Source organism: Pinus tabuliformis, chromosome J, assembly GCF_031772625.1.
Source record: "Pinus tabuliformis cultivar Carrire ecotype Pingquan chromosome J, CPIR1, whole genome shotgun sequence".
Classification (NCBI taxonomy): domain Eukaryota; kingdom Viridiplantae; phylum Streptophyta; class Pinopsida; order Pinales; family Pinaceae; genus Pinus; species Pinus tabuliformis.
In genome coordinates, this window is record NC_142295.1 from 1,386,015,872 (window position 1) to 1,386,087,960 (window position 72,089).

Here is a 72,089-nt window from a genome sequence, read left to right on the forward strand (position 1 = left end):
GTGCATTTGTGTAATGTAAAGGAGGTTTCCCCTCGAAGAGGCTTATTTCTAAGGCGTTCATCTATCTTTTCTATCTTTTTGTGAGCTGGTTTCATAACATTTGGTATCAGAGCTTTGGATTCTAAGGTTTTCACTGCTCCAAATAGGTCATCGTGGCATTTTCGCTATAACATTTTTTTTGCGACGTTTCAGAAGCTAAAAAGAAAAACTGTTTGAGAAGAAATTGCACTAAACCTTGGGTCTAAATTGCAGACCTTGTCTCGCTATATGTTCGGAGATATGATCTGAGGAAGTTATAGTTTGTGCAAGCTCCAGAATTTCATCTAAAACAGGTCATCGTGGAAGTTTCACTATAACATTTTCGCTACAAAGTTTCAGAAGCTGAAACAAAAACCCATTTGAGAAGAAATCGATTTGAACCTCAAGTCCAAATTTTAGGTCTTGTCTCGCTATATTTTCAGATGTATGATCTGAGGACGTTAGGGTTTTTGCAGACTCCCGAATTACATCTTAAACAGGTGGCCTTGGGAAAATCTTCATAACTTTCTCTCTGAGCATCATATTAAAAGTTCGTAAGAAGTTAAAGAAATAGGATGGACTGTAGCTTTTTGTGTGTATTTTTCAGTTCCAAAGGTCAAAACAGTGACACGTGGGATGTCATACAAGTTCCTTATTCTGAAAAGGTGTATAATCAGGTCATCTTGGGAGATTATGCAGAACTCTTTCTTGGAGAATCCAATTTCAATAAGACTGGTGGCATTGGAAAGAGGACACAGAGGACTATAGCAAGTCACTATTTTAGAAATGGAAGATCCAAAATTACAAAGTTATAGTCATTTCAAGATCGAGCTCCTAAAATGAAGAAAAAGCGAGATGAGGAAGTTTGATGGCAAGGATCTGGTAAATTGGATACTACAAATGGAGAAATATTTTGATCTACATGGTGTACCACTATTACAAAAGGCATGTATTGCATCTAATTATTTAGAACCAAATCAATTTTTATGGTATAAAGGGCTTTGTTCTCGTAAACCACTTGTCACATGGCCAATTTTCATAGAGGAAATGATAGCACATTATGAGGATACAAAGAGAAACACCTTCGTTAGCCAATTGATAAATCTCAAACAAAAGTGTTCAATGGAAGAGCACATTGAGGACTTTCAAAAATTGAATATAATGGTAAATGATATTCCAGAGAATCAAAGGATTGATGTCTTCATAGGTACTTTAAAGGATAACATTGAAAATGAGGTTCGTCTTTGGTAACCCGATTCATTAGAGAAGGCATTCAGGTGGGCAAGAAAAATTGAAACCAAAATTATGGAAACAAGGAATCCCACCACTCACGACTATAATTATGGAAGTGTTTCTTCTCCTAGCCTTCCACAACCTACAAGGTTTACACCACAACTTTTGGAAGAAAAAAGAAAAAAAGGGCTTTGTTACAATTGTGATAGCAAATGCACTAAAGGTCATAAGTGTGCTAAGAAGAAATTATTTTACATAGATTATGAAGAGGAGGAAGAAAAGGATCAAGAAACATTAAAAGAAGAGGATATACACCAGGAACCAACCCGAGAGAAAGAAGCAATGAATCTAACCATATCTTGTAAAGCATTGGAAAGAATTACCACTCCTCAAAATCTCAAGATAGAAGGACATATCAAGAAGAAAAGGGTTCATGAAGTGAAAGATCACATCGAGAAAGAAGAAATGAATCCAACCATATCTTGTAATGCATTGGCCGGAATTACCACTCCTCAAAATATCAATATAGAAGGACATATAAAGAAGAAAAATGTTCAAGAAGTGAAAGATCACATCGAGCATCAAGAAATGAGTCTGACCATATATTGTAAAGCATTGGAAGAAATTACCACTACTCAAACTCTCAAGATAGAAGGACATATCAAGAAGAAAAATGTTCAAGTAGTGAAAGATGACATCGAGCATCAACAAGAAGTTCTCCAACTCTTAAAGGATAGTGCCACTTTGGTGCAGAATTGAATGAAATAATCGGTAGATCAACATCACAGTGAAAAAAACTTTTGAAGTAGGTGATTGGGTATTTTTACGGCTACATGTCAAGCAAGCTATTTATGAGAAGGAAATGTTGGCAATACTACATGCACTTAAAAAATGGTGACCTTACCCAATGGGAAAACACTTCAAGGTAAAAATGGATCATGATAGTCTTAAATACTTTTTAGAACAAATATTATCTTTAGAAGAACAGAAAAAATCGGTCACAAATATGTTGGGTTATGACTTTGACACCATCTACAGAAAAGGGAAGCAAAATTTTGTTGCAGATGCACTCTCAAGAAAGGATGAGGATGTGGAAACATTGTTTTATGCTATTTCTATTATCCAACCAGATTGGATAAATGAAGCAAGGGATGAATGGAAGAAGGATGAAGAAGTGTGGCCACTCATTCAAAAGTTGCAGAAGATCCCAATTCAAACAATATTTCCAGAACTTGAAGAGGAAGGAAAAATCATATTGGAACCTGGAGCAATCACAAAAACAAGAACCCGATAGCTACGAAATTGATCAATTTCAGAGTATCTCATCAAGTGGAAGAACTTACCCATTGAAGATTCCACATGGGAGGACAAGAATTTTATACAGAAGCATCAAGAACTACTCAAGCATTGAGGACAACACTTTTTGAAGGAGAGGGGCATGTTAGGCCCCTATACTACTAGTGTAAACCCTTATTGTTATTAGTACAACCCCCTCATTATATTGTTGTACCCATGTAGTCCCCATATTGTTATTATTGTGCCCCGTAGAAGTCTACTATTGTTATTATTGTGCCCTTACATTATTATTGTTATGTCGACTCTGATTATATTATGACCCGTTAGACTCCTATATATAGAAAGGAGGTATTTTCATTTGTATCATCCAAGAATTGTTCATTTGTGTAATGTAAAGGAGGTTTACCCCTCGAAGAGGCTTATTTCTAAGGCGTTCATCTATCTTTTCTATCTCTTTGTGAGCTAGTTTCATAACACCCCCCCTATAGGCTCTTCAAAAATCTCTTGTTGTTTGCCTAAGGGGTCCTCCAATTCAGAGCCACCAAAGAAGAGGGAAGGTTGACTATTTTAAGTGGTGGGGGTATTTTGTAGAAATTTTCCTAAGTTATATGTATTCCTATGAGGCATGAAAGAGGTGTTTTTGTTTTGTTTTTTGATTTTTTTAAGATTTGAGACTAATTGCATAATTTAAATAGCAAACTAAATGGAAACTAACTGTTGAATGAAATCTTACTTGCAGAATGGAAAAGAAAGCAAACCAACTTACAATTACTTTTGCAGAAATGAAGCTAATAGCAGAATGTCAGAGATAAGAAATAGAAGAAACAAAGCTGAAATCACATCTTACTCATACACCTCCCCGGCAACGGTGCCAAAAAGTGATTAGCACCGGTATTGTAGCAAGAATGCTGCAACTCTTGGGGCTACCAACTTTACTTTATCAACCCAGGATTCGTACAAACTTGGAGGTGACAGAGCTATATACAAAAGCATATGTGATGGGTCCACTCTTTGTAAGGAAGGACTGAAATCAAATGCTCAAACACACCATTAATCTAACTAACTGCTAAGAGGCTTTGCTTCAACATAATGCTAAGTTAACATGTGTGTAATCCTACTGTCATAGGCATGCAATTTGAAATAACCAAACATTTTACTGTCTTGCATGTAAATGAACACAATAACTTTTTTCCTTTTCATCTTTTTGTGTGAAAATTTGAATGCTAAATCCTCTTGGTGATGTGGCAGGTGAGTTGGAGATGGTGGTGGAAGGTCATATGGCATAGGAGGCAAGTAGGGGTCTTCTCCTTTCTTCTTAGATGTTTTTTTCCATAATTTGGCCTCAAAACAAGCCACTACAAGTTGTCCTACAGGATGTCCTAATGCCCCCTTCAGGATTTCCTAATGCTCCTACAGGATCCAACCGAGAGAAATAGGGGTGATTTGGAAGGTGGTGTAGGGCTTAGGGAAGGTGAATGGTGGGAGCAATAAGGCATGAGAGTGACTAGGACTTATTTAGAGCTCAAAACAGAGTTTGTAAGATGGTTGGATTTGCTCAACAAACCTGGAAAGTTGTTCTTATGGAATGATGAATTGGGTGAGGGACTTAGTGGCTTTTGATGATCATGGATGGATGAATTTAGGTTGGGGTTGTTGGTCATGAGATATCCTTGCACTTTTGAAACTCCTGCACTGCATCAATCACTGGCATTTATCCATGAATCATGTCAAATGAGAAAGATTTCCAATCAACTAAGAAAACAAAATTTCATTATCTAATTGCCTAATTCATGCATGGAAAAAAGTGTAGAATAATGTGAAACCCTTATGAGATATAATGCAAGGCCGAAGATATTAGAAATGAAAATTAAAGGCTCTTCTTGAAAATTGAAAAGATGCTGGCCTAAGTAGCAGAAAACCCTAAATTCCATGAGAAATCAAAATTTTGTCTTTTTGGGCTGCATAAGAGTTCTTTCCTCAAACCATCGTCCCTGAAAGGAGGAGTGAGACAAAATCTACCTACTATTAGCTCTTTGGTATTCCTTTATCTTCCTAAGCTACTACTAGAGCAATGCACAAATGGAAGAAAACTAATCAAATCCACAACTACTTGCAATGAAATAATGCTAAAAACAATTCAACCATTAATCTATGAAATCAACTAAACATATAAATACAAGAATATGACCCTTTGCTGCTAGGGTTGGGCCCTAACCCAAGAGCTTCAACCCTCTGAGTCAACTTAGTGCTGGATTGTTGGCTTGATGGGGCATGACCCAAGTTCGGAAGTATTTTAGCCAAAAAAATCTCACACTACCATCCCTTTCGACAACAGTCTGTGGAGCGCGGACTAAAGTCTCACTCGAGGTAGCAGGGGAGGGTGTTGGAACCAGATTTCTGCACCCTGGGGATGTATTGATGAGGACTGGAAGGGTCGCGAACCAATTTGTGCACTCGCACTACTCTGCTCAGCTCGTCTAACCTTCGCAAAGCTCGATGATGAGGCTCTTCTTAGATTCTTAGTATTACCATGGTTATTATAGATCGGATCTAATTCTTGTGGTCTTTAAGCAAGCATTTAATAGTTATAACCAGTGCGCACACCCATATATCTTACAGATATGCATAAATTCAGAACAGAAGCAAGAAACACATATAGATATGAGATAAAACACACAATATTTCCAGAAAAACTTATCTCTTATTAACTTTGATCGAGTACATTCCCATTCCACCCTACGCACTCAGCTGCAGGGGTTCGTGCACATAGTCGCGGACTCTACCAGGCCTTTGTGCACGCAGTTGCAAAGCCTCTATCTATCTACTATCACCCATGACTTGGACTTAAGACTCAAGGCAACTAATGTATTCATAAACCCATAACACATCAAATCTTTTGAAAAGCTACCTTCTACCCTTAGAACCTCGTCCTATTTATACATTCCCATGGTCCGCAGACCATGGGCAGGCCGACTCACTTTCTATTATTTTACATTATTTTCGGGCGGACAACCCTTTGACCTAACCTATTATAGTTTCCACTCTGCACACTTTGCAAAACTAATATCATCTCCCTAAATCATGGGCTTTAAGTCCCAAAACCATTACGCGGGGCCTCCACTACCCAACAGGCCCCGAACACAATCATCGTGACTCGTCCCGAGTCACTCGTCGGTGCGGCGATACGTGTTGCCAAGGCTTTGTGGTCTACCATCCCTGTGAGTGACGCACTACGTTCTGTTCCTCCCTCATTGTCTCCTACAACTCTTCTTCAAGCTCCTGCTCCATTGCCTTTAATTTGCACAACTGATGATGCTCATTCTGCTCTACTTAGTTAACACAGAGCACCCCCTCATAGGATTTTAGCTCAAGCTGGGGTGCCGCATGTGGGAACTCTTCGTGCCAAAGTAGCAAGTCTCCAATTTTGGGTCTACTATATGCACTGTCTGCTGCAGCTTATGTTGTCTTTTGGCAAGAAAGGTGTTGCTGTCTACGAGATCCCAATCTTCAAGGTGCATCAGAGACAAACTGTTAACTACAATTCCATCATGTGTCTCAATATTCACGGTCTTTCCCTTATCTTTCGTGGGTCACTGGCCAGCCCGTGGTTTAGGTGGCAGCATCTGGACCAGTTCTGATTCGCGTCTAAGAATTTTCGGTACCTCCCCCACCGTTGGTGCTGAACTCAGCGTGGTGTCCGCGGCCGTTGACATCACTCTCTCCAGAAGGTCCTACATCTCCATTGGCCATATTACAACTCCTAGGCTTACTCCTTGAGCGTCAACGATCATCAGTTCCATACCAGTCGAAAGGCACAATAGCTTACTGCGCTCGATACCACAGATCGTTTTGTGGATGCCCCCTTGTGATTTATATACATGTTGAAGTTCAAAATCAGTCGTTCCCTCCTTTTTTAGTGCATTAATGTTAAATCTATAGTTGATCGTTCCGGATCGGGTTCGTACTTCATATTTTAATTGCCTGTCGCTCGCTCCTTTTCATCAGAACTCAGACATCTTGTCATGAATAGTGACAGCAACTGTCACCTTCGTGTTTATCCATGCAGCCCCTTCTGTACAACCGCAACCCTTGTGACATATGCAGATCTTTAATAGACTGTTTTACTGTCCCGCGCTCTCTTTCAACTATCCAGAGTAGTGATACTGTGCTTCGGTCGGTTAGTCAGGTAGTCGGCCCACCCACGTAGAGCTTCAGGCCACTGCCATTTACTTTGCCTGGGAAGAGCTCTCCATTAAGCTTGTTGAGATGGATCGCACCTCCATCTGTGACTTCTTTGACTACATAGGGTCCCAACCAATACATTCGGAGCTTTCCAGGGAATTTCTCGAAGTTGCTGTCGTATAGTAATACCAGATCATTTTCTTTGAATGTGCGCAGCTTGATATGGCGATCATGCCCAGCTTTTTCCCTCTGCTTCTATACCTGCTGATGGAATCCTGCCAAAAACCATTCCTCCTCGAGTTCTTCTAGTTGTGCGAGCCTCTCCTCCAAGGCCCCACGGTCTGCCATGCCTGTCATTGCTGCTATTCACAAACTGGGTACAATGTATTCCATCGGCATGACAACTTCCGTGCCATAAACTAATCAGAAAGGTGTTTGACCCGTCAACTTCTTGCATGTGGTTTTGTATGCCCATACCACAGTAGGTATGCGCAAATCCCAATCGTTTCACTGCGCATTACATACCTTGGTCAACACAGTCTCCAAAATCTTATTAAAGGCTTTGACGGTCCCATTCGCTTGGAGATGGTATGGCGTAATCTGCTGATGATATATCTAGAATTCATCAGTGAGCACGTTGATAGTTTCATTCAGGAAGTGTGTTCCACGGTCACTCATTATAATTTTCGGGCATCTAGACCACGTTAACACATTGTCGAATAGAAATTTCGTAGTTGTATTAGCCTTGCAGTCCTTAACTGGTTGTGCTTCCACGCAACGAGTCAAGTATTCTATCGCAATGATGATATAGCACGCGCCCGTCTTTCCTTGAGGTGTGATAGGCCCCACAAAGTGATCACCCATTTTTCGAACAATTGCATCGTCATCTGTGGATTGAGAGACATTTCGTCCCTCCACGATGGTTTCCCAATCCATTGACATACGTCACAGGTCCGACAGTACACTTTTGAGTCTTGATGTAGAGTTGGCCACCATAGTCCAGCGTGAAGAATCTTCTATGCTGTTGCAGGTCCCACATAATTTTCTCCTACAGCCCCCCCATGTGCTTCTGCGAGGATCTGTCCTCACTCAAATTCAAGTACATATCTTCGTAAGATGTCATCGTTTCCCATTTTGTAGAGGTGCTTTGTGATTACAGTAAAATCCGTTGTGCGTATCACCAATTCTTTCCTCTACTGGACTGAGTATCCCTGCAGCGCGGTCCCTGTGGTTAAGAAGTGGATTATTTCCTCGAAGTAATCCTTCCTCCAAGTTTGTTGGATCCTTCCCATTCTCAATTCGCGAGAGGTGATCTGGACTTGCGTTTAGGTGTCGGGCTTCACAATGACTTCAAAGTCATATTCTTGGAATAGTAGCAACCATCTACAAATCCGCCCCCCCAACACAGGCTTATTCACTAAGTATTTCAACGCGGAATGATCAGTATACATCTTAAAGTTCCCACCCAGCAGATAGTGGTGGTATTTCTATAGTGCGTATACCATCGCCAGTCCCTCGCACTCAGTAGTAGAATAGTTCTTTTTAGCTTTGGATAGCCGCCAGCTTGTGAACGCGATTGGGTGATCGACACCTTCTGCACCTTCCTGTGTGAGTACAGCACCCAACGCAATACACGATGCATCAACATGTACATGAAATTTGATGTCCCATTTTGGAAAGACCATAGTAGGAGCGTGTTAGCCTCCTGCTGCAGCAGGTATTCATCTTTCATGATCGACATTTTTACATGCCAAATATGTCATACTTTGCATGCTGCAATGCTCCATATTTCCAGAAAGAGGCCAAAGAAGGAGCCATGAAGGTGTGCCAGTCTAAATGCCACTGCTTTATTCCAATTTTGATGAGTTAATCCATTTTTGAAGAATTTTCTGTTAAGGGAAGTCCAAACAGCTTAATCTTGGCCTCCCTAGGTTTCAATTTATTGTTTTAGAATATAGAGAATGAATATCTGTCCAAACAGCCTAATCTTGGCAGATTTGTAGATAGGTAGAGAAACAAGGGTGCTCAACAGCTTAATCTGAGCCCTTGGATGCAATAAGTGTAGATTTAGATAGGAGGGCAGTCAAAAGAAAAAGATGAAAAGCTGGGTTTGCTAGTTCAAGTGCACCCAAACCAAAAAGAAGAGAAAATGCTAGGTAAGTAGGCAGGGTAGGTAGTTTTGAGGTTGCAGAATGTTGATTTGTGATCAATTTTGTGTTTCAAAGGGATATTTTACTTCAGATCACATGTATCAAGCAATTTTCCCTTGGAGCAGCTCAAGCGAGGCATGACTAACTCCCCATTCTTCCTTGTCCCCAAATCATTCACTAACTTCCCCAAAGAGGTCAAGATCTGCTTGACATCTCTTAGTTTCATCATGTTTCATAAATATTTGCCTAAGTAGAGATCTACTTTACTTAGGAGTGCTGATATCTCTTCTACAAGTTCTATTTCCCCTTTGTAGCCTAAGATTTTCATACTTAGTGCTTTCTTCACACTTTCATGTTAACTACTAACTCTATTATGTAAATCCCTATATGTTTCCCCTCCCCCCTACTAAAACTATGTTAATAGCTCCCCTAAATACATATCCCCTCCCCCTGGTTGAAAAATAACCATAAGTACACTTGGGAATTGCTAAGTTTATCTGAAACTCAGCAAGAACCCTCATTGCCACCCTCAAACCATCTTCTCATGCATTTTGGACTCCTTCCAAGGCATGAGATCCATCCCTCCAGGATTTTGGACCCCTTTCGAAGCCTTAAAAACCTTTTAAAACACCTAAAAACCATTCTAAGGCCATAAAGACCCTTTGTTGAATCATAAAAGCCCTCCTTTCCATGAAGAAACCCCCCTCCGACTTCACAAAACTTACCTTTAGTAAAAAAGCCTTGCTCCGATTCAAAAAGTTTCCTTTGGGACCCCCTCCGATGCGATATCGTAGTCGGGAGGGGGCAGCGATCAATGTTGGCCCATATATATGTTCCCCCGATGGTTTATCGCCGATCGCGACTTCGCATCGGCGTATCGCAAAGTTTTGTGCCATGTATATAAGCCCCGACCTCTCCACCGATGCGATATCGCTATCGGCAGCCCTCCGCATCGCAATTTCATGTTTCACCGCATATATCGCATTTTACCGCATAAACCTAAGTTTTCATAAAACTTAAGTTTAACGTAAAAACCCCGCATTTCATCTATCGCAAGCCTTATCGCAAATATTTCCGATGGTAAAGCGCCGATGTAATCATGGCCGTCCATCGGCCCGCACCGAATCCAACGGCCCAGATTTAATCTAATGAACAGTGATCGCTCCCACCCCGGATTTTTACGATTTTTGCGTGTAAATGGGCTTTTTGTCTGTTTTAAAGAACATGGCCATTTTTACAGGGTTTTTTTCAGCGCCCGCTCCCAATAAGGGAATTCATGCATTTCAAGCCATTTTGTCATCACCAAAAGGGCGCAGAAGGCGAAAATCACAGCAAAGGATGCCCGGAATGAGAAACTGAGGCAGTTTTCGATGCGCGATTAGCGCCTAGTGCTAATCGCGCATTGCTAAGAAAAATTGGCCAAAATGAAAGCCCTCTCATGGCACGACTACCAGCAGGCCCGAAAATTTGCGGAGGCAACAGGATTTCTTCATTTATATGTATATTCAGATCGGCCAGCACCAATATCATTCCAAAGGCTACGAAAAACACTTGCAGCAGCCATTTTTGACTTGAAAGAGCAGGAAGGAGGCGATTTGACAGTTTTAAACACAGCAAAGTCAAAGAAGGTAGCCCGTTTTGACTGTGAAAGAGTATCAGAGGAAATATGAAGCCCTGTTTAAATGAAAGAGTATCAGTGAAGCGGCAGAGAGTATCAGATCGGCAATACCAAAGCAGCTGAACATTAAAGGCCCCCAAAGCAAAGTCAAAGAAAGCGGTGAAGCCATTTAAGGCTCTCAAATCACAGTTAATGCACAATCAAAGCCACTCAAGAGCTAGGATCAAAACCCAAAGCACAATTATAGCTAAATGAACAGCACAGAGCCATAAGGACACCACATTAACTCATTTTGATGCAGCTGCCTCCATCGCAGCTCGAAGATATTTTCTTGCATTTATTTCAGGACAAGATTAGGTTGAAAAACTTGTTTTCCTCAGACCGGTTTTAGGTCTGCTGTAATAGATTTTTTCGATATTTTTCTCTATATAAACCACCCTAATTCACTGTTTAAAGGGTTGGTTGGTTGTATCTCTCCTCTAGAGACTCGCTCTGTATACTTGATGTTTTATTTAATCAAAGACTGCTGAAAAGCTTGGAGGAATCACTGTCTGCTCTGTGTTTAATGATTGAAGGGTGAATACGGAATTCTTGTGCTGCAACATGATTCAATAAGTGTTTCCTACCTTTGTTTTCCATTGATTACCATCTAAAATAGCAGGAAAAATGAATAGCTTAGACTTTGTTTAACTGCACTCTATGCTCAATTTCTGTTGTTTCTTTATGTTTTCATCCGAACTGGTAATAAATATGAATTCCCTTTGGCTCATATTTCTCCAATTCACCCATGTTTGACAGTTATCTAGGGATTCTTTACTGCTCCTAGATAGAGCTCATTCACCTTCCCTCTGTTAAGCTGAATGAGATATTCTTAACTGCCTCTCATTCCTTAGCCTTCAATCCATCTCCATTTAGCCTGAATGTTGTTTCATGTGTAGCTACCTTGCTCCATATTTCCCTTGTGACCAAGAAAATGCACCAGCAGTCCTTCTCCTCAACTCCATGCCCAATGGTTTTGAAACTCTCACCCTATACCTACCTCTCTACTTGAAAGCATCAATCATCCCACCAAAAAATCAAAAACAAAACACCTTGAACTCAATAAATAGCCTAAAATCATCATCAACAAAGCTAAATCATTAAGAAAGAGCCCTCTCTGATTGCAGGTGGGCTAGCACCTATAGTACAAAGATTGGTTTGTGGTTACCTCGGCCGTATCCTTTAGGAGCTTAAGGACAACCTGAGTGATAACATAATGGCGACTCCGCTGGGGAAATCCTCAGATAATTTTACAAATCAAGTTGGAAAGCTCTGCTGAGAAAGAACCAGACCTTCAGAAGTTTCTTTCTAACCCATATATTCTTAGAAAAATCCCCAAAAAACAAGTTAGAAGCTGGCTCCCAAAAAGAATCCACGTTATACAAAGTCAAATCCAAACCCAAATCCCCCAGCTACTTTTGAAAATCCGAATTTAATCCCAAGAAAACTCAGGAAACTAGAGCGAATAGAGGATTTTGTTGATTCTAGTCCTGAGACAGTTCAGCCAAGCTGTGTTCCAACCCCTGTCAAAGTTTTATTTCGTTCAACCCCTACTTCCCCTAGTTCATCATCCACTTCTCAAAGCACTCCTTCCACACCTCCATTCACTCCACATACTACCACTACCACCACTGTTGTTACAGCTGTTCCACTTACCCCCGCGAATATGGCTAATAGATATGCACCCCTGATTTTACCTACTAATCCTGGGGCTATGCCTCAGGATTATCAAACTAAAATCACTTATTTTGACGGAACTGGTTCTTGCACAGCCCTTCAACATACCAAGAAGATGCAAGACTATTTTGAGAACTACGAGATAGATGATGATAGCATGAGAATGAAGATTTTTGTCCATAGTTTGACAAGTGATGTCAGGACTTGGTTTAGAGCACTCACACCCAATTCCATAGCAGACCCAGAAGCCTTATATCAGTCATTTATCAATAGATGGGAGAAAAAGAAAGACCCCTTGCACATATTATCTGAATATGACACCATCAAAAGAGGCCCTCAAGAGTCTGTCTTGGACTATTGTGCAAGATTTAATAATGTTTATAATGCAATACCACAAAACTTAAGACCTCCACCTAACCTTGCTTTGTATAAATTCTCGGATGGTTTTGATACTGACATCGCTTATCAGTTAAGGGAAAGAGCACCCCAAACCCTCGCAGACATGCAAAATGTTGCTGTTAGTGTAGAAGCAAATCTAATTGCCAAAAGAAACAAAGCTAGAACCGAGAGAAGAACCACCTTTAAAGAGGAACCCTCAGCCTTAGATCAAAAGCTAGATGCTATTATCAGCGGCATGCACAGGCTGGGAGACAGAGTAGAGAGTGTTGAGAGGAAATCATCATGGGAAGGACAACAGCCTAATGCCATAAGGAACCCAAATTTCGGGAAAACGCAGAACACAAATGCTGGTAGGTCTAGCCCAGACCATGATGTAAGGCCTCCTTTATATGAAAATTATGTTGAAGCATCTACATCTATTGAGCCCACAGAGGACACTCAAATGAACTTAGTGGATTTGAAGGGTGAGAAAAAAATTTTCCTAACCCGACAAGACCAAGATGAGTATGACTTTAATCAATTTCAAACTAAGTCTGGTGAGTCTTTTGACTTCAAACAAGCTTATGAGTCAGTTGTTTATGAGGTCCACAAATAGTATAAGCTAAGTACAAGAACCATAGATGTGCCCGAAAAGGTTAAACCAAATGATACCAAGCAGACGAAGAAGATCAAAGAAAAGGCTACCCTGATAGAAACTGTTGATATAACTGTCCCAAACCCGCATCATGTGACTGTAGAGGATGTCACGAACATGCAGCCCTCTAATGATCAGCCTCTGCCACCTTCTTCCTCGAAAGAGAATTTGAATAGCACTCCTAAAAGCCTTCCCAAAACAGAAATACCGCAGGGTATCACTCACCATAACTCTAATAGTCAAGAGGAGAATGCAGAAAATACACTTGAAAAGGGGAAATCTGCTACTGCCAACACAAAGACTCCATTGGAGAAACCATTTAACTTAGAAGCAGAAATAGGTAAACTGAATATATCCATCCCTTTATCTGAACTTGCCAAACATGATATCTATAGGCAGCAGATCAAAAGATCGCTGCAAATCCCAGAGAACAAGGACGATGTGAATGTTCTTGATGATCAGCCTGAATTGCTGTTCGGTCCAGAAGTTAATGGAAAATCAACATATGGATTTGTTCTACCCTTTTATGTTAGTTTGCACATACATGACAAAGTTGTGCACAATGCCATGTTTGACTCAGGTGCCTCACACAATCTTATGCCCAAAGCTGTAATGGAAAAGTTAAACCATGAAGTCACTAGGCCATACAAAGATCTATTTTCCTTTGACTCAAGTCAAGTCAAGTGTTTAGGCCTCATCAAAGACTTGTGTGTCTCCTTAGTCCAATATCCCAACAAGACAATCCTCATAGATGTGGTGGTTGCTGACATTCCACCGAAGTATGCCATGTTATTATCAAGATCATGGGGAGAAAAACTCCAAGGATCTCTCCAATTAGACCTCTCTTATGCCACTATATCTGTCTTTGGGCAACCAAAGAGACTATATAGAGAAACACTAATGAAATATGTGGTAAGTAGTGAGGACAAGCCTGAAAATTTTCCTATTTACTCAATCCATTCTGATATGGATTCTTTTATTTTGTTTAATGATGAAACAAATCCTCCAACTGATGATAAGCCTTTGGCTTTAGAACTAGACACATGCATCAATGAAGAATCGGTTGCCCATACTTATGAAACTGTCAAAACAACCGATGCAACCAGCATACAAGAGGAACCTCCCCAAACAGAAATTTCAAATCTGCCCAATCCTAAAATGACTGAAACTCTTGATACTAACCACAAGCAAGAAATCACATGGTATTTAGAGTTTGATGGTTCTGTTAACAAGTTAGGAGCAGGGGCAGGTGTATGGATTCACAACACACATAACAATCATGCAGAAGGCCATGCCTATAGATTGAATTTCAAATGCACCGATAACATGGCAGAGTATGAGGCTTTCCTTTTAGGCCTTAAACTGCTCAAATCACTAGGAGCTACAAAAGTGTCCATTCTAGGTGACTCTGATTTAATCATACAACAAATGAAAGGAAACTTTGTTACCAATGACAATAGAATGAGGGCCTATAGGACTGTTGCCACTAATATACTCAATGCATTCACTGAATCCAAGCTTTCCAAGATTTCAAGAAATCATAACATTCATGCACACAGCCTAGCTACTTTTGCTAGTACATGCAAGCTTCCCTTTGAGCCAAACCACCATTTCACTGCTGAGATAAAACATAGGCCTGCTGTCCCAAATAATGTTAAAGATTGGCAAGTATTTGAAAATGATGCCCAGATTAACAATTTCCTCACTCTTGAGCATGAATTTTCAAATATTAACATTGACATGGATGCTATGACGGATGAACAACAGCAAACATATGAAAATCAGCAGGCTGTAACAGCTACAACAGCCAAACAAATACTGAACCCAACTGTTTTTGACAATGCAAACATAGAAGAACTGAAATAGATGCATTTGGAGGAAATATCCAAAACAGAGGCCAAGATCATTGATCTAAAGGATAACTTTCTCCCTGTTGGCCTCACTCCATTAGAAGATATGTTTGATGCAAATGATGTTCCCAAAAAGCCAAAAATGCAGCCCTTAAACACTGCTATAGAAGAACACAATATTGGGACAGCAGATAAGCCCAAAATGATCAAACTATCTCAATCTTTGCCACCCGATCAAAAGCCCAAATATGTTGATTTGTTCAAAGAATTCCAAGATGTATTTGCTTGGAGTTATGAGGACTTGAATTCCTATGACACCTCAGTAATCCAGCACACCATTCCCTTAAAACCAAACCAAAAGCCCTTCAAACAGAAACTAAGGAGAATCAATCCTGTGCTTCTCCCTTTGATTGAAAAAGAAGTAAAAAGAATGTTCGAAGCAGGTATCATAGCACCCATCAGATTCTCTGAATGGGTATCCAATCTTGTTCCCACAAGAAAGAAGACAGGTGAGATTAGGCTATGTGTAGACCTAAGAAATTTAAACCAAGTCTCTCTAAAAGACCACTACCCATTGCCCAAAATGGATCATATTCTACAAAGAGTAGTGGGGTCATCTAGAATCTCTTTGCTAGATGGCTTTTCAGGTTTCAATCAAATACTGGTTCACCCGGATGACCAAGACTAGACAGCGTTTACCACACCGTCGGGAACATTTAAGTATGTGAAGATGCCTTCCGGACTTAAAAACGTTGGTGCTACCTTTCAAAGGGCAATGGATATTGCATTTGCTAAGGAAATACATGATTTCCTAGTTGTCTACCTCGATGACTTAACCCCTTTTTCCAAATCTGATCAAGAGCACCTAAAACATTTGAGGCAAATATTCATGACATGTAGGAAATATGGCATTTCCTTGAACCCCAAGAAGTCTCTCTTTGGCCTTGAAGAAGGAAAACTTCTTGGCCATATCATATCAAAGAACGGGATTAGAATTGATCCTAAGAGAATCCAAGCCATCCTCCAAATCCCACATCCAAGGAACATAAAAGAGTTGCAAGCGTTCCTTGGCAAGATAAATTTCCTAAGGAGATTTATCCCAAATTTAGCTGAACTGATAAGACTGCTAAGAAACATGCTAAAAAAGGATGCCAAGGTAAAATGGTCTCTTGAAACCAAACAAGCCTTTGACAGCATCAAATCTGCCTTAACCCAAGCTCCAGTCCTCACAAGTCCTCAATTTGATAGGGACTTCATCATATTCTCATTTGCATCTGATCACACCATAGATGTTGTCCTTTTGCAAAAGGATGATCAAGGAGCTAAAAAGCCAATTGCCTTTTTCAGCCGAGCCTTAAGAGATGCCCCTTTGAAATACCAAATCATGGAGAAGCAGGCCTATGCCCTGGTTAAAGCAATCAAAGATTTCCGAGTTTACATTTTATATTCACATGTGATTTCCTATGTCCCAAATACTGTTGTAAAGGACATATTAACCCAAGATGGGTTAGAGGGAAAAAGAGGCAAGTGGATTGCTAACATCCTTGAGTATGACATAGAAATAAAACCAACCAAGCTGATAAAGGGACAAGGTTTAGCCAAACTAATGTCCGAAACAAACTTTCAAGCCTTAGACTTTAACCAACTAGACAATGAATGGGAGCTGGCGACTCCATAGATTAGTGAAACCTTTTTTCAATCCCCATGGTATGCTGATATATGCTTTGTATTGTTAAACCTGTTTTCTCCCCCAGGATTGTCCAAAACGAAGAAAATATTTCTGAAAATGAAGGCTTTAAAGTTTTGTGTCTTAGATGGTGCTTTATTTTGGAAAAATCATGAAGGCATATTGCTTAATTGTTTAACTATGAATGAAACTAACAATGTCATGAAAGAATTCCATGCAGGGGACTATGGAGGACATCTATATTGGAAGTCCACTGCTGATAAAATTTTAAGGGCTGGTTTCTATTGGCCCTCTCTGTTTGTAGATGTAAAGAAGTTTGCCATCTCATGTCACAAATGCTAAATCTTTGAGGGCAAAAGAAAACTGTTGCCCTTGCCCCTTAAGCCCATCTCAACCGAAAAACCTTTTCAACAATGGGGTCTCGACTTCATTGGGGAAATCCATCCCTCTTCCTCAGGCCAGCACAAGTGGATTTTAAGAGCCACCGACTATTTCACCAAGTGGATTGAGGCTATCCCATGTAGGCAAGCCAATGATACCACCATTATCCAATTCCTTGAGTGCAATATCCTTTCTAGATTTGGTTGCCTTGAGAAGATCATTACTGACAACGCCGCTGCCTTCAAATCCAAAAAGATGATCAATTTTTGCAATAAATTTCACATTACCTTGGGCCATTCCATAGCCTATTACCCTCAAGGTAATGGCTTGGCCGAGTCATCTAACAAGAGCCTGATCAGTATTATCAAAAACATCTTAGAAGAAAACAAGAAGAACTGGCATAGAAAGCTCACAAATGCCCTATGGGTAGACAAACTTTCAACAAAGAAATCCATTAGGATGAACCCTTATGAGCTAGTATATGGCATGGAGGCCAGGTTTCCATCTTCTTTGGGCATTTCCATTATGAAGCTGTTACAAGAAGTTCAGGCAGAACCAAATGATATTCAACAAAGAATAAATTAGACCATTCATCTTCAGCAAACCAGAGAGAAGGTCTATGACAGAGCTCAAGTCTTGCGAGAGAAGCTCAAAAAGATGTTTGATAAGAGAGCTAAGGTTGAGGATTTCTGTGTTGGCAACAAAGTTCTAAGGTGGGACTCACGAAGAGAAGACAGGGGCAAACATGTAAAATTTGATTTTCTATGGAAAGGTCCATTTGTTATCAGCGTTGTGCAGGGCAATAACACTTATTTCCTCAAATCTGTAGAGGGCAGCACAGCTGAAGAAGGCCCTGTTAATGGCCGGATGTTAAAGCATTATCATGATCCCTGTTGTTGAACACAACGCAACTGTATTATATTTGTACATAAATACTTGTATTTTCAGCACTTTGTTTTGATTTTATAAGGCCGAATAATGGAACAGCGCAGCAAAGTTCTTTAAAGGCAGAAGCAAAGCAAGTCCTCCAGTCAGATCTCTGTCATCATTGCATTTTTCAGCAAAAGAGGAGGCAGTTTTTCAGTCAATAGTATTAAAAGAAAGGAGGATTTTCAGTTCACATCAGCACCTTTTTCAAAGACAGAATCAAGGGAAGTTCTCCAGTTTTGTTCCCCTATGTTGTGTTTTATTCAAAGCTAGGTTCTCAGGCAGAGATGCATATAATGATAGAGCACGCAGAAGAAAGCAGGCAATGCTGCTATGGTATAAAAATTCAGTTTATGAGAATGTTGTGTTCAGGTTTCAAAAGTTTCAAATCATTTAGTAACCAGCACAGGGGAAGTTCCAGTCTACAACAACAATAGAAGATCAAGGCAGTCTGACCTGCTATTCTTGACTTTTCACAAGGAAAAACCATCCCCAAGTGGAGCCACTATTAGCCTCCTGCTGCAGCAGGTATTCATCTTTCATGATCGACATTTTTACATGCCAAATATGTCATACTTTGCATGCTACAATGCTCCATATTTCCAGAAAGAGGCAAAAGAAGGAGCCATGAAGGTGTGCCAGTCTAAATGCCACTGTTGTATTCCAATTTTGATGAGTTAATCCATTTTTGAAGAATTTTCTGTTAAGGGAAGTCCAAACAGCTTAATCTTGGCCTTCCTAGGTTTCAATTGATTGTTTTAGAATATAGAGAATGAATATCTGTCCAAACAGCCTAATCTTGGCAGATTTGTAGATAGGTAGAGAAATAAGGGTGCTCAACAGCTTAATCTGATCCCCTGGATGCAATAAGTGTAGATTTAGATAGGAGGGCAGTCAAAAGAAAAAGATGAAAAGCTGGGTTTGCTAGTTCAAGTGCACCCAAACCAAAAAGAAGAGAAAATGCTAGGTAAGTAGGCAGGGTAGGTAGTTTTGAGGTTGCAGAATGTTGATTTGTGATCAATTTTGTGTTTCAAAGGGATATTTTACTTCAGATCACATGTATCAAGCAATTTTCCCTTGGAGCAGCTCAAGCGAGGCATGACTAACTCCCCATTCTTCCTTGTCCCCAAATCATTCACTAACTTCCCCAAAGAGGTCAAGATCTACTTGACATCTCTTAGTTTCATCATGTTTCATAAACATTTGCCTAAGTAGAGATCTGCTTTACTTAGGAGTGCTGATATCTCTTCTACAAGTTCTATTTCCCCTTTGTAGCCTAAGATTTCCATACTTAGCGCTTTCTTCACACTTTCATGTTAACTACTAACTCTATTATGTAAATCCCTATCTGTTTCCCCTCCCCCCTACTAAAACTATGTTAATAGCTCCCCTAAATACATATCCCCTCCCCCTGGTTGAAAAATAACCATAAGTACACTTGGGAATTGCTAAGTTTATCTGAAACTCAGCAAGAACCCTCATTGCCACCCTCAAACCATCTTCTCATGCATTTTGGACTCCTTCCAAGGCATGAGATCCATCCTTCCAGGCTTTCGGACCCCTTCCGATGCCTTAAAAACCTTTTAAAACACCCAAAAATCATTCTAAGGCCATAAAGACCCTTTGCCGAATCATAAAAGCCCTCCTTTCCATGAAGAAACCCCCCTCCGACTTCACAAAACTTACCTTTAGTGAAAAAGCCTTGCTCCGATTCAAAAAGTTTCCTTTGGGACCCCCTCCGATGCGATATCGCAGTCGGGAGGGGGCAGCGATCAATGTTGGCCCATATATATGTTCCCCCGATGGTTTATCGCCGATCGCGACTTCGCATCGGCATATCGCAAAGTTTTGTGCCATGTATATAAGCCCCCGACCTCTCCACCGATGCGATATCGCTATCGGGAGCCCTCCGCATCGCAATTTCATGTTTCACCGCATATATCGCATTTTACCGCATAAACCTAAGTTTTCATAAAACTTAAGTTTAACGTAAAGACCCCGTATTTCATCTATCGCAAGACTTATCACAAATATTTCTGATGGTAAACGCCGATGTAATCATGGCCGTCCATCAGCCCGCACCAAATCCAACGGCCCAGATTTAATCCAATGAACAGTGATCGCTCCCGCCCCGGATTTTTACGATTTTTGCGTGTAAATGGGCTTTTTGTCTGTTTTAAAGAAAATGGCCATTTTTACAGGGTTTTTTTCAGCGCCCGCTCCCGATAAGGGAATTCATGCATTTCAAGCCTTTTTGTCATCACCAAAAGGGCGTAGAAGGTGAAAATCGCAGCACAGGATGCCCGGAATGAGAAACTGAGGCAGTTTTCGCATCGCTAAGAAAAATTGGCCAAAATGAAAGCCCTCTCATGGCTCAGCTACCAGCAGGCCCGAAAATTCGCGGAGGCAACAAGATTTCTTCATTTATATGTATATTCAGATCGTCCAACGCCAATATCATTCCAGAGGCCACGAAAAACACTTGCAACAGCCATTTTTGCCTTGAAAGGGCAGGAAGGAGGTGATTTGACAGTTTTAAACACAACAAAGTCAGAGAAAGAAGCCCGTTTCGACTGTGAAAGAGTATCAGAGGAAAGATGAAGCCCTGTTTAAATGAAAGAGTATCAGTGAAGCGGCAGAGAGTATCAGATCGGCAATACCAAAGCAGCTGAACATTAAAGGCCCCCAAAGCAAAGTCAAAGAAAGTGGTGAAGCCATTTAAGGCTCTCAAATCACAGTTAATGCACAATCAAAGCCACTCAAGAGCCAGGATCAGATCCCAAAGCACAGTTATGGCTAAATGAACAACATAGAGCCACAAGGACACCACATTAATTCATTTTGATGCAGCTGCCTCTAGCACAGCTCGAAGATATTTTCTTGCATTTATTTCAGGACAAGATTAGGTTGAAAAACTCGTTTTCCTCAGACCGGTTTTAGGTCTGCTGTAATAGATTTTTTGGATATTTTTCTCTATATAAACCACCCTAATTCACTGTTTAAAGGGTTGGTTGGTTGTATCTCTCCTCTAGAGACTCGCTCTGTATACTTGATGTTTTATTTAATCAAAGACTGCTGAAAAGCTTGGAGGAATCACTGTCTGCTCTGTGTTTAATGATTGAAGGGTGAATACGGAATTCTTGTGCTGCAACATGATTCAATAAGTGTTTCCTACCTTTGTTTTCCATTGATATACCATCTAAAATAGCAGGAAAAATTAATAGCTTAGACTTTGTTTAACTACACTCTATGCTCAATTTCTGTTGTTTCTTTATGTTTTCATCCGAACTGGTAATAAATATGAATTCCCTTTGGCTCATATTTCTCCAATTCACCCATGTTTGACAGTTATCTAGGGATTCTTTACTGCTCCTAGATAGAGCTCATTCACCTTCCCTCTGTTAAGCTGAATGAGAGATTCTTAACTGCCTCTCATTCCTTAGCCTTCAATCCATCTCCATTTAGCCTGAATGTTGTTTCATGTGCAGCTACCTTGCTCCATATTTCCCTTGTGACCAAGAAAACGCACCAGCAGTCCTTCTCCTCGACTCCACACCCAATGGTTTTGAAACTCTCACCCTATACCTACCTCTCTACTTGAAAGCATCAATCATCCCACCAAAAAATCAAAAACAAAACCCCTTGAACTCATTAACTAGCCTAAAATCATCATCAACAAAGCTAAATCATTAAGAGAGAACCCTCTCTGATTGCAGGTGGGCTAGCACCTGCAGTCCAAAGATTGGTTTGTGGTTACCTCGGCCGTATCCTTTAGGAGCTTAAGGACAACCTGAGTGATAACAGATCGGATGCCATTTTTTCCTTGAGAACCTCCAGACTCTTCTTACATTCCTCATTCCAACAATATGTAGTGTCCTTTTTCAACAACTGTTTCATTGGTGCCGTGATTTGTGCATAGCTCTTAATGAACTTTTAGTAGTACCTAGTGTGTCCCAATGTGGCACGCAGTTGTTTGACACTTCGCGATACCTCCAGATTGAGTATGATAGCAACCTTCATGATATCCACCATTAGTCTTCGTCTGTAGACCACATGACCGAGCAAGTTTCCAAGAGGGATGAGGAAAGTGCATTTCTTAAGGTTCAGCGCAATCTGTTTCCATCGACAAGTATCCAGCATTAGCCATAAGCTCGCGATATGTTTCTTGACTAACCCAAATACAGTACAATCATCAAAATAAACTTCCTAAAACTTATGGATGAATTCCTTGAACATAGCCACTACTACGTGTGAAAATATTGCTGGCATGTTCCTCAATCCAAAGGGCATAACAGTGTGCTAGAAACATCCCCATTCGATCACGAAGGTTATCTTGCTTCTATCTTCCAGTGCAATCTTGATCTGATGGTACCATGAGAACCCATCCATGAATGAGTACGCTTCCTGCCCACCAACATTCTCCAGGACTTCATCTGTGAATGGTGTCGAGAATGGGTCATGGACACAGGCATCATTCAGCTTTCGGAGGTCCACGCAGATTCGAATTTCACCCTTCTGTTTTTTCTCCTGCACTATCATAGGACTCACCCAATCAGATTCTTCCACGGGTTCAATAATTCCTACCGCTAGCATTTTGTCCAATTATTTGTGGACCTTTTCCTTATACTTCGGGTTCGGGTGGTACGCACGCTGCTTAACTGGCTTCACGTCCGGTTTTAGAGTTATCTTCATCACGCCTAGGTCACCGAGGATCCCTTTTAACTCCGTGATTTTGGTCGGGACTAAGTCTTGATATTCCTGAAGTAACTCAACAACCTTATCCACCGTGGCATCATCCCAATAGTCTCCCAACGTCACGTACTTCGGCTCCTCATCTGTACCAATATTCACTTGCTTCGTTTTCAAGGGCGCTATGATGTCGAGGTCCTCGATCGATGGTCCGTGAACCTCGCGGCTCCCCTCTGATTCTGGAATATTGATGTTTCTGGGGTCATCATTGTCATCCTCTACTTGCACATTGTAGCATTCTAGGGCCTGGCTCAACTGATGAGACCACCCTGGCTACACTGTTTCTTCTGGTTCCAGTGGTATTTTGAAAATGGTAGCCTTCACAACTTGCAGCGCATCATCAACAGTATCCATCCATTGGTCCTCAAATAAGAATGTTAATAAAAATCCTTCACGCAAGATATCCCATTCACCTGTACCATGTTGGAGTTCTGTTTCAGTATACTAGTTCCTTGGGATGACATCCAAGGTATGATAAAATAAGTGTACCCACTCCAGCTAGGGTTCTTCTCCATAATCCTTGGTGCATCTTGTGAGGTGTCTACGCGGGTCATCATGTCCATTGTATTTCTTGGTTATTCATAGTTATGACTTCCCAAACCTTATTTGGATCATCTGCCTGCAGCCACGCTAGTCTTCAAAGGTTCCTTCATGTGTTCCCCACCAACGTGCAGGCATTGCGTGCAATGCCCATTTTAATGCATTGAACCTCTGGTGCTCTGGTACCGCGCTCTCAAACTTGTTCAGGAATTCATCCACCACTGTCAACCCATCATACATTGGTAGATCTCGATCCTGAACTGATACACAACGCAGTGATTTAGTCATCATATTACAGTTTAGCGTGGTTACTTGGCTTAACTGATTATGCCAATGTTTGTCTTCTTCTTCTAAATCTGAGGAATCTGCGCGCTCCCATGGTATCCACCCCTCTGTAGTCAGATTTACCCAATCCTAATCTCGCATAGTTATTTTGTAGATATAATCCAAGTCATCATCGCTTCCATCGTCGCATACAAGTTCAGTGTAGCACACTCCTTCAGCTGGATCTAGCGGGATAACTACGTGTAGGGACTTTTTCTCAAATATCATCTTCCACTTCTTTAAGTTAATGACTCCATTCATATCTGTGGCCCAGTCTATTCCTAACAATGCGGGTTAAGGGTTACTAGAATCCACAATTTCTATTACCTTAAAATCTGTTCGCGTGCTTGCGCCTTCGATGTCCACTGTGACTCCTTGTAATCTCCCCATGGGAAAGATCTTTTGTTGGTTCGCCATTCGTAATTGAATAGGAGACCATTGTAATTCAGGCCTACCCATGCATTCCCATGTCTGTTTAGGTAGCACATTCGCATCCGAGCCTAAGTCCAGGATGACCTAATCCATCTCAAAGTCGCCAATCTGTGCTGTCAATCGCATTTCCCACCCGGTGCACAAAGCATGCTTTCCGAGTTTTCGGATCATGCATGGTTCACTCGACCCTGTGCACCTAGTTATTAGCTCCTGTAATCCCTTAATTGCTTTGTTATCCTGTAGCAGCTTTATGCATGTCTCTAAAAAGGTAGTTAGCATAGAGGGATCTATTTCTGGCTCAGGTTGATCCTTACCACCTGGAGTAAAGGCTTCCACGAAGCTCTTCTTAGCTTCCATAAACATCTCCTTTACACATTCCAAGTCGAACTTAGGTTGCTTTGTAGGGGCCTTGCGAACCCATGTATTTTCTTCAGGTTGTTTCCCTTTATCTTCCCCTGTGGCAGTGCCACTTCTAAGCATCATGTTCATGTTGGGGTCTTCTTCGCGCTGTTCGGACCTCATCATTTAGATGTTCTGCATCGTCGTAGGCTGTGCTATCAGCGTGGGACAATCTATCATTTTGTGATTGAATTTCTCACAGTAGGGACACGATGTTCTAGTTGAGTTGGTACAATCACGCGTGTAGTGCCCAAGTCCTCCACAATTTTAGCAGATTAATTGTCCACGGCCTCGCCCAGGTCCCATTCCTCCCCATCCTCGTCCTTGCCCTTGGAACCCACCGCACACTATTGCTGCGACTGGATCCTGACCTCACGTCTAAGTCTGCATCCTGTAGGCAGGCATTCGGTCCATCAACAATTCGTAACTCTGACAATCTCGTTCATCGTGGCCCACTGATCTACAAAAATTGCAAAATAGCTATTGGGGGGTCTGTGTAAACTTCTGCAATAGATGACAGTTGTCTGTTGTGTGTTTTCCTTCTACCTGACAGATCGCGCACCAAAGCACGGGCACCGCACTAGGTCTTGCTGGCACCTTTGGTCTCAACGGCATCGGTCCCCCTCCCGCCAAATAGTTTGTCAATACAGGGCAGTGATCCTTGTCATGACTCCGGCCTTTGCATTTGATACACCACACTTCTTCACGCACCTCTAGGCGGGGCGCCCTATCTTGCTTCAAATTTTTCATCTCCAAACATAGGTTTTGTAGTTGCGTGTGCATTTGTTGAACTCCCAACCTAGGATCTTGTATTGGAGTTTCATGCAACCTCATCGATATCTCTAATGCTTCAGCCTGTGTTGAGATCTTCTGTTGTGACAGCGCCATCCTTAGGTGCGGTGTCAGAGAGGCCACAAACCAGGCGTAGTGCTGCGCATCCATCAGTGTCATGTTAGCTTCACGAATAGTTCTCTTCAAGCGTTGATCCAGATCCCATGGAGTTTCACCTGGAAGCATCACAATCTCCTTAAACCCGATGATCAACTACGTCTCTGATTTTGGCCAGCTAAATTCTTTGTTCAATGCATCCTGGATCTCCGCTATTCTCTTATTTGGATGATCGCTAGAGTGCTTTATATACCACGTCAACGCGCAGTCCTGCAACACACTTACCAAAGTAGCCTTCTTGATGTTATCATCCGTAACTCCTTGGGCTTCCCATACTGCCTTTACCACGAACCAGAACTGATCTGGTTCCTCACTTCCTATGCCTCTAAATATGAGCAACTTGATCGCACTCGTCATTCCAACCCTCGGTGGTGGCGAAGGTGGGGTAAGTGAAGATGGGGTTGATGTAGGCGAAGTGAGTGATGGCGTGGATGGTGGTGGTAACAGTGGAGTGCACTACTTTATCAACTGGACTGCGCTTCTCATAGAGAACCCTATGAGCTCCTCCTCGCTTTCTCGTGAAAGTGAAATCAGGGGACTGTTCTCTAACCCTTTTATCCCTTGGTAGCCTCTTTCGCTCCGTGTTACCCAAGACATCAATGGATTCTCATAACCTGATTTTCACATAACAACATTTTAATCTAGGTATTCAACGGTTTGATATACTTACCCCACAGTCCCTTGAGAAAATGCCACTCCGCCTCGCTGTAGCTCATAGTTGTGTCTATCGCAAACTCAGTGATAAACCCTCCTATTATCCGATCCAACTAGTGATCTATAGCTCGTGCAATTTTATCTTCAGACGCCTCTAGCCTTCGTAGCAATTCTGGAGTCCACACGATGGATTGATCAAGTATGCACCTCCCCTAACTGTCAGCTAGTCTTTCGATCCACTCATACAATTCTGTCAAGAAGGACATGAAGAAGAACTCGTGGATTTCCATGTATAAGTAGCGATCCAGCCACCTCCCTTTAGATATCTGTGGAGTTTTGTTTTCTTGTACTACAAACTCATGTAGCTTCTGATCCAACCAATCTTCAATATCTTTCTTCGTAGGGTTCCAGTGTTCCGACATCAGACATCCCTTAGCTATATCCCAGTCCCGACAATGGAACCATTTGTTGGCTTGATGGGGCTTGACCCAGGTTCGGAAGTATTTTAGCCAAACAAATCTCGCACTACCGACCCTTTCGGCAACAGTCTGCGGAGCACAGACTGAAGTCTCACCCGAGGTAGTAGGGGAGGGTACTGGAACCATGTTTCCGCACCCTAGGGATGTCTTGATGAGGACTAGAAGGGTCGCGAACCAATCTGCGCACTTGCACTACTCTGCTTAGCTCGTCTAACCTTCGTGAAGCTTGACGATGATGCTCTTCTTAGATTCTTAGTATTATCATGGTTATTATAGATCAGATCTAATTCTTATGGTCTTTAAGAAAACATTTATATCTACGATAAAACAGACAATATTTCTAGAACAACTTATCTCTTATTAACTTTGATCCAATACATTCCCATTCTACCCTGTGCACTCAGCTGTAGGGGTCCGTGCACACAGCTGTAGACTCTACTAGGCCTTTCAGCACACAGCTACAGAGACTCTATCTATCTACTATCACCTACAACTTGGACTTACAGACTCATAGCGACTAACGTATTCATAAACCAATAACAAATAAGATCTTCCATAAAGCTACCTTCTACCCTTAGAACCTCACCCTATTTATACATTCCCATGGTCCGCGGACCATGGGCAGGTCGACTCACTTTCTATTATTTTACATTATTTTCAGGCGGACAACCCTTTCACTCGACCTATTATAGTTTTTGCTCCGCACACTTTGCAGAACTAATATCATCTCCCTAAATCATGGGCTTTAAGTCCCAAAACCGTTACACGGGGCCTCCGCTACCCAACATGGATCAATGAAATGCTCATTCTCATTATCATATCAGAAAATTACAAAACAATGTCTTCCACAAGTCTTCAACTCGAAAATGCTTAGTGCTCTTACATAAAAAATCTAAATCCTATTGAGGCTCTATGCCTCTTTATTTATACAACTGAAGTCTCCAACAAATTCCTTAAATCTAGGGAGTCTCAGCTCCCAAACTCAAGATGAATTGGCTCTTTAACTGTCACTGGCTCGGTTGCCTTTTGATCTTCATGACTCGGCTTCTTGCAACTCTGAGCTAGTGTGATTTGATGGAGGAATATTTGAATGAGTGAGGATTAAATGAGGAGGATCTATCTCCTACAATCTCTCCTCCTTGTCTCATTTGAGTTTCTACCCTTAATTAGCCAAAATTGCCATGATTTGCTCTCAAAAGCCTTGCAATCAATGCACATTAGTCCAGTAGACATAACATCTTACTTTTACTCATTTCATTAAGCAAAATATGATTAAAATATGTAAGGAATTATGAGAAGAGTTGAATTAAATAAGATTGGAGGTGTATTAAGGTCCATATAGTTACCCAATGATGAGGCTCATTGGATAAATCTAGCAAAGGAGACGGGTTACTTTTGAAGATGGGGAAGTTGAAACTGACGTTGAAGAATATGTTGTCGTTACTCAGGATGACATTGGAATTGATGTTAGAAAGGAGAAGAGCTGTAAAAGACCAAACGTAACAATGTCCAACATGGAAAATTTTAGGGGCGAATGTTCGCCCTTTGGCGAAATTAAGGGGTTTTAAATTTTTAGTGGGCCAATATTTTGTATCATAGTACATTTTTACAAATCACCTCAAATAGCCCACCTTATTTTAATGGAGAGGGTAAAAAAGGTAAATTCGGCCCTTGAAATTAGGAGTTACAACCTTCCATTTGCCCTAATTTTCAAGAATAGGTTTTATTTAAGTGAATCCTATGGGCCAAATAACATATTTATAAAAGAGGTATGGTAAATTAATAAAAATATAAATAAATGAGAGGTATGGTAAATAAATAAAACATTTTTTATATTTACTCCATAAGTCACCTTATATACATGCAAGGGTGTAAACAAATAAAAATATAAGTATAGTGGAGGTATGGTAAATAAATAAAACGTCTTTTTATACTTACTCAAAAGGTATGGTAAATAAATAAAAATATAAATAAACTAGACGTATGGTAAATAAATAAAACCTATTTTTATATTTAGTCCATAACTCTTGTTCTATTTATGAAGGCTCAAAAAATAGGTTTTATTTAAGTGAATCCTATGGGCCAAATACCATATTTGTAAAAGAGGTATGGTAAATTAATAAAAATATAAATAAACGAGAGGTATGGTAAACAAATGAAACATTTTTTTATATTTACTCCATAAGTCACCTTATATTTACGAACACCCAAAAAATGCATTATATTTAGGTGAAACCTATGGGAAAAATACTATGGGACAAATACCATGGGCTATGTTATTATTAATACCATGCAAAAAAAAATTATTAACCCTAATATTAGTATTAATAAAAATAAAAATAGTACATGGTATTGACCCATGGTATTCACCAAAATGGCACATGGTATTGACCCATGGTATTCACCTGGAATGTAGTCTATTTAAATGGGGAATTAAACCAGCATAGATCCATCTTTACTCTGGATCTACTAACCCTCGAGAGGTATCAAATATCATGATATGCAAACTAGCATAGAGTGAAAAAATATTTGATACCTCTCGGGGGGCTTGGTGGATCAAGAGTAAAAATGGATGTTGTAATTTAATGTATGTTAAACATTTTAGCTTGGTTAAAATAAAAAATAAAATAAAAATCAACTATTAATTTTATTAATTTTTATAAATTACTAATAGTAATTTTTAAGCTCCAGGTTTATGATAACCCATGGTATTGACCCATGGTAATACCATGGTATTCATGTGAGCATAGACTATTTAAAGGGGAAATTCTATCATCTTAAATCCATCTTAATTCTAGGTCTACCAAGTGCTCAGAGGGATAAATAGATTTCATCTCCCTAAGAGTGGTAGATGTGGAGTTAAGATTGATATAGGTTGGTTTTTATGATAATGAAGATATTAAATAGACTTAGGAAATTATATTGTAAAAACATCTTAAGGTGAATGGTTAAAGCATAGACATTGGACAAGTATATTTGTATACTTACAAATCCAGGGCTGAAAGGAATGGATTGATTGCACTAGTCATCCTTCTATAACTTTCCAACATAGGCTGGAGTAAATAGATTGTAATTTGGGTAATTTTTCTAACTGCAAAGAGGAACATACTTGTGTATTGGCAGGGTGGTTATGAGGTCCCTAGAAGTGATGAATTTGAAATTTTCTTGGTTTTATATATAGTATTAGGTTTTTTTTCTCATGCTTTCTGTGAATGACATGGGTGAATTTTATCCTACACCCACTAGGTTATCGATATATAATTTCAGTAATTTTGATTTCAAAAGATATTTTAAAGAAATGCAATGATTTCATTTGTGTATTCAATAAACACAATATTCTAATGGAATTTTGCATTTGTGGTTTACCTATACAGATTCCATGGAGAAGTATTAGTGGTGTGACATCAATTGTCCTCAAGAAGAGGCTTTAGTTTTACTCTTTTCTGGAAGCAAATACTTTCTTCCAACATTTTTGAGTTCCATGAAAAATTTGAAAGTCCTAATAGTATTCAATTATGGGTTCAAGAGAGACATAGTATTCAATTATGGGTTAAAGAGATCCACACTGAATGATCTATCAGCCTTATCTTCACTTAGTTTAAGACTATTCACTTGGAGAGGCTGCATGTGCCCCCATTTCAAGAGCATAGTAAAGTCATGTAGAACTTAGAGAAGCTATCTTTAAGCTTTTAGTGAAGATTTGAAAAATGACTAGGTTCAATAACACCCAGTCGAGCATTAAGCTTCCAATAATGCTAGATTTTAACCTAGAGCACTTTTGTGATTTGGAGGAGATGCCCCCTCATATTTTTGACACATCTTTAGTTGTGAATTGGGCTATTACTAACTGTCATTTCCTTCGAAAGTTACCTGATGACTTGGGGAACCTCAACTCTTTAAGAATGTTAAGGAAGGAAAGAAAGTACATTATGCTAAGTTCTCTTATGCTTTTCAAGTTTTTCTTGGATATCTACAACGTTTCAGGTAGGAAAATACATTCTATTAATGAAAATTTGTCTTGATAGAAAGGCCCAATTTCAAATTCTAATGCTTTCAAAAAACATTGTATAACTGTAATGTTTCTAAAAGGAAAGCATATTTTTTCAATTTAAGTATCATGATCCCATATTCCAACTTATTTTTCAGTAACCCATTAGGCTTTGTAGCTTTGAATAAATCCATGTCTTTTGATAAGGTCCTCTTCCAAATTAGAACGCAATTTCCTTTTGGCAATAACCACATACAATGTCTTGATTTTGTTATTGAGAAAATAGAGGTTGTGAAACAAGCCTATGCCATACAAGGACTTGATTCATTGATTATGTATCAATTATGGCTCTTGATGTAACAATGTCTTGATTTTGTTGCTTGAAAATAGAGGTTATGCTTTACTATTTCACAGAATTTCTTACAATCTTTCCATAAGTATTGATTTGTAATCTCAGTCACTGAGGGATGACAATAATGAAAAAGGTAATATTCCATGGTTTTAATTTCCCCTCTTACTAAATATTTAAATATATCACCTCAATTTAACTGTTAGTTAAAGGAATTGTATTTTATTTGTAAACAATTCATTGCTTGATTTATAGATTTTGATTTTTTCCCTTTTTTATTTTTTTCTCAGATTTGGTATGAGATATCTTCCAAGATTTGGGTTCCATAGTTTCCCCATCATAGCTACGAGGTTCAGATGCTATCATTAAATATTCTCGGAACGTTACAACTTTTCCAGTAAGTGTGCTTTGAAACATTGTTGTTGTTTTTCCGTGGTGTTAATGCAAATAAGCACTACAACTAGTGCCATTATTTAGATTAAGTGTCGAAATCTAGGTGGTCTTGTAATGATGGAGTGATTATTTTCTAGCTACTAAGGCCATATGCATTTTTATCTCTTATGTTGTCCTAAGATATTCAAATTCAGAATAAGAATTGAGGTCTTGTTTCCACTATAGATTGCAGTCAGTTTCTTGAACATAATATATAGTAGATTATCTTTTACTAATGAACTATGGATGTGATCCCTCGCAGGAAAGGAAATTCAAAGTGACTTTGATTTCACATTGATTTGTCAAAACATCCACACAGGAAAGGAGATTCAAAGTGACACTGATTTCACACTGATTTGTCAAAATGGAGGCAAGAGAAAAGGAAACTTTGTATTCAACAATGCTCTTAATTTCATATGTACATGCACAGACATATTAGTAGAAAATATTGAAGGGTTGCCTAAGTAATATTTTCCATTCCACTACATTCTTTACAACTTGTAAATAAATAACTCGGAAGAATTGATTACAATACTTGTTATTCATTATTAATCAGTGGTTAAGATTTTGATATTGAACTGGCTAAGATTTTTCTTCCTTCTGTGAAATTGTGTGTTCTATAACGCTTCTTTTCCATTCACTATGTATAGCATATAAAGTGTGTCTAATAGAGTAAGAAGATTGGAAAGTCTTGTGATCCTTGAACTATGTTACAAGGCAGAAACCAAATGGGGCAGGGTAGGTGCATCCCCACAAAGGGGTCACAAATACCAAAGTTGGTATTGGCTAGTGCCTTAAGCTAGAAAATTTCCTTTACCCTTGTATTAACAATGAATCTGGGGAGGATTCTAATATTATCTTTATAAGATTTATATCAGTTAAGATTGATGAATAAAATTCATGAGACATGAGCTAGGATGTCCTTCCAAGGTGGCTGTTGATTATTGGAAGCTATGATGGCCATTATGTCAGGCTAGGTGGTCGCACTCCCTTGATCGTGAGCACGATTGTGATCAAGATGGAAGACTTCATAGTCTAGATTGATTGTTCAGCAGTGATAGTTAGTGGGATCATTCACAAAAGCTTCTATTTCACTAATCCTTTTTATAGAGTTGTCAGATTCAATTTCCAAAGGTTTTAATTACACTATAGAGTTGAGTTCTGAGAGATTTGTGATTCACAGTGTTAAGTATAGCAGCTATGACACTTGAATGAAGACAAGCACAGTAGAGGTATCAGACTCTGTTATAAGCTTACCTGCATATTATAAGGGACTTGGTTGGCTTTCTTATAATTCTATAAACAAGTTCCATGTCGTGGAAATGTGAAAAAAAACAGTGATATTGCCACCATGTGGCTCTTGTCATATATGGTTTTATACTTTTTCAAAAAATTCTCTAAGAGTTCACAATGCTAAGATTCACTAGGACTTTACAAAGTTTTATTATTTAGTGAAAGACTCGCCAAGATCTTACAAGATTTTATAATTGAGTAAAATATTCGCTATGCTTGGTGAGAGATTCACCAAAAAATTATATATACATATTATATTATTGATAAAATCGCCTTCCATTTTTCCTATATACCATGGAGATTCGCCCATTTATTATACATATAAATTTAGCGGGGGTTCTTAAAATTTTCCCTGATTTCCAAGAATAAATCTATTCTAGTTAATGATGAGAATTTTATGAGGAAGAAAAGTAAAGTTGGACATTCTCAAGTAGTCATTACCAACAGTGAAGATCCTAGTGAAACTTCAAAAGAAAGTAGAGAAATCATTACACTAGGAGCTGATTTAGGGGATGGAATTATTAAAAAAAACAAAATTCCATTCGACAGAACTTGACAAAGAGAAACTTAATTCAGGGTGGTTGTACATTTTAGCTTAATGTGAGACAAATCTATAAGCCAAGTGAAGGACAATGTAAATATCAAATTAGAAAGCCACACCACCTCCATGTTCACAACTTGAAGACATTGATGAGGTACAATCCATATTCTCATGTGGTTAATTATGTGCGTCTTGTTGATCTAGTGCAAGTTCCCAACAAAGAAGCATTTGATAAGTCAAACTGTTTTGAATACAATTATTATGTGCTTTGGGGGAACCATTCTACAGAAGCTCAAAGATAATTGATGGAGGAATATCCCAATAAGCCATGTTTTGAAACAATGGAATGTATCATTTATGTTGGTTTATCAGATACAAAATAAAATTTAGTGGCATGGGATCATAATTTAGATAATGAATATAGTTACTATAGATTTCCAAAAGGAATGTTGTATGGAAATATGCTATCAAATTGAGGAGAAAATCAATTCAAAAGGAGTCAGAGTAAATATTGATTTATTCAGAGGTATTGATAGCATTTTCCAGTTGGCATTTCGAACTGGAGAGATATGGGAATTGATTAATGAGATTTTTAGCATGTGGGAGAACATTGGCATTAAAAACTAGAAGGCCAAAAGTTCTAAATCATTGATATGTAGCAATAGTAAATCAGGTCCTGAAATGAAGTAGCTTCTAAAAGATATGACTATCACACCTTGGAAAGAATTGCAAGGAGTGAAGGATGAAAAAATTGTCAAAGCAATATTATCTCATGTGAGGTCAGGGGAGTTATCATTGGAGGAAATGTCTGAGAAATTTCAAAAGTAAGTTTGTTGAATTATTTTTACTTATTTATAGATTGTAATTTTCTTTTAAATATAACATATTCTTCTTGGTAGTATTTGTTATACATATCATTGTATTAACTTTTTTTACTTTATCTATGCAGTCACAAAGTTTACATGAAAATACAAGAACAAATGGTTAAATTGTTGAATGAAGATAGTTGGGATGATGTTGTACATAACTGTCCAGATTCAAGTTCTACATCAACACTAAATTTTTTTATCTTGCATTTAAAAAGGTACGTTGATTTATACATTCATTTTTATTCATCTGTATACTATTTTTATTTTATAACTTATACATATATTTGTTTATTTTATTAAATATGAGGAAGGGCATAAATGGAGCACCAGATAGTTTCAAAACCTTTATTGAAAAAATTAAGATCGAAATACTGAAGAAGCAATGTCTTAGGAATGTTGAACTTGATCCAACTCTTACTCATTTCATTTGGAATGGGCTTGACACTATTCAATATTAAGTAATACAAGGCAACTGTGAAGACATTTCTAAACTCATACCTAAAAGGGATTATGCCTTAGTTATTGTAGATATTCCCCATGGTTTCAATATCCCAAACATTGACTATGATAGTGACCCTTATACTTATCAAGCTCTTAGTAAAGTGGTTGCGGGATTTCTAGAAGTCACATCATCACCATTATGGAGATTTGTGACATTTCATTCAGACACATAATTGGCAATGTTATTGTCAAGCTTCAAGGGGAAAACAAACTCAAGGATGCAACTTACATGGTAAGACGTTGAAAATGTATATTTGATTAATGTTAAAAAATTCATTTATGTACAAGTTAATTGAACTTTTACTATTTCATGTTACAAGCAAAAGTCAAATCTTCTTAACCGTGAATATCAACCATTTATAAATGATTGTGAGTTCATCCATATTGATAGTTGGGCAAAAGATGATAGCTATATGTCTATGATTTTTAATCGGGTAGATGGAAAGAGTCATAGCCAAGTACTGGCTTATGATGTTGTTGTGAGAAAACTAACATATGAAGACAAAGAAGCAAAAGGAGAGATAGTTAACATTTATCAAAAACCACAGTTATTGATTAACTATCTTATAGACATATGTTCAAATGAAGGAGATTGGGTTCTGGATTTATTTTCTGGCTCATGTAAGTTTTATTATATGGAATTGAATTTCAATATCTTCTTTCTTAATTTATATGTCATTATACTAATTTAATTCATTATTTATTTTGTTCTTGATAATTAGGTACAACACTAGCATGTTGCCTACAAAAAGGAAGAAATTGCATTGCCATTGAAAAAGATCCAGTGCAGTGCAATTTTATTCAACAAAGAATTAATGCTCTTCAATTTCTTCTAGATGCAATGCAAGAAATTGGGTTGAAGAAAGGGGATTTTAGTGAATCACGTGTGGCAAAAAGGCAAAGGAACCTCAACCACCATTACATGGAATGATTGAAAAGGCATACGTTGGGAGATTCACAGACATCAAAGATCCATTAGAAGAGAAAAAGGAGAAACATGAAGCAGAAATTATTGTGGAAGGAGACAATGACGAAACTCTAGAGGATGAAGAGTTTGGATTACATGATATTGTTCATTAAATTTAAGTTATGTTTGGAAATCAAGATCATTTTTTGTAACTATTAATTAGTTATACTTGTAATGTTTTGACTTTGACATTTTATGAGAAGAATAAGCATTCAATTAATGTTGTTATGTGTTCAATATTTGTATTATGTTATTTTCGCATTAATTTTTATGTTAATCATTATTTTTTGAAAAAAAAAAGTCATTTATTTTTTTGACATGAAATTCATAAAACAAAACGATTATTTAACCTTCTTTTTTTAATTTTTCCTATAAAAATTGTGATATTGACATGTGATTTCTAGCAAAAAATTATCAAAATGTGTAATTTTTTAGTTATATTTATGTTGAAAATGGTTATTTTTATGTCAATTGTTAAAAATTATTGTTTTTTAGAGACAATTATTTGATGTGCATTGAAAAATTAATTAACGATGTATAAATATGTAGAATATCAAGACTTTAAAATATCAACCTTCTTCTTTAAATATGCAAAACAATAAAACCTCACTACCAAAAAAAAAAAAAAAAAAAAAACAAGAAAATATGAAGACAAAAACCACTTCAAAAATTGTTAAATTTAGAAAATAATTATTTACATTTCATACATTAGAAAATTTAAAGTAAAAAAATAGGTCTTTTAAAAAAGGACCTTATGTAGAATCACCACTTTTTAAAATCAACATGCAAATCACCAACATTCTAAAAAGTAATGTACATAAAAAAATTTAAAGTGCCAAAAACTATGCTAAAAAACAAATATGTGTATTGTGCATCGCCCCTTTCCAAAATCGGGTCACTTTTTTGCTACCTCTATGAAATGGGTAATCGTATTAGTTCCTGTTTCAAAGTATACATTGTTCAAATGATCTGTAAAGTATCATGGATATTCCACACGACAATTCGTCACAACATATCTAATAATATTATATTAGAAATCTGAGATTCTACATTATTACAGTTTTATTTCATTTCTTGATCTGTAAAATTAATTGTAATTAGTGCACGCATGTAAAAGTAAATCAAGAATATAAGTAGAGAACGAAAAAATAACCTCACACAAACATAATACACAAGATATACTCTCTGGGAAACCCTTTCGGGAGAAAACCAAGCTGGAAGGTTAGGTCGATTCACTCTCTTTCTCTGTCTCGAAATATGGTTGAAGATACAAAGAAGTAATGTCTATGGCCCATGGCCTACTACAGTGCATAGATCGTCCCTGTGTGGTATACCTCCTATCTCTCCTGGCTATCTTTTCTCAACTATGGAACACAATGCTCTTCAAATAATGTAATGCCTCTTCCTCCTAGTGCTCTGGTTATACCACAACTTGATAGCCTACTAGTGGTTAAGTTTGACTACATCAACTCTTAACTAGAGTTACAAAATAGACTCTTCTATAGTCTTTTAGATCAAAAGCACGTTTCTAGCCCCTTTTCCATGAATAATGGGGGCTGAAGCGACATCCTCCCAAACTATAGGTGTGAAAACAGGAAGGTCAATTTCTGAGTGGCATAACTTTTTCATACGGACTCCGATTGACGTTATTTGTGTGTCGTTGGAAAGCTCTCTATGTGTAGAATAGCATGATAAAGTTCTACTTTTTATCAGAAAAGTTTTACCCCAACAAAATGTAATTTGATGCCTCAAAATGCTCCTGGAAGGTTTCAGACCTCATTCCACCAAACTGGGTCTCGCCAGTAAAAAAATGTCCCATGAGTTGATTCCTCCACTTTTCCCAATCCAAATGCATTAAGATGGATGAAAAACAATATAATGATCCAATTCGGATCACACATCCCCATTTTGGGAGGCTTTTGGTCTCCAAAATCTTTTACTAAATGAGGCGAGGAAAGTTTTCCTCCACCTTCTCTCTAGTGTACCATTTAGCTTTGCCTGGAAGTTGTCCCCTCAACCCAATCTGCCCAAGCTCATGTTGCCCTTGTCTTGTAGTTCTAGACCTCTTCTACAAAATTGTATCTTCTGTCAACTCTGTGAGAACTTCTGGTGCCAAATCCTCCACACATGGTAGGACTTACTCCTCTTCCCAATCTAGCATGGAAGGCTCATATATTTTTAAATTATCTACATTTACAACTGAGTAAATGCACATATATGGTGGTAAAATATGTTGATAGGCATTATCACCCACCTTTTCTAGTATCTCAAAGGGACCATGCCTTAGAGCCTTTATTTTCTTACCAGGCCCCTGTAGCCTTGTTGGGACAGGGTCCCCTGGGGTCAATTTTGCAAATAGTTTTTATTATTGTAAAGTTTCTACATTTTGAGGAGCGGAGCACGAAGGTTGTTAGGAGTCAAAGGGGCTTTAGGGAGGTCAAAGCCCCTTATTTGTTTAGAATTTAAGTTGTTTTATGACCTACCCATGGTTCGCGAACCATGGTATTGTAAAAGAATATGATATAAAAAGAAGTCATAGAGAGTCATAGGATATATCTAAGAATGAATTAGTAAGTAAGTGATCTAAGTCAGAATAGTCTATTTTTTGTACTTAGGCAAAGGGGAAGGCTCCTGCAACTGTGTACGTGGAGACATTGGTAAGTTTGTAGCTGAGTGTGCGGGCCCCTGCAGCTGTGTGCACAGGGAAGAAGGAGTCTGTAATAGAAGATTGGGACATAATAAAGACTATTTTGGATAAGCATCTGTGCATATGTGCATTTATGTTTACTTCTGAATTTACTGTGTATTCACTCTATTTACTGAAATTTATTATGAAACATGCTTAATAGATGCATGAAAGTGGTAGATCCAATCAATTACATGGTGATGTGAATGTTTAGAACACTTAGCAAAGAGTTTAGATATTTTATTTCTAAGTTACTATAATTTCTGCGTTTCAAGGGTTAGGGTTCGCGAAGGTTGGAATAAAGCCCTAGAAGTAACAGAACCACATAACATAGACCTATGGATATACAATCCTAGATCTGTCATCCCCCAATACTACCTCAAGTGAGACTGCAACTTGCGCTACGCGGGTTGTTGCTGAAAGGGCTAGTAGTGTAGGGTCTTGTTGGTTAGTGCAGCTAACTCTGAACTTGGGTCCAAGCCCCCTCAAGCCAACAAATTGTTTCAGATGCCAGGACCCAGATGTATCTGAGGATTATGTGATTAGTAATAAGTGGATACTGACTAAGAAATAGATCGAGAAGTGGATAGATCAGAATCTGCGCGAGTTTGTAGCCTAGGAAAACAGGAATCCACACCTATGAAATGAAGAGTGGTTGAACAGATACCTGTATACAGAAGTACATGAAAATTTATTCTACTCTTTTCCATGCGAGGGTTGAACAGATACCTGTATACAGAAGTACATGAAAATTTATTCTACTCTTTTCCATGCGAATTATATGAATGGTTGTCTAAATTGGAAGACAGTCAAGGTATGTGGAAGTTGGATAATCTTATTGTGTGGACTCCATAACTAGTGAGGTGCCTGGAAGCTTCAGAAGACAAGATCGTGAGGGTTGTCGATTATTGGATCGATAACATCTTGGGTGGGTTCATTACTGAGTTCGCAATCGACACATTTGTCAGCTATAGTGAAGTTGAACGCCTCTTTTTCAAAGGACCAAGAGGTAAGTACCTGAAGTCATTAAAAACTTGTATTAAAATTCTATTGTATGAGAAAAAGTGTTGTTCCATTGAATTGATGTTTAGAAGAGACCTGACGAGAACTACGTGAAGTGGAAAGACATTCAGAAGAGATCAAGATTCAGGTGTTGAGTACAATCCTTTGTTGGGAGCATCTGATAGTGATGAAGAAAGTAGTATTCTGAAAAAGCCTCGAGGTGTGTTGCAGACGGTAAATCAGGGTATCTCAGGAATACCAAATCCATCCACTCCACCTCCACTATCACCTTCGCCTCACGCACCTACACCTACACCTCTGCCTCCACCTCCACCTCCACTATTAAATATGGCAAACGCTATGAAGATGCCCATATTCAGGGGTCTAGGGATAGAAGACCCTGAACAATTTTAGTTTGTAGCAGATGCTATGTGGAAGCCATAGTAGATAACATATGATGACCTGAGGAAAGCGCAGTTGGTCACAACATTGCAAGATAGAGTGTTGATCTTGTATATCAAGTATTGATTGAGTCATCTAGTTGAGATGCTAAAAGATACGATGGATGCACTAAATAGTGAATTCAAGAAGCCTAAGTCGCAAGCCCAGTTGGTAATAGAAGTCAAAGAGATCCACTAGAAGGTAAATGAGCCTGCGCGGGATTTCAATAAGAGGTTGAAATGTTTGCTGCAGTAGGCTAATATGAAGATCACGGATTACCAGAACAAGGATTGTTATATTGCTTCACTATTACTCCATTTGAGATTACCACTGTCACAACAGAAGATTGGAATGCAGGAGGAGCCACTAGAGATTGCTATGAAATTGGAAGCCTCACCTATTCAAGATACAAATCTGGGAGCACAACAGATTCAATCACAGTTGGCTAGCCTGCATATGGAATTGCAAAGCATCAAGAAGTGAAATGAAGTCTAGAATGAGGTCTACACGGAAGTATGGTGTTTAAAATCCAAAGGCCTTGGTCATGACGAGAATCAGTACCCAGTGTATCAAAATTATCTAGTTTGGGGAGGTCTTTCTACCCTGAAGCCTAAAAATATCGTTGGGCTAAGTACAGGTGTGGTACCATGGTGCATTATTTGTCAGATTATGGGAAAAACATACGACATACAATTTTCATTTGTTGCATAAGTTTGTGCAGACCCCCCAGTAGTTGTTCAATAATTTCTCTAAGTCTATGGGTCATGACGAGTGCAATTGCCAAAGTTATGAATTGATGATGGACAGAACACAAACATATATAGTACATATGGAGGTACGTCCTTAGGATCAAGGTGCAAATGCAGCACGTGGAGGATTCCAAGGATGAGGAAGAGGACGAGGAGGAGGAGCCAGAAGAGGTCGTGGCCAGATCATTTGTTACAATTGTGGAGAACTAGGTCACTTCACATGAGATTTTCAAAATCCAATGCACCCCTCATGCCAATATTGTCGATAGTTTGATCATGTCATAGAAGATTGTTCCATGATCATTGCAAAGATACAAGAAATGAAGACCTAGACTTAGTAGCCCACTCAAAAGATCCAGATGATGAGATTAGAACCGCACGAAGATGGACCCAGTGTTAATATTTTTAAGAGAAGTAGTATAGCTATCGGGGAGGATAAAGGGAAACAACCAGAGGAAAATGTATGGGTTTGCAAGGCTGCTGATAAGGAGGCTGGATTCAATGTGAATAAAGTAAAGGAAACATTTATGGAGGCAAAAGGAGCTTTGTAGATGTAGGAGCTTCTACATCAAGGACTCAAAGTATGCACATGGAGAATCCTGAAGGAGTTAGTACTGTGCAAGAAACAAATCCATCATTGTTGGCATCTTTCTTACAGACCTACATGAAGCTCCTGAGGGACCAAAAAGTAGTAGAGGGACTACAAGAGTTAATAGATAACTGCACTGGCAAGGATAAGCCACTACCAGAACAGTGCACAGTGCATAAGGTGGACAAAGGTAAGAAAAGCACTAATCGTAAAATGAGATTGACTTCCCAGATTGGAGACTTCGAAATGGACGAGGTAATCCTTGACTTGCAGTCTGATGCAAATGTTTTACTAAAGAAAACTTGGGAAAGAATGGGAAGGCCAACACTACAGTGGTCCTCGATCCAGCTGAGAATGGCAAATCAATAAAAGATTATTCCCATGGGGCGCCTACATGGGGTGACAGTGGATATTAAAGGGGCATGCGCCAAAGCCAATTTTGAAGTGATTGAAATAGTGGGTGATAGTAACCCATACCCAACGCTGCTTGGCATTGATTGGGAATTTGATATGAATGCAGTCATCAACCTTAGGAAGCGCAATATGACATTGAAAAGAAGGAACTAAGGGTTATTGTTCCATTAGATCCGGCCGAGGGTGTGTGATATACTGAACTAGTCCGTGATTATTATGAGGAGGATGAGATTGAGAAAATATATAAGCTTACTACATGGGATGAATATTGGATAAACCCTACAACAGATGGGTGAATTACTTGGGAGAAGGACAACTCCTACAATTCTAATTCAAATGAGGAGCTCGAACACTAGCAAAATAGGTTGCATGAGGTATCGTCGCTGTGATGCAACAGGATTACTAAGTAACTCTGATGTATATCCATTGAGGTACACAACATACCATATGATGATGGTTTAGAAGATGTAAATTTATTTATGGATAAATTTGAAAGCGATGTACCGGAGGAACATCGGTTCCAGACATTAGACATCGTGATGAGACCTGCATGCCATATGGTGGGGTACACATAAGAACAACTTTTCAAATTGGAAGGAATATCGACAGATGATGAAGCTATGGTTTGGGTATGCCAATACCCACATTACGAAGAAATATATAGGAAAGGATGATCTGCGCGAGCATCTAGGTCGATGGACGAAAGCATGGGGAGAAGAACCATAGTCAAAATATTCTACCACACTTTGGGTATGATTCTGATGAACTGGTATCTCCAAATAGAGCTACGACATGGAACAACCGAATGGGATGTTCTGAAGGAAAGTTTTTTGCAAACGTTCAGTTTTGAGGATGGATTTGAGTGTATCGATGAAGCGTTACAAGAGATCGAAGCTGCAATATTCAGAATGATGGAAGAACTTGTTGCGTGGGTATAACTAGATTGGAGTACGCAGCTACACCATGTGCTCAAATGCTACAATGTGACCATTGAGGAAGGTGAAGAATATCCTAGGAACATCAATATTCTTGAGTCAAAAGGACATCGCAAAGTCGTAGGGCCTAAGGCACAAGTCCCCGATATCTCAAGGCCCTTGAAGACTAAGCAAGTGAATATTGGATTGGAAGCACAACCGAAGTTCACAAACATAGGCGACTATTTGGATGAAGACACTGTGGGAAAAGTCACAGAGTTATTGCGGGAATATCAGGACTTGGTTCCCACCAAGTTCTCTAATTTGAAGGGGATAGTAGGTGGTCTGGGTGTCATGAAGATCATTCTGAATCCTACCCCTACCAGTTGAATCCTAGGTACAAGGAAAAAGTACGTGAAGAGTTAGATAAGATGCTTGCCACCGAAATTAATGAATCTATCGAAGAATCAAGCACGGTTAGTCCTATGGTGGTTCAAGAAAATAAGACGAAGGGCAAAATTCAGATCTATGTAGATTTAAGGAAATTGAATGATGCTTGTGTCCATGATCCATTTCCTATGCCATTCAAAGATGAAGTATTGGAGAATGTTGGCGGTCAGGAAGCCTACTCGTTTACATATGGGTTCTCAGGGTATCATCAGATCAAGATCGTGCTAGAGGATAGGAGTAAGACCACCTTTGCTACTGAATGTGGCTATTTTCAGTATACAGTTATGCCTTTGAGACTTAAAAATACCCCTATAATCTTATCTAGGGTGGTAGTCGCAACTCTCAAATAATTTATTCACAAGTTTTTGGAGGTTTACTTCAATGATTGGTTAATGTTTGGGTTAGTAAAGAGACATGTTTCTAGTCTTTACCTCATGTTGGATACTTGTCAAAAGTATTAGATATCCCTTAATCTGAAGAAATGTATATTCTATGTACCATGTGGGATACTTTTGGGCCATGTTGTTTGCAAGCAGGGGTTGACAGTAGACCCTGCTAAAATTGTAAGTATTATCAGTTTGTAGCCTCCAAAGAATGTCAAACAACTGTGCGCGATGTTGGGACATACAGGATATTATAGGAAGTTTATCAAAGCATATGCGTAGATCACTGCGCCCATGGAAAAATTACGGAAAAAGGATGAGATGTTTTGTTGGGACGATGATTTCTAGGAGAGTTTGGATGTCTTGAAGGAAAAAATAGACACTGCACCTATTCTAGTGTTCCACAACTGGAATAAGGAGTTCCATGTACATGTAGATGCATCCTGCATAGCACTAGGAGTTGTGCTAACCCATCGACCATCTGATAGCGTTTCCGAGTAGGAAGTTATTGAAGGAAAAAAAGAATTATTCAACCACAGAGCGCGAAGGATTAGCAATGGTGTATGCGCTCCAGAATTTCAAGCACTATTTGTTGGGTGAGCACTTCAAAATGTACACAGACCATTTTTCTTTGAAGTACTTGGTCAGCAGGCCTATGTTGGGGGGGGGGGTGGATTTGTAGATGGTTGCTGCTTTAGCACAAATATGACTTGAAGTAATTGTGAAGCCAGGGCGATTGAATGCTAGACCAGATCATCTCTCACGGATTGAGAATGCTAATGAATCTAAAAATTTGGAGGAAGGGTTTCTTGATGCGTAGCTCTTTGTTGTACGTGTCGTAGATGACCATTTTGCAAACATAATCCAATTCTTGTCTACGGTTATAGCTCCTAAAGGGTATACGACACAACAAAAGAAATAATTGGTGGTTCGGGCTACAGATTTCTCCATTATCGTAGAACGCTTATATAAAATGGGATCTAATGAAAAATTGCGTAGGTATGTCCCGGAGAATGAATGAAAAAGTATCCTCATTGAAGTGCATGGAGGGGTTACGGGAGGACATTATGCAGGAAGAGAAATTGTGTAGAAGATCCTACGAGTAGGGCTATGGTGGCCAACTGTGAATGAGGATTCCAAGGCTTATTGCAAAGCATGCGATGTCTATTAGAGAACGGGGAGGATTTTGTGAAGAGATGAATTTCCTCTGAATCCATAAGTATTGTTACATGCATTTGATAAGCGGGCAATAGACTTCATGGGACCAATTCAGCCACTAGGAAAGAAGACAAGATCCTGATACATCATTATAGTGACCAAATATTTAACCAGGTGGGCTGAGGCACATCTTATGAAGGATTATAGCGTAGCCACAACTGCGAAGTTCATTTTTTAATACATTTTGCCTCGGTTTGGCTACCCTAAAATCTTAATGAGGGATAGGGGTTTTCACTTCTTGAACGAAACAATTGTGGCTTTTCTTGAAGAATTTCAGATGTATCACGAGAAAAGTATGCCATATCATCCTCAAGCAAATGGCACAATGGAAGCCTTTAACAAAATCTTGGAGAATGCCCTAACAAATATTTGCAATGCGAAGCAGAATGATTGGGATGTGCGCATACCAGCTGTTTTATGGGCGTATAGAACTAATTGCAAAAATTTCACTAGACAAACGTCATTTAGACTGGTTTATGGACAAGAAGTTGTAATGTCAATGGAGTACATCGTGCCAAGTTTGTGGATTGTTTTAGTAAGAGACATGGTCGATCGAGATACCATAGAAGAATGCCTTGTGCAACTAGTTGAGTTGGAGGAAGATTGCTTCTTGGAGGGCTTTCATCAGCAGGTGCAGAAGGATCGCGAAAAAACATGGCATGATCTCCATATTAAATAGTGCACCATTAAGAATGGAGATTTGGTATTGCTATATGATGGTAAGTTCACGAATTTTCCAGAAAAAATCCAAATGCATTCGTTGGGGCCATATATTGTTAAGGAGATTACCGATGGAGGTGCAGTTCATCTCACAAAGTTGAATGGGGAGCTATTTCCAGGAAAGTTCAATGGGAGTCAATTAAAGTTATACAGGGGTTATCCCGCCCCTGCGCAATGAATATATGGATGTGGGATAACCTTAGTACTCCCAACAGTTGCAAGAGAGTATGAGACTATAAACTACACTACCAGTAGGATAGTTTGGCGAAGTGGATGTGTTGTGGGATGAATCGAGGGAAGGGGCAGAGGAGAGTTGTGCCAAAGAATCTCTGCTAGCACGGTGTGTCTAGCACAACTTGGCCAAAAAGTGATCGTTGGAAGCACTGTAGATGATTGGATGGCGATTTTTCCATTAAAAGCAGTGGGCGGAGAGTATTTAAGGAGCATATCTTTAGAAATCTGCTGCCAAAAGCACATTAATGATAGGTATCTGGAGGGAACTGATGGATTTTAATTCAAATTATGCTATAAATATAGCATCCTGCTCAACATTCGAACACTTTGCTTCCTAAGAATTTGTCTTGAGCTTTTCCACTTCAATTTGCGCCAAAATTATTGTTGTATGTTTGCAGAAGAGTGGGAAGTACTCCAAGAGAAAATCTTACTGCTAGGATTAGCAAATTTAATGGATTGGCAATGTGAACGATTCTTGGAGAGAATGACGGTAACTCAACCTGAGCCAGAACAACCTGCACCTACTACTATGCCTACTATATTTCCTAGGTCACCGAGGCCGAAGCCATCCATGGCAAGATATAAGAAATAGAAGAAGACCCAACAGGAACTGGTATGGTAATCGCCATGGGAAAATTTGATGGAGGTCTGACAAAAGGGAAAGATGGATAGATCCAGGTAGTTGACGAAGCCCCTAGACCTAGATGAGGAAGAGCTAACCAGGGGTATTAAGGAGATTGATACAGAAGAGGCTGAGCCAATAACTCAGCTACCATCGTATATACCGCCAAGAAAATCCATGGCTAAAGTTCCTAAAGATTTGGATTCATCGAAGTTCATGGTCTCCACACCTTTTCTAGCAGAGAATGTGCAGTTTGAGGGAAAAATGATGGCCTGGATACCATACTTAAAAATGGAGGATTGGGACTTGGGGGACCATGCGAAGTTCCTGCAGTTAGAGCCAAGAAAGTACCTGAAGAAGGTATATTATGAAGAATCAGAGGTCACGTGGCTTGAGCTGATGAAATGGGTGGCTGATGTTGGGTGCACGAGGCTACTAAACATGTTGTGGGTGCCACATTTTAGCCGCAACGCCATTAATACAATTTACGTGCGATAATTGTTGATGCTGGTGCATGATGGGTGCCTATGGTTAGGAGGGCCTATTCTGATTACTAATATCCTGATTCACATAATTACATTGCTACCTTACCAAGGAGTGGACCCCGCAAGTGCATTTGTGGGAAAATCACAGGAGAAAAAGTTGGCAGACCAAATGAAGAGAGATTTCATCTTAGTAAAGAAGTTGTGTGATTATTCAATTCATTCCATCTTCGATGGCATGGTTTATTTTGCTGCACAAATTTTGGCCAGGAAAATCATGAGGAAGTGTCGCATCGATGAAGTGCCAGCGCGAGTAGTATATTTGGCTACATAGTGCACTAAAGGAGTCCAATAAAATTGGGCTTAACACTTATGTCATGAATTTTTAGAGGATTAGAGAGAGGCCCAAGGTGAGGGCAAGATGTTCCACTATGTGTGCCTTCTGTTGTTGATCACATTGGTGGCATGGAGGATGCCCAAAGAAAGTCAGTTCCCTCAGCATGATCTAGATCTACCTGAGGCTGTGAAGTTTCCCTCATTGTGGGTGACTAAGGACCCTGAGCGTGCTATGGAGACAAAGATATTTTTGGTCTTGTTTGAATCAGAGCTGAGGATGGTGATTAACCAGTGGCTAAGGTTATCACCAAGTTTTCATGCATAGTACGTCAATGTTGCTGATTTCAAGGCATATTTTCATAATATGCACATCTGTGTGAAGAAAGATGCCATGGGCACATGTCACAATTTTTTGTACTTAGACGCCGAGGAAAATATTTTGGGGGTCATCAGTAAATGGATGAGTGACTAGATCACTCCCTTTGATGCCTATGCCAGAACTAGTAAGGTTGTTGAAGGTGAAGCAGCGCAGACCACAACAATGATAGCAACAACAAAAGAGAAGAAGAAAGAAGCACAAAAGGATTCCACAAAATAGAAGGTTGTTGTGAAAGAAAAGGCTGCACAGTGGAAAGAAGATGCTACAAAGGAGAAATAAGCAACAAAAGAAAAGGTCTCTGCCAAAGAGTGACATGCCAAAGGAGAAAAAAACCACTATGTCATAGGCCACTATTGCCCTAGATGAGTTAGAAATAGAGCGCATCAATGTCGAGGGTGAGACAAAGGGTGAAGAGGAAGGGGGTGTAGGCTTGGAGTCCCCCTTCATCGTCAAAAAGAGATAGAAGAGGAATTCTACAAGGCTGCACAAGAAGCAGAAGTCAGACAAATCAGCGAGCGTGGCACCTTTGGTTCTCATGAAGGGGAACCTAGATGAGATCGATGATGTGGTCCACAACACCATAAAGAATATCTGGAATGACATCGAAGACCAGTATCATCAAACCTTGGATAAGGTACAATAGGGCCTGAAGGAATTGTAGGTCCAAACCGGCATTATTCAAGCGAGCGTGGGACAGGTGAGCCTCAAGAAAGCGAGCTCGAAACAAGCGAGCAGGTCAACCTTAGCAGCAGAACTCACCATGGATCTCCACATAGTGTAGTTACCAGAGGGGTCACTGTAGGTTGAGGCATCGACAGACAGGGCACGCCTCTTACACATGAAGGATTTTAGTTTGAACCTGGCAGCGCTACCTATTTAGAAACTGCATGAGCTACATCAAGGGGTATCAAATGAGCTTAGAGTTTGGGAACAATGTGCATTGTTGATCATCAATGAAGTCAAAACCAACAATCAACAACTGTTTGAGGAAAAGGTGCAATCCCTCAAGGAAAGGGAGGAAGTGATGGTGCGAATTCAGCAGCTAGAAGCAGCAATAGCATGGGCCTATAGTGAGCTTCTTGAGCTCTAGATTCCTGTAGATGTGGCCTCTACAGAGAAGATTCAAAAGCTAGCTACCGCAGTAAAGGAGTCGAAAGAGGAAATTGGGAAAGTTCAATTTGAACTGCAGCTGTAGATCTCTAAGCTCCAACTTAAGTTGCAGCCAACCACTCCTCCAGAAGTCAAAGAGCAGCGCGAGGTTGCTATTAAAGAAGAGATGGCTGCATTAGAAGTTACAGTCAAGGGCTACACCCAGTTGTTTGAACAAGCCATGGAATTGTGGACCTCACTATAGGAGGATCCAACTCTATCAAATATTGAAGTAGATATCTGAGAAAAGTAGAGTCAGTTTGACGAGATTAGGTCTACAACTCAAACTTTAGCATCAATGAAAAGGTTCACCAGATTACAGGAGGGCAAGCTGATCTAGAGTGAGATCAATGAGTTGTTTCAAAAGGAATACATCATATCTTCAAGGACGCATTCCTCGGTGGATGAAGCAAGTCAGTTGACATTGTTAGTACAGAGAAAGATGAAGGCCATGCAATAAACACAGAGAACCATGGGCCTTGCAGTCGAAGCCCAAACCATGGAAAAATTGGTTGAAGAATTATGTCAGGCCACTGTGTAGGGAACATCTGATCTACAAGTGTTGAAGATAGAATTCAGTGAGTTGCACGCGAAGATCGAGGCACCACCATTAGAGTGACTTGAGGACAAGTCATGACTTTGTGTTGGGGGCTTGTTGGGACAGGGTCCCCTAGGGTCAATTTTGCAAATAGTTTTTATTATTGTAAAGTATCCACATTTTTAGGAGCGAAGTGTGAACATTATTAGGAGTCAAAGGGGCTTTAGGGAGGTCAAATCCCCTTAGTTTTTTAGAAGTTAAGTTGTTTTATGATCCTCCCATGGTTCGTAGACCATGGTATTGTAAAAGAAGATCATATAAAAAGGAGTCATGGAGAGTCATAGGATATACCTAAGAATGAATCTGTAAGTAAGTGATCTAAGTCAGAAGAGTCTGTTTTCTGTACATAGACGAAGGGAAAGGCTCCTGCAGCTGTGTGCGCAAGAAAGAAGGAGTCTGTAATAGAAGATATGGACATAATAAAGACTATTTTAGAACAATATTTGTGCATCTATGCGTTTATGTTTACTTCTTAATTTATAATGTATTCACTCGGTTTACTGCAACTTATTATGAAACATGGTTAATAGATGCATAAAATTGGTAGATCTAGTCAATTACATGACATTATGAATGTTTAGAACACTTAGCGAAGAGTTTAGATCTGTTATCTGTAAGTTACTGTAATTTCTTCGTTTCAAGGGTTAAGGTTCACGAAGGTCAGAATAAAGCCCTAGAAGTAATAGAACCACATCACATAGATATCTGGATGTAGAATCCTGATTATGTGATCCCCCAATACTACCTCGAGTGAGACTGTAGCCTACGATTAGTTGGTTGTTGCTGAAAGGGATAGTAGTGTAGGGTTTTCTTGGTTAGCGCAACTAACTCTGAACTTGGGTTCAAGCCCCCTCAAGCCAAAAAACTCTCCTTGTTCAACTGTAATCATACTCTGTCTTCGACCTTGAATGATTTCTCTATTTTGGGCTGATCATGCTTGGCCTTATAATTCATCTACAACTTCTGCAGTGTTTCTTGTACCTATAGATGGATCTGTCTTATCTTCTCTATAAATTTTTCAGCCCTCAAAGAATCTCCTGTAATGTCTTCCTTCACTCCTAATTGCTTCCCATATACTATATCCAAAGGTGAAGGTGTAAAATATACAAAACAAGTTTCAAATAGGGACCTTCATGTAGAAGTGTGGACCGCTCTGTTATAAGAATGTTGTATATATACTAGATTTTCATCCCAGGACTTCAGATGCTTCTAGTTGTAACCCCTCAGACGTTACACCATTGTTTAGTCAATTTAGTATGTCCTAAATTGCTACATTAATTAATAATCATGGAGTCATAAACTGATGAAGTGTGGTGCACTATATGTGCAAGACAACCTCTTTCTTACTTTTATTGTTTTCAATTTTTTTTTTGGGGGGTTTTTATCTTTGTTGGTCTCCTAATGCAAATGGAAATTCTATTCCTAAGTTTTAAGAATACTTTTAGAGAGCAAGTATGGATGTAGATTTAAGACAAGGTTTATGTCTCTTATGATAACTTCCAAAACTTAGCACTTCAAAAAGATCTCAAAACATGCTAGTGATAAAATTAGTACTTTGAACAGGAATGTAAATGTGTAGCTACTTAAACAAAAGATGAAATATTGATCATGAAATCACTGTCTTTGCTGCCCATCTAAATACAGAAGTAAAATATAACTATTGCACTCAAACAAACCAAAAATTACAGACAAATGAAAGCAAGATCAATTTACTTCACTTATAATCCAATAGCTTGCCAAGTAGATTTTCGGGGTTAAGCAATGGCTCTAGAGATAACGTCAAATAACATGAAGAATTGATATCTAAATTACCTACTTGCAGATTAATGAAAGAAAATTCAAATCACTTCATTTATAATCCGATAGCTTGCCAAGTGGCTTTTGAGGGTTAAGCCATGGCTCCGAAGATAACGCCAATAATATGAAGAACTTGATATCTAAACCTACTTGAAGATTAATGAGAGTAAAATCAAATCACTTCACTTATAATCCGATAGCTCGCCAAGTAGCTTTTTGGGGTTAAGCCATGGCTCTGGAGATAATGTCAATAATATGAAGAACTTCATATCTAAACTAACTAACAGCAGCAAATAAACATTACTGAAATCAAAGCATAACTGAAATTGAAAAGCTTAAGAAAAATTTCAGCAGAGAGGCAAATCTCATGTCACTATTTAATGCAAAAATGATATGAAAAAGCTCGAGCATAACCTATCTTGGAACACACTGATCAGTGTTAGTAAATGTATGCAATGCTGGAAAATCATGTACAGGAGTGAAAGATTAACGCCATAAATAACTTATGAAACATATACAGTTAAACAAATTATGAAATATATACAATGGAAATAAGAAAATGATGCATGAAAACTTTACAAAAATGAAAAACAAAACCTCAGCCAGCAGGGGCCCTCTGCACGGCCTTTGGTTAATACGTTGTCAACCCAAAATTACGCTCAAACAGTCATAAGAAACAGAGTCTTTATATTTCAAAACAGAGGAAATGTCTTCTCGTTACAATAGCAGGGCTAATGCTACAGCAACAACATAAAAACTAACAGCAAGACTACATCAAGACTAACTACTTGTGTTTGCAAACGCGTTATTTATAGAGGAAATTACATAACTGTTTTTCTGTGAGAAATATTCAGCAGAGGACACGTAAAAAGACAGAACCCGTAAGCTCAGTGTCTTGGTTTCCATGATCATTCAATCTACAAAAGGTGGATGTTGGATTTGCGTCGTGGAGATGGCCTACAGCTGTCAAGAGGGATCCACAAATCTAGGAACGGTCTCGGACCTTTCACGTGCTGAAAACAGAGACCTATTTGTTGTAGGACTCCTTGTTTGACCGTCCTTTGACCAAGGATTTTCTTTACGAATTCGACTGAATAGATAGGACCTGGTCCATGTCCAGATCATTCATGAGCTGCCCACATGCCTCATTTCACTTGCCAACACCTGTAACCTATAGAACAATAAAAATAGCTACGGAATCGCGAGTCAGCTGCGGAAAGTGGCTACATTCCGTAGTTGATGAAAAAAATCTAAATCAAATAGCAAACACAAAAATATAGTTATAAAACCACTTAAATGCACTCCTAGAATCAATATGTAATGATCTTTGATAGCTTATGAGGCACTGGTGTGGGAAAAGGGTCTAGGAAAGTATGTAGAAGAGAGGTAGTTTTAGGGCTCAACATACCCCACTGTGAAGATGTTGCATGTCCTCATCCAACCAAAACTATGACCATCTTTCCTTCAGTTCATTTTCTCTGAGACCTCTGCTACTACATCTAGCCTTCTTTTCTTCTTCCTTCGTATCACTGTCATGCTGGGCTTCCTCATTAGGCACCCGTATTTGAGGTTGATAAGGGCTCTGCTCAACCTCCTGTTCTTTTTCTTCGGTTTCCTATTTTTCTTGTGCCACAATCCAATATGCAACATGTTGTCATGGATAATTTTATCCAACTTGCTCTATTCTTTCAATGTTTCATTTTCCCTTTTGATGTGTCTATTCAGGACTTCTAGTTCAAAAACTTCCTATTTTAGTGATTGGATTAAAACTTCCTGGGCTGTATTAGGCTGAGTAGATGAAGTGCCTTGGTCTGTTGCAGTTTTCTCCAATGATTCAATAAAATCATACATTTCTTGCTGAGTTGGATCTATTTCAGGTGTAGCCTTTCTTGGACTGATCTCAAAATCTGGTTGAGAAAAAGGAGAATGTTGTGGGCTATGGTTAGGAGGGATTGCTGGTGATTGTTCTGGTGTTTCCCCTCCTAAGTCTATGAAGTGGGCCCCTTTAGTTTGCACTTTCTTCAATTTACCTTTAAGTCTGGAGCTCCTCCTTAGATTCTGTGAGCTGGTGTCTCCTTTCTCTACACTCTATTTTTCTTTCCCTTTTTCCTTTGCTTTAGCTGATTGTTCTTTAAGGTGGATTAGTCTTTCAGAAAGTATTTGATCCTCTTCTGAGGAAGGTTCTGGGGTTTGATAGACATCTTCAACATTTCTTTTCCCCTTTAGTTTCACTTGCTTCCTAACCTCAGTCAAAGTTTCAGACAGCTTTTCTTCCTTACTAGTTTCTTTAGCTATGCTAGTAGGAGTATCCTGAATGTTTACACTTGTTTTTCTTCTCCTACTTTTCCTTGCTGAGCTACCTTCAGGTGTTTCAGGTGGGTCCTGAAAGAAGTTTCTAATCAAGAATTGTTCCCATGTGTCCTTTCTTTCCTTCAATTGTTTTTCAATCAGAATTTTAACAAGGTCGTGATGGTAAAGGTGAGGCTCTACGTCATCCAGATTATTTTGTACAGTTGTGGACATCTTTTTTAGGCTACTCAACAGGAAATAAGGAAAATTGATGGTTCAATTTTCCATAAAATTCATTAGTAAACTGATGTGGTACATGTACATGGACCCAAACCTTCCTTCACATGTAATAAACTTATGAATTATCAATAATAAACTAGTCCACTTTTCCTCTAGAGCAGAAACAGGGATTCCACATTTGAAAATGGTTATATCCATACATGGGTTACAAAAAATAATCCTCTAGGCCCTCTCATCAAAGTCTTTGTTTTTGAACCACCGTTCTCCCTCCTGTGGGAGCTCCGTTGCTGCTGCAATGGATGCCTCTGTGACTGAAAATTTGAGATCTCCAACCTCAACTTCCACGTCGTTAAAAGACCTTGCAAATGTCTTTGTGACTTCTTTATTGTGACCTCCAAATTTCTGGATAAATTGCAGCCACCGTGCTTTCGTTAATGTGCTCTTTAACTGTGGTTACCCCTCCATGAATTTAGACCCATTCATCTCTGTTCTTACCAAAAAACCCATTCCTCCCTCTTGCTTCAAAAATACCACTGTAAGTGATGGATTGACGGAGGTGGAGCAATGGTATAAGTGGAAGATGGAGAAGGATTGCGAAGAAAACTAGTAGTTATAAAATGAAAGAACACAGATCATGTAGTGAAAATGAGTCCATGGAGCGGAGGCTTGTATAAGCAAGCCATAACTGACAAACATAAACTCAATGGGAGAGTATGGAAACAGAGTGAGTCTGGCAGAATTTTGAATTAAAATGCCGCGGAGTGGACATTAGCACATTCATAAAATGATTGCGGAGTTATGCAGAAGAGAAGAGCTATGTTCAAATAGATTACGTCTTCATAATTAACCGGTTCAACAGGTGGAATGCAGACGTGCAATTAAGTACGAGTTAGATTCGAAAGCGGATCATGAGGCCATTCGCAATTGATGCAGAGTTCATGGTGGAGTTATACGAAGGTCATGGAGGAGTTATGGAAGCTATCAATTCGAATCATTACACATAATGGAGCCAGTGGTTTTACAACTATACAGATTATGTGTTTTAAAATATTATTTGAAATTAATTTTGCTCATACCTTAGAATTTTACCACTTCCGTTCACTAGCCTTTGATTGGCTGCTTCTTGTTGGTGTTGTAGGTGCTAACATCTTTAAATATCTTCCTCTTCCATACCTGCATCTGGTTTTCATCATTACTTGGCTAACATTGGACTATCATTGCAAAGTAACAAAGTATTAGTTACGGAATCAACAATCAGCTGCGGAATCAGTCTTCAGCTACGGAAACTGACATAGTGAACATATGACTTGGTGAAGTGAATGGAGATGGATGGAAACGAATGATCACTGAATGAATGATATATGAAAACTGGATATGAAACGAATTTTATTGGCGAAATGTGATGGCGAAATGGAATGAAATGAAGTGAAGTGAAATGACATGAAATGGAACAACTATGAGTGAAATGAGAGAGATTTTTTTTGGAAAATATAGGGTGTCAGAAGTTTCTGATTTTCGCCCTGCATTTTCTGTATAAGACTGCCAATCAGTGATTGGTTTTCAGGCTTATACAAATTTTATTATTACTACTTTTTTTTTCTTTTTTTTTAAGAAACAATGAAAAGAACAAAGACTAGGCTGGTGGAGAAGAAGGATTCTTCTTCACCAGCCTTATTGCAGAATTATCTTGAAAGATTTTGACAAATTCCTCCTTTGAGAGTGGCTTATGATAGATCTTCAATCTGTGACCATTCACAATGAGAGGAGTTTGATACTCATCAATGGTTTTGATTCTTACCGCTCCATTGCTAAAAACTTTTTCAATCTCATATGGCCCAAGCCAATGAGTCTGAAATTTACCTTTGAAATCTTTGAACTTGGAATCAAATAGCAATGCCCAATCTCCTTCTTGAAACTTTTTCTCCTTGATGTATTTGTCATGCCACTTAGCTCTTTGATATTGAACTAGATCAGTTCTTAGGATTTCTTCTTATTTGATCTCATATAGTTCATTCAACTGCTCCATTCTATGATTTTGAGCTTCTGATAGATCCATTCCCAATTGAACTACCATCTTGAAGGTCCTAACTTGGAACTCAATGGGGAGCAGAACTTCTTTCCCATAAACAAGTTCATGGGGAGAATGTCCTATTGTGTTCCTCCATGTAGTTTTGTAAGCCCATAAGGCTTCAGGAAGCCTTTCTGCCCAATCTCTTATGTGTAGATGAACAGTCTTGGTAATGATGCCTTCAATTACTTTGTTTGTGGACTCTACTTAAACATTTGCTTGCGAATGGTAAGGAGTAGATTTTCTGTGCTTGACCTTGTACTCTTCCATCAGCTTCTCCACTAGTTTGGATGTGAATTGACCTCCTTGATCTGTCACAATTTCTCTTGGAACACCAAAGCGAGTAAAAATATCCTCATAAAGAAAACTAACAACTGAATGCTCAGTAGCAGAAAATAATGCTTTGGCTTCTACCCATTTAGTGACATAATCAATACATACCAATATATACTTTTTTTGTTTAGATGGTGGATTAATAGGTCCAATAAAGTCTAAAGCCCATTTTTCAAAGGGTTCGATGAGTACCTGTGGTTGTAATGGCATCTCATTTGAGAGGGTAGGTTTCCCTACTCTTTGGTAGCTATCACACCTTTTGACATATTGTTTTGCATCTTTGAAGAGGGACGACCAATAATATCCTAAAGAAAGGATTTTATAGGTTGTCCTTTGTTAGCAAAGTGTCCACCGCATGGTTCATCATGACATGCTTTGAGAATATCAGGCATTTCATCTTCCCTGACACATCTTCTGATCACAAGATCTAGCCCTTTTTTAAACAATTCATTAGAAATCCACAAATATTTTGAACTCTCCTAAATAATCATTCTTCTTTCACTAGGAAATAAATGTGGAGGTAGTTTCCCTGTAACCAAATAGTTAGCTATATCTGCATACCAAGGAGTCTTAGTAGTTACTGCAAATAAATATTCATCAGGAAACTTGTCCTCTACAGGATAATCTTCTTTAGTATTCTGAATCCTAGACAAGAAATCAGCTACTGTGTTTTGTTTTCCTGGTCTATCTGACACAGTAATATTGAGTTCCTGTAAAAGTAGGAGCCATCTTATAACTCTGCCATTAGTAATGGGTTTGTTCATTAGGTATCTAATTGCAGAATGATTAGGATGAATAAAAGCTTCATAGCATGTTATATAATGTCTGAACTTATTGATTGCATAAACAACAGCTAGGAACTCTTTTTCAGTCATAGTATAATTCAACTCAGTGGGAGTTAAATTTTTATTGGTATAGTAAATGGCATAAGGAACTAAGTCTTTTTGTCCCAACACAGCGCCTAGAGCTGTATTTGAAGCATTTGTAGAAATATGGAAAGGAAGTTTCCAATTTGGTCCTCTCAAGATAGGCGCTTCAGATATTCTTGTTTTCAAATTTTCAAATGCTAATTGGCAATCAGGACTCCATTTGAATTCACATTCTTTTGTAAGCAATTTAAAGAGTGGAGATGCTATTTTGGTGAAGTTTTCTATAAATATTCTATAATATCCAGTAAATCCCAGAAAAATTCTAACATATTTTTGACAATTTGGAATAGGTAACTTGGAGATGACTTCAACTTTTGATCTATCAACTTTAATCCCATCCCCTGAAATATGATGTCCTAAAACAATACCCTCATTAAACATCATAAAGCATTTGTCATGGCTTAATGAAAGGTTTGTTTCTTTACATCTTATAAGGACTTTTTCCAAATTTTCTAATGCCTCTTCAAATGAATTACCATAAACTGTAAAATCATCCATATATACCTATACACAATCATGGATTAGATCAGAAAAAATTCCTAACACTGCTCTTTGGAATGTTTCGGGTGCATTACATAATCCAAAAGGAAGCACTCGATAAGCAAAAGTTCCCCATGGAAAGGTAAATGTGGTCTTATCCTGATCCTTAGGTGCTACTTGAATTTGACTATAACCACTAAAACCATCCAGAAATGAAAAGTACTTTTTGCCTGCTAATGTATCTAATACTTGATTGATAAAGGGCAAAGGAAAGTGATCATTCAAAGTTGCTTTATTCAATTCCCTGTAATCAATGCACACCCTCTATTTACCATTCTTTTTGGGTACTATAACCAAGGGAGAAACCCATCGACTATCTGAAATTGGGTAAATGAAGTTTACAATGAGTAGTTTTTGGAGCTCTTCTTTCACAATCTCCCTAAGATTTGGATTCATCCTTCTCTGAGGTTGTCTGATTGGTCTACTGTTTTCCTCAATATAGATATGATGGATGCAAGTCTTAGGGTCAATCCCTTTCATATCAGTATACTCCCATGTAAATGCAGCAAAATGTTTTTGCAAGATTCTGGTTAGCTCTTCCTGTTGTAACTTTTCCAAATTTTTATTGATATTCAATGTTTTACCTGGAAAAATTTCAACTGTAGAACTACCAAACTCTTCCGTAGAGTAGAGAGACATTTGCCTAGATGACAAATATTCAATATCAGAATCTAACTAAAATTGTGTGTGCTCATATTCTGAATATGTTTCAAAATTTTCTAATGTGTTCAAAATTTGGCTATCTTCACTAACTTCAGAGATTGTAAAGACAGGTTGTATAATATCTTCATCATTGACCCATTCATTGTCTCCTACTTCTATAATTTCTTTTGCTGGAGGATACAAATTGAATTTCTTTGTTGAACTACCATCAGAAATGTACATACCCCAAATCTACAACTAATGAAAGCATCAGCTGTGGCTAGCCAAGGTCTTCCTAAGATGAGTGGGTGCCCTCCTAGATTACTCTTGGGAGTCAAAATCATGAAATATACTGGATACTCCCAAGAATCTAAAGAGACTGAAATATATTCTAATACACCATCTGGTTTGATTACTGATCTATCTGCAAGTTGCAATAAGGTAGGTGTAAAAAGAAGATTAGGAAGTTTAAGCTGTTCCATAGTCTGTCTACTCATAATGTTTATAGCATCCCCTAAGTCAATCAAATTATTTGGGATTTCTATCCCATTTATGTGTGTCTTGACAATTGGACTACCTGGATACACGTATTTCTGCATGGTAATCTTTCCCATCATGGTATCTGCAATTTTCCCTACCAGGTGGATTCTTTTTGTATCTCTTGGTTTCCTACTTGATCTTTTGAAACTCAACTCTTTTATTGTTTTTGCTAGAATAGGAATCTCTCTAATGGCTTGTAGCAAGGGAATCTTGATACATACATTATTTAATTCATCTAGGAAATCATAGTCAGGCAACAAGATTTGTTTTTCCACCCCTTTGTCAATTTGTAATCTTTCAGGGAAAGGAGGTGTGGATGAAGATGTAGGTTGCTCAACTATAGGAGTTGTGGGGGTTGATTCCTTTTGTTTTTCTTTTTGAATGATTGGGTTTTGAAGGGATACTTCCTCAGAACCTTTATTGACTTTAAGAGAATCCTCCTTAGAGGAATCTTGCTCTTGCACATCTATGGAAGGTTTTTCCTTTTCTAAAACTCTACCAGATATGAGTTGAACATCACTAAGAGGAACAATCATATAGGTAGGAAATTGTTGTCCTTCTACCATGTAAGCATTCTGAGGATTTTTGTTGTTGGGATTTGGTAATGGTTGGGCTGGTATTTGATTTGGCTTTTGTTGAAATGGAAGAAGAAGTTGAGAATTTTGATTTTGTTGAGGAGGTTGTTGTTGTGGAAATGGCAATGAAAGTTGTGGGTTTTGATTTGAAAGTTGTGGATTTCTTTGTTGATTTTGAAAAGATAGAGGATACTGATAGAATTGAGCAAATCTCCCATAAATATTTTGTACCCCTTGTGCCCATGATTGATACGGATTTTGAGGTTGGGACCAAGGTTGTTTCCAAGAATTCCAATTTGGTGGAAACTGAAAATTCATAGGATTGTTAAATCCTTGATTCTGTTGCCCTTGCCAAGGTCTTCTTGACACAAAACAAAGGGATTCTACTGAATTTGGATATTCCTGAAAGATAGCTTTGAGCTGAGGAATTGAAGGACAATCCTTGGTCTCATGACTTTCTAAGCAAATCATACATGTTTCTACAACTTTTGCATCCAAGGGGCATTCCCTTAGAGCATGTTTCTTTCTACATTTTGGGCAAAATATGGTTAAGGAATCAGCTTCTGCTTTCTGCTTGTTTTGAATTTTAAGGGTGTCTAGTTGTTCACTAAGGCTTCCTAGAATATCAATTTTGAACTCATCAAGCATATTTCCAATCTTTGCCCTACTTACTAATCTAGTTGCAGATTTGTTTGCTCTAATAAGAGAAGGATCTCTAGGCCCTTTTCCGGTTTTAGATTTTCCCCTTGAGAGATGGACACATAGTTCTGCTATGTCATGTAGTGGAAGTTGAGAAATGTCTCCCTTCCCCATCATGTTTTAAATATCTATCCATTCATCTCTAATGGCTTACAATAGAAGGGATTTCAAGGTTTCCTCATCTAAATTACTCATTTTCACTCTCTTTAAGTTGTATTGAAATCTTTCAAGTAAATCCTCCAAGTTCTCATCTTATTTTTGCATCATTTTGAATACCTCATCCTTATGATTAGTGGGCATACAATAATCCATATATCTATCCAAAAGTGTTTGTTTCATATCATTCCAAGTCCTAATAGATCGAGTGACTAATCCCATGAACCATTTCAAAGCAGCCCCTTTCAATGTTGAAGGAAATAGTTTGAGTTTTTGAGAGTCTTCCATATAGTCATAGGTTCGGCGCAAGACTTCAAACTCAAATAGAAATGTTTCAGGATCCTCACTTCGCAACCCATAAAAGTTTGGGAGAACAGATGGTGAAATTTTTTTCATTGTTGTATGGGTTTCCTCATCGGCTATAGGGAATCCAAATGAGTTATCTCCTTCCCTATTTCCCCCAATATTACCTCTACCTCCTCCATTGTTACCTCCATTATTTCCTCTACCTCCACCTCTACCCCCTCCTCCAAATCCATCTACTACTTCTTTTGTCATGATAGTTTCGTCAGGGTCTTCTGGTTCTTCTATTAATGGTTGATGAGAGAGAGTCTCCCCCTTTCCTTCTTCTTCAAGCGATTCTACTTCTTCGATTGCAAGATGTTCCCCTGTACAAGTGAAGAAAGGTTCTTCTCCTAGATCAGATTTAGTAGATAGTGTGGGAGAATCTTCTAATTCAGTTGTTGCCCCTTGAATTTCGGGAATCCTAAGGTTGGGAGTATGAGTTTGGGATGGAGGTGTATCTTGTCTATGTCTTGAAGTAGCTAGAGTTGTGAAAATCAAACTTTTGGCCCTAGCTATAAACCTTTCCCTAGAATCTCTCGCTCTATGCGTGTCATTTTTTTATTTTTATTTTTAATGATTTTCTTAGTTGGGCTAATAATTCCTTTCCTGATCTTCCATATCACACTAGGTGCAAGAAGAGAGAATACTCAAGAAATTATTAAACTAATAACTCTCTTTTCTGATCCTCCAGATCACACTAGGTGCAAGAGGAGAGCATATTTCAAGAAGTTATCAATTTTTCCCTCCTTTTTTTTTATGTAAGAGATCGGCTTCCTAGTTACATTTCGCCGGCAATGGTGCCAAAATGTTTAGTCAATTTAGTATGTCCTAAATTGCTACATTAATTATCAATCCGGGAGTCGTAAATTGATGAAGTGTGGCACACTATATGTGCAAGACAACCTCTTTCTTACTTTTATTATTTTCAATTTTATTTGTTTTTGGGGTTTTATCTTTGTTGGTCTCCTAATGGAAATAGAAATTCTATTCCTAATTTTTAAGAATACTTTTAGAGAGCAAGTATGCATGTAGATTTAAGACAAGGTTTATGTCTCTTATGATAACTTCCAGAACTTAGCACTTCAAAAAGATCTCAAAACATGCTAGTGATAAAATTAGTACTTTGAACAGGAATGTAAATGTGCAGCTACTTAAACAAAAGATGAAATATTGATCATGAAATCATTGTCTCTGCTCCCCATCTAAATACAGAAGTAAAATCTAAACTATTGCACTCAAACAAACCAAAAATTGCAGACGAATGAAAGCAAGATCAATTTACTTCACTTATAATCTGATAGCTCGCCAAGTAGCTTTTTGGGGTTAAGCCATGGCTCCGGAGATAACATCAAATAACATGAAGAATTGATATCTAAATTACCTACTTGCAGATTAATGAAGGAAAAATCAAATCACTTCACTTATAATCTGATAGCTTGCCAAGTAGCTTTTCGGGGTTAAGCCATGGCTTCGAAGATAACGTCAATAATATGGAGAACTTGATATCTAAACCTACTTGCAGATTAATGAAAGTAAAATCAAATCACTTCACTTATAATCTAATAGCTCACCAAGTAGCTTTTTGGGGTTAAGCCATGGCTCTAGAGATAACATCAATAATATGAAGAACTTGATATCTAAACTAACTAACAGCAGCAAATAAACATTACTAAAATTGAAAAGCTTAAGAAAAAATTCAGCAGAGAGGCAAATCTCATGTCACTATTTAATGCAAAAATTATATTAAAAAGCTTGAGCATAACCTATCCTGGAACACACTGATCAGTGTTAGTAAATGTATGCAATGCTGGAAAATCATGTACAGGAGTGAAAGATTAACACCATAAATAAGTTATGAAACATATACAGTTAAACAAATTATGAAATATATACAATGGAAATAAGAAAACGATGCATGAAAACTTTAAAAAATGAAAAACAAAACCTTAGCCAGCAGGGGCCCTCTGCATGGCCTTTGGTTAATACACTGTCAACCCAAAATTACGCTCAAACAGTCATAAGAAACAGAGTCTTTATATTGCAAAACAGAGGAAATGTCTTCTCGTTACAACAACAGGGCTAACGCTACAGCAACAACATAAAAACTAACAGCAAGACTACATCAAAACTAACTACTTGCGTTTGCAAACGCGTTATTTATAGAGGAAATTACATAACTATTTTTCTGTGAGAAATCTTCAGCAGAGGACACGTAAAAAGACAGAACCTGTAAGCTCAGTGTCTTGGTTTCCATGATCATTCAATCTACAAAATGTGGATGTTGGATTCACGTCGTGGAGACAGCCTGCAGCTATCAAGAGGGATCCACAAATCTAGGAACGGTCTCGGACCTTTCACGTGCTGAAAACAGAGACCCGTTTGTTGTAGGACTCCTTGTTTGACTGTCCTTTGACCAAGGCTTTTCTTTACAAATTCGACTAAACAGATAGGACCTGGTCCATGTCCAGATCATTCCTGAGCTGCCCACATGCCTCATTTCACTTGCTGACACCTGTAACCTATAGAACAATAAAAATAGTTGCGGAATTGTGAGTCAGTTGCGGAAATTGGCTACATTCCATAGCTGATGAACAAAATATAAATCAAATAGCAAACACAAAAATATAGTTAGAAAACCACTTAAATGCACTCCTAGAATCAATATGTAATGATCTTTGATAGCTTATGAGGCATTGGTGTGGGAAAAAGGTCTAGGAAAGTATGTAGAAGAGAGGTAGTTTTAGGGCTCAACAACCATAATCCTATTAACTACTTCCATCTGCCCATCTATCTATGGATGGAATGATGTAGATCTCTTCAAATTTTTTTCCATATTCTCCCATAATGTAATCTAGAATGCACTGAGAAATCTTGTATCCCTATTTGAAATGATGCTCCTTGGTATCCCAAAGTGTATGCTAACCTGTCCAAAGAACAAGTTTGCTGCTTCTTGTTCGTTGATGGTCTTTTTACATGGCATCAGAACACACATCTTACTAAAATTGTCAAATACCATGAACATGTAGTTGATATAAGTAAGGGATGATATGGACCCAGTTTCGTGTTGCAAGGCTTGCTGGTACAACAAAGCATGCATCCTCTTATGAACCTAGCTACTTGTTCATGCATCTTGGGCCAATACACATACCTCTGCAAGTTAGCCACGATCTTCCCTACACCAAAGTTCCTTGCAAAGTTGGAGTTGTGATACTCTCTAATCAAATGCAAACGCTCACCTTTAGGAACACATACCTTATCCAGCCTATAGAGTAACCCATCCTGGAGATGGTAGTCAACGGTGTTGTTGCCATCATGCACATGAATCTGACTCTGAAACTGCTGATACACCTCCTTGAAGTCCTCATCTTCTAAATATGCCTCTCTATATGCATCATGGGTGAATGGCTCCATGTTAATAAGAGTACCCAAAGTTGTAATCTTTGATGTGGGTGGCCTTGAAATCATATCAGCCAACATTTTTTTGTTGCACTTCTTATACTTGATCACAGAATGAAACTGTTGTAAAAACCCCATCCACTTGTAATGCTTGGTCTCCTGTAGCTTATTTTGGGCCTACAGGTACTGTAACACTTAGTGATCCATGTGGATTATTGTCTCCTTTCCCATCAGATAGTGCTTCCACTTCTTCATAGCTTGAACCATGGCATAGAGCTCCTTATTGTAGGTAGGGTAGTTAAGAACTGCCCCATGAAATACTTCGAAATGGTAGAAAGCGAGCCTTCCTCCTTACATCAAGACAACTCCCATAGCATACCCACTCGCATCTGTCTCCACTTCAAAAGTTCATTTCAATTTTGGTAATGCCAGAACCGGTGCTTCACTGATATTCTTCTCTAACTCAACGAACGTCGTCTTCTTCCCTTTTCCTCACTAGAAACTCTTGCCACTTGCTATTATGGCATAGAGTAGTGCTGCTACCATTGAAAACGAGACTATGAATTTCCTTAGGTACTATGTTGATCCAATGAAAATCCTAACCTCAGTAACATTAGTAGGCACCGACAATTTCATGATGGCCTCCATCTTGGGAGGATCTATATTCAATTCTCCTCCACCAATCACATATCCAAAATACACCAAGGACTGTTGCACAAACTCGCACTTGTTGATATTTGCTAGCAACTAGTGCTTCTTCAATGTTTTCAGCACCTGTGTCAAATGTGAAATATGCTCCTCCTAGGTATCACTATATGCTAGTATATCATCCAAATAGACAATAACAAAATAATCTATAAAACGGCATAATACATCATTCATTAATCTCATAAATGTATCTTGTGCATTACATAGGCCAAGTGACATAACTAACCACTTAGACAAACCTTGGCTGGTTTTGAAGGTGGTCTTCCATGTATCTTCTTCTTTGACTCGAACCTAGTGATATCCAAACTTCAAGTCCAACTTGGTGAAATACTTTGCTTGTTGCAACTGATCTAGAAGATCATCTATCCTGGGCAAGGGTTATCTGTTCTTGAGCGTGATTTTATTCAATTGTCGGTACGGGTTAGCTTCATAAATATTGCATCACACATGTACATGTATGTACTCCCAAACACAACTCCACACACATCAAGGGGAACCACATCCAGATTTGCTTCATCAATAAAATAAACATTGACAAAAAATCCAATTTTACACTATTTTGTTACCTTCAGCTTTATATCCTTATGTACCCATCCCATTGGATATGGGTTTGGATGATCATGAACTTCCAGCCCGAACTTCTTTACTAGATCTGCTAGAATGATATTTTCCTGTGATGCTGAGTCATATAGAGCACCAATATTCATCTTCTTGACCTGTATCTTTACATGGAAGAGTTTGGTCATTTATTTCTCTTCCTGTTGCTAAAGGCTACTCAGATTCACCTCCTTGTGCACTAATGTACATACAATATTCTCATCCACGTCTGAGCTGCTTTCAACTTGGTTGCTCAAATCAGTGGCCATGAGATTCTTCTTCTTATTATATTTCTTCTTGTTCTTTGAGTTTAGCTATGGATGCAACTTCCAAATCTTCTCCTGTGTATGGCCATCAATGTTACAGTGGTTGTATTGGTTTCTAAGATCTTTGCACTAGTGTGATGTGGATGCCATATTTTTATATTTTCCCCATTTTTGCCTCTTATTCACATCCTTTGAAGTGTCTTGTTGCTCCTTTTGCTTCGATCCACTTGATTGCGCTCTTTTCATGCCTATGTTCCATGTACTGTGCCTGTACATATGCCTCATCCACCATTTAGGGCACAAAAAACATTACTTTCTCACACAGATGGCAATGAAGACCCCCCAAATACTTGAGGAGTACATCTAGGTTCTTTGGAGAGATACCAAATGTTGTGGTGGTTTAATCATTGTTAATTGACTGAACCCCAACCATTTAATTTTCAATCAAGGTAGGTTTGTTTATTTGAAAGGTGTCTTCACTATCTGTGCCGATACATAACAACCAAGGCTAGAAATAAATAATGGAAATAAATTTCATTGAACCAATTGCAAAAATTATACACTCATGCAGAAATCAAAAAGCATTCTACTGCAATGAAATCAGACTTCATGTTTTACCAAGAATGCACTCACTGCACATAATATCAATGACTGAACCAATTGATCAATTATTACAGCTTAATCAATCCTATGTAACAACATATCATAAATCTAAAAAAGAGAAGTAATCTTCTCTATGAAATATACAGCGACAACAAAGACTTCACACTTACGAGAAAGAAATAATTAATCTACTTATACAACTACTACTGCAATCCTTGCTAAAGAGGAGGGCCCTTCCTCCCTAGAAGGGTGCAGGGATGAATTAAGAACTAGTTAGGAATTCAACACAAAATCTGTAAAATCATCAGCAATGATGTTCTTGTATTAAAATAGTTATGAATTATAGAATCGAAATTAAGATACTATCTCTTGTTTCTTGTTCCCTTCATGGAACCGAATCCTTTTATAAAGTTTACATGCCCAAAATAGGGAACAGATCAGTCTGTTGGGTTGTGTTATATTCTTTCCACGACTAGCCCATGTAGTTAACCGGGGGGTTAGAGGGGGGGCGAAGCCCCCCCTTCGTTGTGCCAATTGCATAGCGGGTGGGGTCATAGGGGGTTTGACCGGTGCAGGTAACCCCACTCTATGGGGTCCGGGGCAGCGCCCCGGAAAATTTTGGTTTTGGACCCTATGTTAGGTTGGGTGGACCCACCTATGGTTTTGTGCATGATTTTTGCACATGGTTTTTGACGCGATGGTTTTCGATCTATGGTTTTGGAAGTGATGGTTTTTGGTCCATGGTATTGGATGCTTCAGCATGTATAAATATGTATTGTAACATTGAAAGGAACATAATGAAAAATCAAGCTCGTAGTCCTGATTTTGGGATCCAGGGGAAAATCTCTGTGTATATGTGTTTTATGTGTTATTCTCTCGCATTTTTATTTTATGTGTTTTAGAATTCGTATGTAGGTAATTTCGGTATGGGGTTAAAACCTACATTTGGTATCAGAGCTGTTTTGGCTTCAAGTGGATGCCTTTGTTTCTGAGGGGTTTCGCTCGGGCCTGTGGTAGACCCTGTTCAGTGGGAAATCTGCAAGATCGATTCTGGTGGTGAAAGAGGATGGCGAGCAGTGGAAAGATAGAGATCGAGAAATTTAATGGTCAGAGTTTTGAGTTGTGGAACTGAAGATGGAGGATTTGTTGGTGGATAAAGATCAGTGGATCGTGGTAGATCCTGGTACTAAACCAACGGGTGTGTCCAATGAAGAATGGAAGAAGTTGGATCAGAAGGCAAAGAGCGCAATACGATTGTGTCTCAGATTTAGTATTGCTGAATGTATCAGGGGAAGCTATGGTAAAGGCTTTGTGGGACAAGTTAAGGACTTTGTACCAATCTAAGTCTTTGGTGAATAAACTGTTCCTGTGGAAAAAGTTGTATAACTTGAGGATGAAAGATGGAGACTCGATGAAAGAGCATCTGAATGCATTTAATATTGTGGTATGCCAGTTAGCATCTGTTGATATTAAAATTTCAGATGAAGATAAGTGCATTAGTTTGTTGTGTTCTCTACCAGATTTGTGGGATAGTCTAGTTATTGCAATAGGTAGCAATGCAACTGCCTTGCAGTTTGATGAAATAGTCTCATCCTTGCTGACGGAGGAGATGAGACGGAAAAATATGGAGAGCCAAAATGGTGATGCCTTATCTGTACGAGGACAGTCCCAGAACAGAAACAAAAATAAGTCATCGAGTGAGAGATCTAAATCTAGAGGGAGATCTAAATCTCCAAGAAAACCTGTAAAGGTGGTGTGCTAGAAATGCAGAAAGGAAGGGCACTACAAAAGGGACTATAAATCTAAAGGTCCTAATAAAGGAAAGGGACCTGATGATGCTCCTTCTGCAGAGGCAAAAACCACCTCAGATGAAGGTGTGGATGTATACTTGGCTTCTTCAAGTACACATGTAGATCATGAGGTATGGTTGATTGACTCAGGTGCATCCTTTCACTTCACTCCCCATAGAGAGTGGTTCTGCGAGTATGAGAAATTCGATGGTGGTGATGTCTTCTTAGGAGATGATAGGAAGGCTATAATCGTTGGTCACAGAAAAGTAAAGTTGAAGTTGCAAGGTGGAAGGTGGAAGGGTTAGAACACTTCCGGGTGTTCTGCATATTCTTGCATTGGCCAGAAATCTGATTTCTGTAAGCAAGTTGGATGATGTAGGTGTAAAAACAATGTTCGAGAAGGATACCTGCAAGATGGTTTGGGGAGCACTGGTATTGATGCGGGGAGTTCAGATTGGAACTCTGTACAAGCTGCAAGGTATCACAATTATTGATGGGTGCAACAGTTCTTTGGTTCCTGAAAGTGGAGCAGAAAATCTAGTGGTCTCTAGAGAAAAGACCATGCTATGGCATCAAAGGCTTGGACATATTGGAGAGAAAGGTCTTCGAATACTTCATGGTAAAGGTATGGTAGAAGGTATGAGTCATAGCTCTCTGGATTTTGATTTCTGTGAAAATTGTGTATATGGGAAGTAGAATCGGGTGAGTTTCCCCTCTCGTGGTAAGAGGGCGAAACATATATTAGAGCTTGTGCATAGTGATGTGTTTGGACCTATGAAGGTTCCATCACTGGGTAAGTCTGTGTACTATGTATCACTTATAGATGACTTCTCAAGGAATACATGGATATATTTCCTTAAGAAGAAATCTGAAGTCTTTGATAGGTTTAAAGAATTCAAGGCTTTGGTGGAAAACCATACAGAGAAGAAGATAAAGGTGCTGAGGACAAATAACGGTGTAGAGTTTTGCAGTAAGGAATTTGAGGAATTTTGTAAGAAGTGTGGTATAGCATGACAGAAGACTACTCCATATACACCTCAGCAAAATGGAGTTGCAGAAAGAATGAAAAAGACGTTCATGGAAAGGGCAAGAAGTATGCTCAGTGGTGCTTGGTTAGGACAGGAATTCTGGGCAAAGGCAGGGGAGACAAAATGTTACCTAGTCAATAGATCACCTTCATCAGTGCTGGAGGATAAAACTCCACAAGAAGTATAGACTGGTAAGAAACCCTCTCTTTCACATCTGAGGGTATTTGGATGTGATGCATATGTACATGTTCCAAAGGAGAAATGAACCAAGTTGGATAGTAAATCTGAAAAGTGCATCTTTATTGGGTATAAGGATGGTTTAAAGGGTTATAAGCTTTGGAACCTAGTAACAAGGAAGGTCGTGTACAGCCAAGATGTGGTGTTCAGAGAGGTAAAAGATGCTATTAAAAATGAATCCCAACCAAAGGAACCTGAGAAGATAGAGTTTGAGCTAAAGGAGGAAGAATCAGACTCTATAGTAGAGGAGGAATCAGAAGATGAAGAGCCACAAACTCCGGGTGTGAGAAGATTAGTTCGAGAAAAAAGGCAGCCAGAAAGGTATAGTCCATCTACTTTCTATTCATATTTTCCTTTATCTATTATTGATGATGATCCCAGAACTATGAAGGAAGCAGTAGATTCAGAGGATGGAAAACTCTGGAAAGAGGCCATGGTTGATGAAATGGCATCTTTGCACAAAAATGAGGCTTGGGATCTGGTGGAGTTTCCGGTTAGAAGGAAACCCATTGGCAGCAAATGGGTGTTCAAGAAGAAGACAAATGCAGAAGGAAAGGTGGAGAAATACAAAGCTCGGTTGGTAGAAAAAGGTTATTCGCAGGTGCTGGGAATTGATTTTGGTGATATTTTTTCTCCTGTTGCCAAGGTAACTTCTATTAGATTACTTTTATCTATTGTTGTTGCTTTTGATTTTGAGGTAGAACAGATGGATGCAAAGAAAACATTTCTTCATAGGGATCTGGAAGAGGAAATCTACATGAAGCAACCTGAAGGCTTTGCGGTGAAGGGTAAGAAAGAATTGGTATGCAAGTTAAAGAAGTCTTTGTATGGGTTAAAATAGTCACCAAGGATGTGGTATTAGAAATTTGATACATTTATACAGGGACTTGGCTTCACCAGAAGCAAATCAAATCACTTTGTGTATTTTAAATTAATTGGTGATCGTGTTATTTATTTGTATGTGGATGATATGTTGCTGGTTGGAAATGACAAAGAAATTATCCAAGATTTGAAGACCCAATTGTCCTCCAAATTTGACATGAAAGATCTTGGTGCTACAAACTGTATTTTGGGCATGGAAATTAAAACAGATCGGGCAAAGAGGAAGCTCTGGTTAAACCAGAGGAAGTATGTCAAGACAATATTGCAGAGATTTAATATGCGGGATAGTAAACCGATGAAGGTTCCTAATCCTGTAGGTGTAAATTTAATTACTAAACAGTGTCCTAGGACATAAGAAGTGGAAGAGGACATGTCCCGTGTTCCATATTCAACTGCATCCAGTAGCCTGATGTATGCAATGGTTTGTACTAGACCAGACATTGCACATGCAGTGGGAGTATTGAGCAGGTTTATGTGAAAACCAGGAAAGGAGCATTAGACAGCAGTGAAGCAGGTTTTTAGGTATTTGTGTGGCACTAGTGATTATGGTTTGTGCTACCAAGGAAGACCAGGATTGGACAAAGTGTTGGATATTCATGGCTTTGTTGATGCAAACTGGGCTAGAGATCTAGATCAGAGAAGATCTACAAGTGGGTATGTGTTTAATCTATTTGGAGGTGCAGTCAGTTGGATGAGTAAGAAACAATCTATATTGGCACTATCAACTACAGAGGTAGAATACATGGCAGCCACTCATGCAAGCAAGGAAGCAGTTTGGTTGTAGAGATTGTGTTCAAATATGGGGTTAGTACAGGGAGCTATAAGGATAGACTGTGACAGCCAAAGTGCGATTTTCTTGGCAAAGAACCCTGCATATCATTCATAGACAAAGCACATTGATGTTCAATATCACTTTGCGAGGGATATGATAGAAGACAAAAAGGTGTTGCTGGTAAAGGTGGAAACGTTGAAGAATACTTCAGATGCATTGACAAAATCTGTGAGCTCTGAGAATTTCTCTTGGTGTAGAGAAACAATGGGTGTTGCAAAGCTAGATAAATGACTAATTTCTCTTGTGGCCCCCTGTGGAAAGAAAACAACAAGTGGGAGAATGTTGGGTTGTGTTATATTCTTTCCACGACTAGCCCACGTAGTTAGCCAGGGTGTTAGAGGGGGGGCGAACCCTCCCGTTCGTTGCGCCGATTGCATAGCAGGGGGGTTCATAGGGGGTTTGAGGGGTGCAGGTAACCCCACTCTATGGGGTCTGAGGCAGCACCCTAGAAAATTTTGGTTTTGGACCCTATGTTAGGTTGGGTGGACCTACCTATGGTTTTGTGCATGATTTTTGCACATGGTTTTGGACGTGATGGTTTTCGGTCTATGGTTTTGGACATGATGGTTTTCGGTCCATGGTATTGGATGCTTCGACATGTATAAATATTTATTGTAACATTGAAAGGAACATAATGAAAAATCAAGCTAGTAGTCCCAATTTTTGGATCCAGGGGAAAATCTCTATGTATATGTGTTTTATGTGTTATTCTCTCAGATTTTTATTTTATGTGTTTTAGAATTCATATGTAGGTAATTTCGGTATGGGGTTAAAACCTACACTTTCATGAGAATCTTACAATTCTCATGCTGATTGATATGAAAAGAAAATAGAAATTATTACAAATGGTTTCTAAATACAAGGCCTATTCAAGTTAAATAATTTTCTAAAATCATAACCGCTTAGATTCTTTAACCGCCCATAGGTAATTCATGCTTCTTGAAAACTCTCTCATGGAATAGTACCCATGATCTTTGACTATTGTGGTGTAACAACAACTTGAGGTGTAACAACAATGATCTATAACAACAAATCCTCAAAACATATTTGTGAATTAACAACACAATTTTCCATTCTTTGGCCTTGAATTCATGTGCAAAACTTGAAATAAAAAGAGCCAGAGAACTTCTTCCACACTTACCTTGCTTAGCTATAAAAAATATATCACTTCATTCATATTTAACAAAAGTAGAAAAATAATATGGCACAACAAGAGTTGCTTCTTATAACAAGGAAAAACAATAATTAGGATGTAAAGATCGTGGGTTCAAAGGTAAAATGGTAAAAAATGGGGGAAAGAGGTATCTAAAATATGCCCAAAAGCTACACCCAACATCTGCCCCCAACTGAAGCAATTGCATTTCCTCATGCAAAATTCTCAGATACTATTGTTGTACTTCCACTGTAGATCTATCAAGTTGTAAATGCGGACAGTATCCTCATCAATGAACCTATAGCCCTGAGTTTCCATTAACTAATGCGGCCAAGATTCCTCCTCATAGTCACATAGCTGATACTGGTGCTGGTACTCCTCCACTCACAACCAAATCAAAGGATATTTAAACATGAGCCCTATCTAGAAGGCTCCCAATGATCTCACAATCTGGGCGTACTCTGGGACCCATGCAACAACAACCATGAAATTTTGAAACCCAAAAGCGTCATCCTATTGTAG